Here is a 72,089-nt window from a genome sequence, read left to right on the forward strand (position 1 = left end):
TTTTTTAAACTGCTATCCTTGAAGTATTTAACGTTACTCGTACCCGGTTTCATATGATCAATAATCGAACCCTCTATCACATGATCTTACTACTAATTGAACGTTTTACTGTCAATTGGCACGTTTTTAACTTATCTTTCGCTTCACTCATTCCCTATCATATTATTCAACAGTATTTGATTTGCACTCGTCTATTATCATCGTGCAACATCCACTATTTGATTATTAACCGAACTCTCTGTAATTTCATCGTTGTTTGTGCCAACTATTATTTTAACAATTTTCTAAACAGTTCTGAATACTAACTTTTTAACCAATCTCATTTGTTAAACTCTACCAATAAACTATTTATCAGTACTCTAACCTGCTCACATGTGAATAATCGAACATTATTCGTTCTTGTTATCATGTCATCAGTTTTCTAAAACATTTTTCTTTTGTTGAACTGATGCCTTCTATTCATGCTTAATATCAAAGCTATATTAGCTCGTTCGCACTATTATTTGAAATACTTATTGTGTTACTTACATTAAATAGATTACCTATATAACGGTTGCCGATGCTACTATCATTTCGTTAGTAAATAATATTATCCAATATTAATTGATCATTATTCGAGCCTACTAAATGTGTACATATTCGACGTCATTATATTATGTCACTATTTAAACTGCTCGCTTTAGCAACTGTTAATTTTAAACCACTTTCTAGTGTTAAACTCGTACCCACTTACAGTTAATTTGCCATTATATGCACGAGCCTACTATTAAGTGCTTGCACTACAAAAGGACTTAACTTACTTATGTAACCTATGGCTTCAACGAATCTTTAAGGCGTATTAAAGTTAAGTTTTTCAACATAAGTATGGAAGTTAATTTTTGATGATAATTAACTACCGTCACTTATCGCAAATCGTATTAGTTAAAATATATCTATCTCTCGTCTACTTCTTTTGTTAAACATATATGTATTATTTGTTTATGTGTTTCATTGTAACCGTGATATATTTTTACTTTGTGTACCTGGCAACTCTGACATATAAAAAGTCTATATTTGTTTTGCATGGATCTGTGTCTGTCCTTGTGTTAAGTCTGTGTGTAAATATATAGTGAATGAATTAAGTCTTTGTGAAAGAATTTAGAAAAAAAAAACTCTTCAGTGATACATTCTATCATTATTTCTATTCAATCCTACGATAAATTCCTATTTCGAATTTTTCCTTTATTTTCCCTTTATTTACCGCTCAAATTAATTCTGTCTTTAGGAGTCTTTCTAATTCTTTCTCCTAAGCGGACCCGTCTGCTCAGAACTATATGTCATTTATTTCCCTATCTAGCTAAGAATTCCTGTTTTCGTTGTGAAAGATGACACCCACACAAAATACATTTTACTTACATCAACTGGTTTAGCATGCACAATATATCATCATAGTATACAATATAAAATCATAGTGTAATAGCTATTTTCTTCATATTTTAGTACGTATTCATATTTCCATAGTGTCAAACATACGAGTTGTATCAAGTTTTCCTCAATGGGATAATTATTTTAATTGCTCTCAGTATTCAACCATAATTTTTGTTTGTTGTATAATTATATATGTAACAAGTTTTCATTGTAAAGTTTTTTAATATTGTATAATTATGTCGCCTGGCTAACCGTGGGAGGTTTTCCTTAACATGTAAATTAAATGCAGGTTAGTTCCACCAAAAAGTTCTCCTTAAAGCAAATTTCTCCCAATACTTGATCCCTTGTCTTCTGGATTGGGTTCAAAATTACAAGAGCTGAACACGAGTAGTCGTAAACCCAAAATTGAAACGGTTTGTAAATTCACTGTTTCTTCAATGTTGCAATGAAAAACTACTTATATTTAGCATGATGAACATAATTAATTTTTTCCTTGTGTCTTTAAATTAAGTGACAGTTCAATTTACTGGTTTGGAATGACATCTAGTCTGAATTTGTTTTGGTGTCTGCACAAGCTGAAAATGAATATAATATAAATTTAATTTTCCACTCAATTTTAGTAATAAAATCTCCTGACTTTTCCACAATTTTCATTAAAATTTCAATTAAATTCTGTATTACACTTTTGTTATAAAAGGCAATATTTTGTCAGAAATAAAATATATTTTTGTTCAATTGGCAATGAAACTTATTTCTTGATAGAAGATTTGCAAAATATTAAGTTTCGTAAAAAATAAAAGTATTTTTAACTAATTTGAAACAGGAAATTGTTTAACAAAAAATATTTTTCCCAAATGAGTATTCCAATATTAATATTTCTAAAAAAATTTAATCATAGCAAAATTTTTACACAGAATAATAAAAATATATGTTAGACATTGAGCCTCATTGGTTACTTATTGTTATAATCAATTTTAAAATTGATTATTTTTCAGGTTTGTCTGAAGCTTTTTTCAAGTTTTGGCAAAAACAAATCGTGCTTTGATCTGCAATTTATATACTTGTGTATTTTAAAATCTACATGGTAAACCATCAACTGAAATGTCATTTTTTACAAGAATAATATGTGATGTATGTTTGATCAAAAAGTAATTGTAATTTATTATATAAAAAGTTATATATCTGATGACCTCATATTGACCTCATATCTTGCCTCATATTGAAGAAATATATTCTGGAATTTTGTAAAATTTCCCTGCAAAAGTATGGGAATTTAGTTTCTAAATTTGAGTGGGAAACCTGACACAGCTTTGATTATGACAGCAAAAATTGCTATCTGAATTATGGATTTTAACAATGTGAGCAGTCAATCTCCCAATTCATTCAGATTAGCAGGGCTTTTGTGTAATTTGTATTTCTTTGATTACAATTATTACAGAATATGCTGTTTCTTACAGATGTTACAGTTCCTCCATATTAAAAGCTGTAGTACGATCAGCTGCCACAAGAGTTTGGGATCGACGTTGGTTGAGGTTTTGTCCTTATGGTGATCAGTGGAGATCAAAAATGAATATTTATTGTACTCTTTGTTGAACCACATTTTGTAATATTTATTTTATGCATTTTAAACGTAAGTGCTCATAAATATCATTTACTCGAGACTTTATATCAAGTTATATCAGGTGTTTGAAATTGTTGATAATATTTTTACTATTTGTTTGATAATTTCAGATTTTTTCCTCCTTTCCAAACAGTATTTCCTGTTAAATAATATCAATGCATTTATTCAAGTCTCATTTTTTCAATATTTTTGTTTTTATCAAGGAATAGTTACGGGGAAAAAATGTTTTTTTGCATAGTAACACAGGGTGCAAAGCATTTTTAAAAAAGGCTTAAAGGTGCTTGTTTTTGATTTACATTTTTTAAAAGCATTTAAAGGTGCTTTTTGTATTTAAGGTTAGTAAAAAGTGCTTAATTTTCTAATTTTTAAAAGGAAATTTTTTCTTTGCCATATGGATTGTCATTCTAAATTTCAGAAAATGCATGATTTTCCCAATTTTCTCTGTAATATTTATCAGAAACTAGTTATTTTATCATGATTATTTAAAGTTTTTAAAAATGTTTCTAAATTTTATTGATTTTATGTTTATAAATTAAGAACTTTAAACGATAGAAGAAATTTTTTTTTATTATTGCATAGATCCGAATTGCGATTTTTTTTTTTGGAGAGTAATTAGAAATATTTTTTGGGTGCTTAAAAAGTACTTAAAAGGTGCTTATTTTTTGTTGAAAAATCTGGCTACTCACCCTGTAACATAAAAAACTTCAAAAATACGTTTTTCAAATCACGGATTAAAATTTAATATAATAAAAAAAAAATTCTTTTATTTGTTTCAAAATTAGATTAGCTATTAACTCCCAATAGAAATAATTTCATACTATGAGCCCATTAAAAAATTTAAAATTTAGTTTAAAATTGTAAATTAAAGTTTTTTTAAATTAGATTTTAATATTTTTGATTGAAGTATCGTTAATTTTAAATGCAGCTAAATGTCATTTAAAAAATATTAATTTGAATACAACTCCTAAATTCAGCATTTTAAAAATTCTGCAGTTATTAATTCTTAATAACTGCAGAATCTGCAGTTCTCTTCTTGTCTATTAATTCTTAATAGATTAGACAAAAGAACGGAATTTTTTGGATCTATAGAAAAGTGATTTATTAAAACTTTTTAAAAGTTTTGTTGGAAAAATTACAATGTTGATAGGCAATTCTGAAACTAAATTGGCATGAATTTGTTACTTTTCAATCAATCATATTGAGATATATTCCTGAATAAAATATTATGAACATTTTTATATTTGAAAATATTTGTGCATTTTTGTAAGAAAATTTTTTTAAAATTATGTATAATTAAATAAAAATTGTAATACAATATATATATATATATATATATTTCCAAAAATGTACAATTTAACATAACATTAAAATTTCTTTATATTAATTTAATTTTTTTCAAATATTACCTGTTAGTTTGAAAAAAATGATATATTGAAATATGATACTGAACTTTTTAATTTTTTTAAGGGAAGGCTGTAAGACATTCTGAATTCGTAAAATACTTTTTATGTCGAAGTTTTAGTATGTTAAACTCCATTAAAAAAGTATGTTCACCATTCATTCAAGTTCTTTGTTTCATCTGTAAATTTTTCAATTTGATCTGTAGTGTTGACATTTAATGTTAAAAACATATATTTTTTTTAAATATTTTTGAATACTTTGTTTTAATTATACTTGTATTTTTTGTATGTACGGATATGTAAATATTTTTTTAATAAAATTGTTTTTTGAAAATAGTTAAGTTTATTTTTTTATTTGTTATACCATAAAATTATAGTGTATTGTCATATGAAAAAAATTTTGAAATTAATAAAAATGAAATTGGTAATACTTAATGCTCTGAGCATGAGCTGTCAGTTTTTTCCCCCAACAAAAAACTGTTTCCCCCCCCCCATGTTATTAAAAGGGAGATTAGTGCAAAGCAGGGAGATTAGTGTGCAGGTGGCTCCAGGGCCCAACTTGACTTAATTGGGGCCCGGGGCAAAAACTTCTTTAGGGGCCCCTTTTGCTTTACAACTTCAGTAATGAAGAACCGAACTTCATGGAGGTATTTAGTTTTTCACCTCATTATAGGTAACAAACTACTATACTACTTTTATTTTACAAAAAAAAGTAGCACTCGACACTTCAAACTGCGAATAAAAGTAGTAACAACAGTAGTTTCACAACTTGTAGTGCTCTAATTCCGACCACTAAGTTCAATGTTCCAAGGATTTAAACTATGATTTGTATGCAACCTGTTAAGAAAGTTCATATATTAATTGCACTTAGCTCGCATTGCATTCAGGAGCAGTATTTGAACCTGTTTCGCCACTAAAAATTTAACGAGTGCAAGTAATTATAATTTGCGATAAAAATTTTAATCGTGTCTTTAAATCACGAATATGATTTTATTTTATGTCCGGTGTTGAAAAGCCGACCCATGCTTGGGTTTACGTCTATCAATGTTCTATTCCTTGTTTTTTAATTTCGAACCCAGCCCAGAAGACAAAGAAACTTCTAGATCGAAAATTGGGAGAAACTAGAAGAAATTTTTGATAGAATTTTATATGGAGAAAAAAACCATGAGAATCTCTAACGGAGCCTTAATGGCAAAGGAATTCTAACCTTTGATTTAATTTTAATTGTAAATTATAATAATATTCGTTTTACTTAAAATTATTTATTCTGATCGTCTCTTATACTAACCAGAATATCAAGTTGGCCTATACTTATGCAAATCCGGAACCCCCTCTAGAAATGAAAAAAAAATTGCATTTTTGGGTTATTTATTAAAACTTTATAAAAATCAGAACTTTTTTTTTACTCCATCTACTATATGGAATAAGCAATTAATATTCCAAAATATTAAGTAAACGGACCGGGATAGGCTGGTTGGTAGGGCACTGGGCCCGTGTCCAAGAGGTCGTGGGTTCGATTCCCCGTCTGCCGAAGACTCCCCGTGTAGTTAATGGTGACTGGTGCACGTTAAATCTGTCGGGTCGCAAAGTCCTCCATGTTCCCAAAGCAAATCAATACCTCTGGGGGTACTAATCCAGGGGTTTCCTTGTCTTTCGGATTCGTTCAAGAATACAAGGCTACTGAGTAGAACATTAGTAGTCGTAAACCCAAATTGGGTTGGCTGTTCAACGACGGTTATAAAAAAAAATACATTAAGTGTCCCGCGATGACTCAGGGGTTAGAGCGTTCGCCTTTTCATTGAGGTGAACCGGGGTTCGATCCCGGCGATAGCAGGTCGATATGAATTCCGCATCCGGCTTGCACCCGACCACAGTGCAGACGTGACATATCCTCTGTGTTAGACTGATCAATGGTTAGAGTTCCTTTTCCGTCAGGCTAACCGTGGGAAGTACTCGTGGTCTTCCTCTCTATGTAACGCAAGTGCCGGTTAGTTCCATCAAAAAGTCCTCCATGAAGGCAAATTTCTCCCAATACTTGATCCAGGAGTTCCCTTGTCTTCTGGATTGGGTTCAAAACGACAAGGATACGGAGTTGAACATTAGTAGTCTTAAACCCATAAAATTGGGTCGGCTGTTCAAAGACGGTTACAAAAATAAATATTAAGTTAATTCTTTTCAAAGAAAGAAAAAGTTATAATAGCTTCTTTTTATGAATACTGTAACTTTTCTTTTTTGTCATTTGTACTTTATAAACAAAGTAATCGGTGCTCTCTATTCTTTCTTTGAGGCGTGAGGTATTAAAAAAAGCAGACCGGTAAAAGGAAGAACATGATAAAATTTTAAAAAAAAGGGAGGGGGAAGCAATTCTTTGCCTCAAAAGACATGTGATATAAATTAAACGACGAACTGAATAATTCTAATTCGAATAATTCTAAATTCGAAAATATCGTGATTCATTTTAAAATCTTTTAATACGAACGAAATGTAAACGTATTTTCTTCACGCGAAGATAATTTTTTTTTTAAACTATCAGACTTAGTTTATCATTGAAAACATAAACCACAAAATGATTTTGAAAACCCCGTTTTCATTTAAAGATTAAAAATTAGCAAAATATAAAATGCTTTAGATTTTGTTAATTGCTAACACTAATTGCAAAGCAATTTTAAAAACAATTCTTACACTTATCAATGAAGCTCGTTAAATCTAAGATAATTTGAGAAGAAAAATACTTTTTAATAATTATTTGTTATTTGCTATTATTTATGGCAAAATTTAAATTACAAAATAAATTATTTTAAATGACAAAATACAAAATTAGAATGAAATCTGCTGAGTAGTTCACAAGAAATCAAATTATACACACGCGACACACAGTACACACAGAATTATACACAGTATACGACTTTTTTAAATTGGATAACTCAGAATCCGTTTAACCGATTTCGTTCAAATTTTGTCAAAAATTTTTGTTTTGTTTAAAAAGTTACATGCTTTAAAAAGATGTAAAAACTTACACACCATACAATTAAAAAAATTGACAATTATTGAGCGAAATAATAAATAATGAAAAAAAAATTTTTTTTTCTTCTGTTTTTTGGAAAATCAAATCTTATAATTGTGTGAAAAAATGTTTTGGTGTGCTTGATAAGTCCACGAAATACGGAAAAAGTAAAATTAACATTAAGGGACCCAAACGTAAGACAAAATTATAGGGAGCTTATTTTCCACAATTATGGCTACTTTTGTGGTCAAAAATCCATATCCGTTAACAAAAAGAAAAAAAAAAATCAATCATTAAAATCGGTAATCATTAAAAATAAGCAATTTTAAAGTACTTTTATTTCTTTCTAAATAACTTAGTGAAATCAGTGTTTTTCAAGTATTCATTCTAAATTCGAATTTTTGATAATTCGAACATTTTTCACCTTCTCCTCTGAATTCGATGCACTTTCAAGTGTATGTGGTGTAACCTTTAAATAAATGAAATTATATTTTAAAAGTGAGGAATATCATTACTATTTTAATTACTTTTATTTATTTTTTTTAAGCAAGCATTTAAAAAAAACTGTTATTTAAATATGTAATTATTTTTAAAAGCAGTGTTAAAGAAAGGTTCTTTAGAGTTATAAAATCGTTTTAAAATTGTTTCATTGAAAGAAAGAAAAAATTAAATGAAAAGTTTTGCTTGAGAATGAAAACGATCCCCCCCCCCGACAACGTAAAAAAGACACCTGACACCTGCCTTTAAATTTGATGAATAAGTAAAACATCTGCAAGCTAAAGAGGCATATCGTGTTACCCTTTTATAAAGAAATGAAGACCCCGTTTTGAAATGGAACAAAACTTGATGCTTAATAAAAAATATTCGTCAAGGTTGAGAATGACGTTTTTAAAATGTGTTTCAGTTGTACCACAAATAATGCTTTAAATTTGATTTAAAATAATTTTGATCGCTGTGATATATAAATTCTTTTTTGCCATAAGCTTCTATCACCTCATCGTCGTTTTTCTTTTTTTTTTTTTTTTTTTTAATTTGACTCACTTCACATTTTTAATTTAGAGTGTGATACATATTTAAAACTATCACATTTTTAGTCAACCTAAGTTAAGAGGTTTTTAAAATCCATTTGACTTATTATTATTAACAGGAACTGATTTACAGGAGTGTATTCGATGAGCGTTCTCAGAACCCCTATTCGGGCTAGTAAGAAAAGTTTTGTTCGAGAATTAAAAATGAGAATTGAGTTTTTCAAAAAGAATATTTTTCTCTTTAAGTTTAATCGGTGTATGATTATGCTATTAACCATTAAAGTTAACTTTCAAGCTATTTACATTATATTGTCAACTTTATTTTAAATTGATAAATACATTTAACGTGAGTTGCAAAAAATTGTGTTAGATATATATAGACGAGATAGATGCTTTTTGAAGAAAATATTTAATTTTACATATGATATTTCAGAATGCTATCGCTACTCTGATATGCACTTAGTACAAATATCTTGTTTGCTACATAATTTACGTCATTCTCAACAACTTCTTTAACTGTGTCAAATAAATTTAAGTATTTTTTTCATAGTTAAGCTAAATTCGAATTTCTGTGTGATGCACTTTTAAATAAGACTTCAGGTTGCTTACAATTCGTAGTTCTTTAAAAAATTAACTTTTGATTATAATTTTACTTTAGTTTATATCCGTCGTTGAACAGCTGACCCAAATTTGGGTTTATGACTACTAATGTTATACTCCGTAGCCGTGTAATTTTGAACCCAATCCAGAAGACAAGGGAACTTCTGGATCAAGTATCTGGAGAAATTTGCCTTCACAGACTTTTTAATGAAACTAACCATAATTTGCGTTATATGTAGAGGAAAACCACGAAAACCTACTACGGTTATCCTGTAGGCAGGGAGACTCTAACCCATGATCCGTCTACCACTGAGGATATTTCACATCAGCACTGTACAGGAAACTATTTTACTTTTTATCTTATAACCGTCGTTGAACAACCGACACTACTAATGCTCAACTCTGTAGCTTTGTAATTTTGAACCGCATCCAAAAGACAAGAGAACTCCTGAATCGAGTATTGGAAGAATTTTGCCATCGTGGAGGACTTTTTGATAAAACTAACCAGCATTTGCGTTACATGGAGAGGAAAACCTCCCACGCTTAGCCTGTTGGCAAGGAGGCTCTAACCCAGTGGTTCCCAACCTTTTGTGGACCATCGCCCCCCTCTTGGGGTTGGCTGACACATATTGCCCCTTTCTTTTTTTGCTCAAAAAGCCATTCATTGTTGCTTGTGAGCAACCAAACACTGAAAATATGCTATGTTATTTGATTTTAATTTAAATTGTAATGCAAATAAGGAGGCACATTTATCCTGTCATTTTTATTAATTAAAAAAAAAAATTGTGCTTCTTTTTTTTTCAAAAAGAAATGATATTTAAAACGGAATAATCAAAACAAAAGTACATTTTTTTAAATTCATATTTTAATGTAATCAAGAAAAAGTTAGAACGTTAACAACTAAAATTTGAGAAAAAAAAATGAAGAGGGAGAAAGTACATTTTTACCACTTCAATGACTGCCCTGTGCTTGGTGTATTTCAAGTTAAATCTTGAATGTCAGGTTTTATGCTCGTCAGATTTAAACGCGGGTCTCCTTTGAAGCAAATGTCCAACCTATCTCTTTGCTTTGTGAGCAGCTGGAAGACAGAACTAAATCCTCTCTCCACTAAATATGTTGACGGGAACGAGATGAGAAGCGGCTCAGTTTGCTTCCACAATTGTGGATAAGTGTCCATAAGCTTTACCCAAGCGAACTCGTAACCGTATTTTTTAAAGACGCCTTTGGCCTCACAGTCATACTTCAAATCTAAAAACTCAGTCTACAAAGAGGAAGTGAGCTTATCCACAACTTTAAACGAGAAAGGATCGAAAATCCAATCCGGAATTTCTAATTTCCTCAAATCTTTAATTCTTGATTCCATAACTGATCAAGGTAATCAGTAAAAATTAAGATTTTATTTTCGAGAATCTCGATATCTGCCATTGAACACTTTTTAAGAGTTGGAAATTGCATTAGCTCTTTGCGACCAATGTTTGAGTTGTAGATATCAAACTTGGCGATGAATGAAGATATGATTCTCTTAGCCTTGATAATGTTCATTTTATTTCCTTGAAGTTTTACGTTGATTTCCTTCATTTTTTCAAAACTATGAGTGAGGTACGCAGTTTCCAACTTGCGTTGCTTCAAACTCTCACTTAAAACAGGATCAGTGATTTCGAGAAACTCAGTAACCGAATCCAGCAATTCGAAGAAACGGCTCAGTTTCCTTTTAAAAACCATCTCACAGCTGCATGTAGGAGCAGGAATTCGATATCTTCATCATTTTCATGGCAAAGCTCTCGGTACAAACGGTTATTAGGAAAATTAGCTTTTATTTTATTGTTGCCAGAAATAACCAAATTTTCGCAGCCGAAAGTTACCATCTGTTGCCCACGCACTTACATTTGTGAGAGGAATTTCTTTTATCTCAAAATAATCTTTGATCAATTTAAAAATCGACGATCGTTTTATATCTGTGTTGCAAGTTCTTGTAAACAACATTTCCTCGTTAATCTCCTAACTCTCATTTATGAATCTCACGTAAGCTAAAACAGCTTTGTTATCTATCACAGTTGATTCATCAATCTGCAACGCAAATTTACCTTCTTTCAGAAATTTGATGAGTTTTGATTCAACGTCGGAGGCCATCTCATCAATACGCCTGGAAACAGTATTATTGCTTAGAGCAGGGATGGGCAAACTTTTTTGGTCGAGGGGCCAAAAATCAAGAAAAAAAATGTTTGGTGGGCCAAGTAAAACTTCAAAATTTAAGAAAAAAAGGTGATATACAAGTTTTAATTTAAATATTTAGTGAGATGAAGGAAATTGCGATTTCATTTTTAAAAGTTCCTTACATTAAAGTTGGAAGTGAGATGTGCTTATTTTAAGGAACAAGGCTAAATGCTTTGCTGTTAGTCTACTTCTGAAATGATTTTTTCTAAGGTTCATAGTTGAAAACTCTTGCTCATATATATGATTAAGCAAACATGCACTGATTTTCTGAGCATGAAATATTAAATTTCGGAAACTAGCTTTTGGTAATGATTTGTAAAACTTTGGAATAGTATTTAGAAACGACTGCTTCAGAAGATTGTTAGATTGTCCGCTCTTTGGAGCGGAAAATGCGCAGTCTGCTAAATGTGAAGTGCAATTTACCTATATTAGATTCCATAAGTCAGCTCCTCGAGAGAGACAAGCGCTAGTTGGAGCCAATCTACGGCTATTCTATAAAGAACTTCTGCTTTCAACATTTTACCAATTGAAGCTGTCTGAGCTAACTATATCCATCAATTTATGTTTTGTAGAACAAGAATAGAGAAAGCAAAAACTTCATCAGTACTTTGTTGAAAAAGGAAAAACAGAAATAATTTTAAACATAGTCGACAAGAAAATGGATGTATATTGTTTATATTTGCCACTGATCGACAAATAAAAATTCTATCCGCGGGCCGGATAAAATATTCCAGAGGGCCACAGTTGGCCCGCGGGCCGTAGTTTGCCCATCCCTGGCTTAGAGGAACAGAGTGACTTATCAGATTTCCACCTGCGATACCAAAACGTATGACGAAAACGATCCTGCACTTGAATTTTTTTCTAATTTTTAACTATCATAATTCTTTGTCTACACCAGAACCATAGGTTTCATATATATTTTCAATTTCAATCTCAAATAGCTTTTATTATTAATATTATTAGCAATTTTTATCTTTTGAGTACTCGTCGCCCCCTGATCGCCCCTCTAAGGATTATCGCCCCCTTGAGAAGCTCTATCGCCCCCAGGTTGGGAACCACTGCTCTAACCCATGATCCGTCTACCACTGAGGATATTTTACATCAGCACTGAGGATATTTTACATCAGCGACATTTTCAGAAAATAAGCAAAGGCAGCAGTGGCTTTAGATGGGCTAAACTTGACCTAACAGTAACTGCTGAAAACTCTCATCAGCTATGAAAATAGTATATTATTCGTGGAAAAAAAAAAACATCATTTGATATGACGACGAACCCTTCGAAAAACAGCCAAATGTTAACCTAAGAAACCAATGCCTAAAACCGAAATTGAGAGCAGGATAATTTAAATGTAGGTGGTCACACAGACTTTATTTTAAACCGCTGTCATATCATGTTTCCATCATCAGGGAACATTGGTTTTAACTTTTTTTTACTATTTTGAAAAGCGCCTTTAACCGTTCCTTTACTTTTCTCTCTGCGGATCCAGAGTGAATTTCGGTCGCCAAGTGTACATCTCCTGAATTGAGAGATTCCATTTATCTTCAAAATTAACATTAGTAAATATATGTTTTTTAAAAATAAAATGATGAATTAAAAAATAAACATAATTTTATTTTAAAAAAGACATTTCCGATTTTAATGAAACTACAGAAGTCCTCTTGTTGCTGTATCTAATGCCACTTGCCAATATCCAATCCTGATGGAAGCCAAGGCAGAAGGTGCGTTTCTTGTTCTCCCGTAGCGGTATCAATAACCAAGAATACATCAGTCACACTCACGCGTCACAGCCTGTTAATAGGGAGGACACATTCATCCACAGATCGTAATTTTGACCTGAACCAGATGAATACCAGTCTTCAATTCAGTACCACTAGAGTTATTGATTTGTTACGGGAACATGGATAACTTTGTGACCCAACTAATTTCACGTGCACATGTCACCATTTACTACACGGGGAATCTTTGTCCAAAAGAGATCGAACTCAACACAGTACATTAGTTCAATTGGAAAAATTCCTTATAGAAAACTACTTGTGTTTTTGAAAGATTTATAAACTGGACAAAAAGAAAACAATTGAGTCTCCTGACCCTCGTTCAGAATAATTGAGGAGTTGAATATTAGTAGTCGTAAACCTAAAAATTGGGTAGCTGTTCAACGACGAATATTAAATAAAATAAAATGTACGTGTGAGAGCCATGGCTTCTCAGGAAATAGAACGTTCCCCTTTGTATGAGGTGAAGCAGGTTCGAATCCCAGCGATGGCTGGTTGATACGAATTCCGCTTGCACCGACCGCCGTGCTGACGTAACATATCCTCAGTGGTAGACGAATTACAAGTTAGAGTCCTCTCCCAGGCTAACCGTGGGAGGTTTTATGAATGTTTTTGTTCGTTTTCATTAAGAGCATTTAATTACTGAACAAATCGAATTCAAAGTTTGCATCTGAAACACTGAGAATTGCTCAGTAATTAACAGACATTTTATTTTAATTCTAAAATAACTGTAATATGCTTTTCATAAGCTTCATTACATACCTTAAACATTTTAATTTGTAATTTGGTACTTACATCGAATACCTGAAAGTTAATGAACAAAAAAACAACATCAAAATAAAAGTGACTCCCAACAGAATTTTGATCTACTTTATTGGGCCGAAAGTTTAAACTGCTTGCATATGATTTTATCTACTGTCTGACTAATGACCAATCTGAATATCTATACATCTACTTCTCTGATGGACTAATCTGAATCTGTACATCTACTGCTCTCTAAATCCATGTATCTGCTGCTGGTTAACCAGTCTGAAAAAAGTCTAAATCTGAGAATCTTCTACTGTTATATCATTCTACGTCTGTACATCTGCTGCTGTTCGACCAGTCTGACTTCATTTTTTATTTGTTTAGATATAATTATTCCTTTTTTTATAACGATTTTCATGTATATGTATTTTTTTGGTCTGTTTTTATCTTTATATTTTTTACTTCGCTGACAAGAGGAGACATTACGAGGACAATTTTAGATTTTTCATTTTTTTTGTTGGGTGTTTTATTTTTTAGTTTTTTATGTTCAGGTAGTGGCTTTTGTGCACATAAACAACGCCAGTCTTTTGAAGTAGCTCGATGTTAAATATAAGATGTTTTCCTTCGACATGATGTTGTACACTCTATACGTTTCCTTCCACTAGTTGTTTTTTCCCTCCGTTTCCCTCTGCTAGATGTTCATCTCCGTCTTTAGATCTTTCCTTCAGCTCGATGTTACTTTGAGCTAGATGTTGATTCCCTCCAGAACTTTCTTTCAATTGGATGTTTCTTTCCATCAGATGTTACTTTTCCATGTTTAACACTCATGTCTTTACATAAACATGCAACAGTTTGAGAACAATATTAAAAATGATGTTAACGAAAGGGAGGGAAACTTATGCCAATTAGAAAGAATAAGGCCAAATTATTATGTAGCTATTATACTAGAATGAGGTAATAAAATACCTTAATGATATAGGTAAGAAAATACCTAAATCTGTTATGAAACTGAATTTTATAATTTAAAAGTCAGGTATAAGCGCTACCTGAAACGAAAAAAAGAAAACAAAAAAAAAAAACTAGGTATTAATTACCTAGAATATAAATTTTGAAGTTGTGGCAAAGTTTTAGATAATTTTGAAAATTGTTTCAAACAGCTGCATGTTTATGTAAAGACATGAGTATCAACGTTAATGATGTTAAATCAGCCTTTTTTGATTAAATTTTTCCTTTCTCTTTTGAATTTTCCTCTCCATCCATCCTCCTTCCTCTTCTCTCGTCTTGATACAACATTCCAGAAACTTTCAACTTTTGAAGAAGATCTTATTCTTCCATAATCAATACGAAACTCCATTTTCTATTGTTGTTAATCTCTTTCTACATCTGTTGGCTCTTCAGGCATTGTTTATGTGCATGTTTATGATGACTAAATAAGATGAAATCTGTTTATATTGCTCGAAATTTAAAATTTTGTTCATATTAAATGGTGATTATATTTTTCGAAATTTTAATTTTGTTCATGATGATTAAAACATACAAAATGCTGGTACCAAATGCAGAATTTTCATTTCTGAAGATTTTTGTATTTTTTTCCGATCCAACGAAAACATCTGGTAAGTCGTCGCCATTTCCAAATCTTTGCGATTTTGAGACCCTCGCAGTTGCCATAGCGTGTCCTATATCTATCCTCATTTTTATTGCAAGATGTTTCTGCTTTAGGACTGTCGCTAATGGCAACGCGTGTCTCTTCTGGGAAGCTTTTGATGCTGTCGACAGGCAATTCCTGATGGTGGTGGAATTTGACGACTGTCAGACTGTCTGGAGTCTCCAAGATGTTATTCGATGTTGTTGCATCCTGTTGTTTTTTGGATGGGAGACATTCCCTGATGTTGAAGTCAGTCTGTGTTATTGGACAGGTGTTGTTCCATGTTGAGTCGTCAATGCCTGTCACGATTTGTTGGTGGTGTTCATTCCAGTAATGTTCCCAGTACACGAATTCTTCTCTGATCTTAACCTTCTCTTCCAGTACTTCAGATGGTGTTAGATGGTGTTTATCTTTTGAGGCACAAGTAGGATAGTTATTCTTGTCCTCTGTACTGGACTTGGCTGACCTGCGAAGTTTTTATGAAATGCATTTAAATAAAAATTGCTATTTAATATATTATGAGTGAAACAGAATGCCCAATCAATATATTTGTATCTATTTCTTAATATTTTGGACTTTAAAACTTTATTCCCGTTTGCATTTCGATTGGATATAAAACAGTTTTTTTTTAAAATTTTCAAAAATCAGAATTTTATCTCCAATTTAAACATTTCAGCTTTTCCAAATAAAGATAGGCTGTTTCAGTTTTGATATATAAAACCTGAAAATCAGTATTTATCTCTTTTGGATATACAAGACGTTTTTAAAATTAATTTTTGTTTTTCTTGTTTCATCTTATTTAGTTACAGCATAAGTTTTACATCTTTTTATTAGTTTATATTTTAATATTTATTTATTCATTTATTTCTCAATTAAAAAAAATTTTTTTCAAGTTCTTTTTACAGCAATAAAAACTTTTTTTGTATGTGTAAAATTTATTTACTATTCATAAATATCACTTATTTAATAGCAAGTAAACATAAATTAATTTAGTAAATAGTAAATTGCAAGTTAAACTGGTATTATTTGTAGAATGATCAAAATTCTGTATCTATAGTTAGTTTTTAATCAAACACTATTATTAGGGATGCGTACAAATTTGTAATACGAAATTGTTGCTTTTACGGATTTTATTCTTATGTTTTGTGGATAATGAACTTATGGAACAAGCGATCGGGAATACTTAACAGCCGGGGGGCAGAGACTCACCAGCGTGCAGTTGACAGCGTAGATTATTACAGCATCTAAAGATTATTATTCATCTAAGTTTTATTTTTATTTATGAAAAGCAAACAAATAAATGGGGACAATTGCGTCGACTACTTTCAAAAATTTCTAAAATTTTTTCTATTAAAAAAATAAAACCTGAGTGTAGAGAACACCACAAATGAACAAAGTAGAGAATTTTTTTTCTGTCACTTGATTACACGTTTAACTGTATGAGGGATTGTATGTTAACCGAATTCCAGTTTTTAAGTATTCTCACATAAAATGTAATTTAAATTTAAACATAAAGTTTTCGTTCATACTTTTTAAGGATCTCAGGCTTACAAAATTAGCTATATGTTAGATTAAGCTGAATTTTTACAATAATAATGTTTGTTGGCTTGATTGAAGCTGCAGACTAATTTTGATTTATGATAATAATGCTGCAGATTCACTTCGTACGCTCTGCTACCGAGCTCACTAGCAAGTAACAAAATGCTCATCCTATGAGCTTCCAATCTGTCGTAAAAAAGCTGAAGTAAGAGAACACCACAAGGAACCATGAAAAAGGATTAATTTTTCCTTGACTTGATTACAGGCATAACTGTATGAAGGACTGAATGCTAATTGCATTCCATTTTTTAAGTATCCTTGTATAAAATTTAACTTGAATTTAAACTACATAAATTTCCCTGCATATTTTTAATGGACTTTAAGTTTACAAAATTCAATAATAGTCATTGTTGATTGCGTTAAGGTGCAGACTAATTTAAATGTATGAAAATAATGTATTGCAGACTCACTTCCTAAATTCTGCTACCGAACTCACCTTTAAAATACAAAAATGTTCCACAACAGAAAATTTGCTCTGAGATCGATCTTAATATGATATCAACCTGAGTGTTGCCATGGAAATCATACAACTTTAAAATTAAAAATAATATCCATGAAATATACAAAATATTACTTACAGCTTTCCGCAGATGTTACGCATGATCTTTTCCATGGTTTTTTTTAAAATTTTGTGACGAAATATGAATTAAGAGTGAAATTTTGTAGGTGGGAATCTGAATTGATGCTGAAAATTTTTTTGAAGGAGTGAAAAGAATCTTACATTGTTCAATTCTTTACTATTATCTTTCATTGTTCAAAGTCATAGTGAAGTTCTTAGCGGGAGTATTTTACGGATTGTTGTTAAAACCAAACAATGCTTCAACAATACTCCGCTTTTTCTAAATTTTTATTTTAAAGTTCTACAGACCATCTCAAATAGTACAAGAATAAGAAATTATTTAAACAGATTTCATTCTTTATAATACTTAGTTTTAATACCAAACATTTCTTCACATTTTTGTAAATTTATGAATATTTAATACAAGCGTGCACTGACAGTAAAACAAGTTACCCATGAGGTTGCCTTTTTACTGACAGTATAGGCAGAAATGTGGAGATCGCCGTTGAAATTCCTTGCATAGAAGGCTTCCAAAAGAATAGAAAATTAAAAATATAATAAACAAATAAAAAATAAAAACAACATTGGGAGGACATTTCATTTGATAAAAATCTACATAAGATTAATTTCATTATGTAAATGCATGCAGAAATTATTCCATGATAAAATATTTATATCTACCGAGAAAATACATTTGATTTTTCTTTTACAGGAAGAAAAAAAAGAAATTTTAGGGATCTGAAATTTTTAAATTTGTTTCAAACTCCTATTATTTTGTTAAAAAAATAGTTTTCTTAAAGATCCACCTAAAACAAAATTTAATTTTATGTTATAAATAATACTAGCTATTGATGAAAAGTTTTACAATCATTATTGGTTAATGAGAAGCTGAATGCCTGGAGTGTCGTCGTCCCTTAAATTACACACCACTGCCTACAATTTCTGAGTTATTGTTCGGCTTCTCCTTCTGTAAAGTCCTATGGAAAAATACCGAAGGAATTTTACATTGAATATGTATAACAGTTAGTTGTAACCGTGACAGAATATACTAATTTTGTCCTAAAACAAACTTTTTTTGAGGAAAAATTCGAAGGTTGGTTACTTTCATAATATTTTAAAGTACCACATTTGTTTTCTTACGTTTTGAAAGCTCTATTAAATTAAAATAATTATTTTTTTAGAAAATTGTTAGCAGTCAGCAGAAGTCATAGTTGTTGCTGGAGCTAAAGTGCTAATTTATCACGCAAGCTTCAATGAGCTGCTCCAGGTTCGAATCCCAGCGGTGGCTAGTTTGCGCGAATTATGCTCCCTGCTCACACCACCTACAGTGCTGACGTAAAATATCCTCAGTGGTAGACGGGATATGGGTTAGAATCCTCTTGCCATGAGATCTTGAGAGTTTTTTGTGGTTTTCCTCACCATTTGAAGCAAATACGGGTTAGTTCCATCAAAAAGTTCTCCGCGGAGGCAACATTTCTCCCAATACTTGATCCAGGAGTTTCCTTGTCTTCTGAATCGGGTTCAAAATTACAAGGCTACGGAATTGAGCATTAGTAGTCGCAAACCTAAAAATTGGGTCGGCAGTTCAACGACGGTTATAAAATAAAATAAAATGTATGTGTGAGGGCCGCGATAGCCTGGTTGGTAGGGCACTGGGCCCATGTTCAAAAGATAGTGGGTTCGATCCTGGCCTACCGAAGATATTCCCGTGTAGTAAATGGTGACTGATGCACGGCAAATCTGTTGAGTCACAAAGTCCTACATGTTCCCATATCAAATCATAACTCTGGGGGTACTGATCTCGTGACTGAGATTCTCGTGGTCTTCCACTCCATGTAATGCAAATGAGGTTAGTTCCATCAAAAAGTCCTCCACGAAGGAAAATTTCTCCCAATACCTGATCCAGGAGTTCCCTTGTCTTCTGGATTGGTTCAAAATTATAAGGCTACGGAGATGAACATTAGTAGTCGTAAACCTAAAAATTGGGTAGCTGTTCAACGACGGATATAAAATAAAATAAAATGTATGTGTGAGAGGAAATAGAGCGTTCACCTTTGTATGAGGTGAACCAGGTTCGAATCCCAGCGATGGCTGGTTGGTACGAATTCCGCTTGCACCGACCACAGTGCTGACGAAATATATCCTCAGTGGTAGACGTATTACAAGTTAGAGTCCCCTCACAGGGGGAGGTTTCTCTCTCCATGAAACGCAAATGTGGGTTAGTACCATCAAAAAGTCCTCCACGAAGGAAAAATTTCTCCCAATACTTGATCCAGGAGTTCCTTTGAAGAAAGGAGGAAATCACAGGAGAACAAATTGGAAGTCTAGAGAAAATAAGTTTTCGAGTGATTTCATATCTAATGTGGCAGAGTTTAATTAAAGTAAAATATTAAGATGAACTGTTTTTTTTTCTCTAGCCAATACCTGGGGAGTCCTTTTAAGAACGTCCGTGCTTCCCTTAAGGGTGTGACGTATCAACAGGGGTGCTGGGCAGATCAGGCGTAGGCAGCGGGGGCCTTAAGCCCCTCTTGTACTCACAGCATGAACAGGTATGCGTACCTGCCAACATTGAAGAAACAAAATAACGGAGATTTTACTAAACGATACATTTGAGTTACATGTAGAGGAAAACCTCTCGCGGTTAGTCTGACGATAAGGGGACTTTGACCCGTCTACCATTAATGATATTTCACGTCAGCACTGTGGTCTGTGCAACACGGATGCGGAATTCATATCGACCAGTCATCGCTGGGATTCAAACCCGAAACTTATTCGAAGGCGAACACCCTGAGCCACTTATACAATTAACTCCCAACATACTATAGTTCTGGCAAACAGCACCATCAGTTCAGGAATGAGAGAAATATTTTTGCCATCAGTGGCTATTTTATTACCAATTTTCTAAAAAAAAATACTACAACAAATACAGAGAAATCTGAGAAAATATACGTAAATAGGAGATAGTCGTAAAATGCAGGAGTCTTCGTTAAAAAACAGGAGACTTGGCAGGCATGCAAGGGGTGTCTATATGGATGCGTACTCCATTAATTTTAATTCCATTGTAGACCCATTCGACCTCGAATTAAAAGAAATTAATAACCAAAGGGATGTTGATATAATTATATACACCCTTGAAAAAAAGAGTACTCCCATCTAGAAACGCAAAGGTATAAGGCGTCCCTCGACTTATTCCTTGAGGACCCTTTTTTGATCAAACCGGGGCAAGATTGGCGTTTACTTCTCTCTCTCTAATAGAGAGAAGCATCGTCCGTGCGAGCAAAACTCGCCGGACAATTTTATTTTATATTTTATAACCGTCGTTGAACATCCGACAAAATTGTTTGGGTTTTCGACTACTAAATATTCAATCCCGTAGCCTTGTAATTTGTAACCAATCCGGAAGACAAGAAAACTCCTGAATCAGTACCCCCTGAGGTATGATTTGTTAGGGGACCATAGACTTTGTAAATCGACAGATTTAACGTGCATCAGTCACCACTTACAACACAGGGAGTCTTCGGCCGGTGAGGGTCAAACCCACGAACTCTTGGACATGTGCCTATTGCCCTACCAACCAGACTACCCCGGCCCCTAGCCAGACAATTTATTAAATTAAGCGTATCGACTCCTGATAAGTATCGGAATGTCATCGATTTTTTGCTCACCAGAGAGTAGAGTTTAAGGGTTTCGCCTTACAGGAGGAGCGATTACTTAAAATCGACATAAGGGGACTCCCCTCTCTCACTCTCGTCGAATATATCAAAGCCCAGGTAGAGGTACAGGGCTTTGAGGTGCATAGCCTCACTCAATTAACCAGACAGGGAGCTAAGAAAATTCCCATACCCCTCTTTTACCTCCAAATCGCATTTCCAATTTTTGATTTAACTCTTATCCAGGAAATTCTTTTCTCTAATAAGGGGAGCAGCCCCCAATTATGTTATTTATTTTAATAACAGGAACAATGTTACTACCGCTTCAAGTGGTACGTGTATTTAAGTAAAAACAGCGTTATACACCAAGATGTTCTCACTTCCTCTCTTCAAAATTTAGAGGTGACAATCACAAAAATTTTTATTCTAAATTTTCTGCCACTAAAAAAGTCCCCCCCCCCTAAAAAAGGTGGGACACCTTTTCAGGCAGGCAATTTTTCTAAAATATTGTCACTCTCAGCAAACATCATCCTCGCGAAAAACGAACCTTTATAAATAATAATTCTAACAATGTGTTTCGGAAAAATCTGTTAAACTGGATCAAAAGCACCGGTAACAGAATTGTAGCCCCTTTCGAAACACATATACGAAAAACATATACATATGCTAAGAAATAATTTTTTTATAATTTTTGGGTTCAAATGACAACTTTCATACTAATAGCACATCAAAGAATAGGTGTCAAAATTTCAAACAACATGCATATGCTGAGATATATCTATAAAGCATTTCTTAAAAAAATATTTTATTTTCTCCTTTTCTCTCTGTATATAATAATTAGCGCAAGTGTCGCTAAAATCAATGACGGTGTAAAATACGATAAGAAGTGGTAAAAAAATTCCGTATAGCTCGATTATTAACATTCCTCTCCATTGCTATCTATTTATTATTAATAGCTGATTTTAAGGAGATAATTTGGTGGACACTTTAATAATTTTTTATAATTTTTGGGTTCAAATGACAATTTTCATACTAATAGCACATCAAAGAATAGGTGTCAAAATTTCAAAAAACATATACATATGCTGAGAATTATGAATAAATCATTTTTCTAAAGATCTTTTATTTGGCCCCTGTCGCTCTATATATAATAGCTACCACAGGTGTCGCTTAAATCGCTGATGTTGAAAAAAACGATATCAGGCGATTTAAAAAATTATGCATAGCCTACATTTAATGTATACTATTCTCTACTTCTGTAGTTGTGGAGAATTAAAAGAAATTAAAGAATATATAAGACGCGCGCATGCGCAAAGAATTACGTAATGCTTCCACCCACGTCTTCAGATGATATGTACGACCTAATTCATACGGTCGCTTTAATGCGGCGCTCTGTCTTTTACTATTGTTGTTGTTTATGTTAATAAAATATTGTTAATTACGATCTGCCTAATTAATTAAGAACCTCGATGGACATCCTTTAGACAATAATAAGTAAGTTAATCAATATAGTGGCATCCCTGCCTGGACGTGCATCGAATTGATGCAAAGCGGATCGTAAAAAGAAAACATCAACTACGCAGTAAAGAAACTATAATTACGTAAGCATGGATGCTTCAAAACAATTACGAGCGGCTTCACGGACAAGTTTTACGAAAGCCTTAAATAAGTTAGATGGATTAATACGAACTGAGACACCGGATATCATCGAAATAGAAATAAGTTTGGATACTTTAATGGAAAAATGTAAGCAGCTACGAGATACTCAAAACTTACACCTACGAAATATGCAAGCCGCAAAATGCACGGAGCAGGAGTACAACAATGAATATGAAGCTTCCGAGGAATACTACGACAAATTTTCTGCCACAAAAGTGAAAGCCGGAAAGCTAATATCGGCGACTACCAAAACCGAAACTACGACGCCGATTCGTGATGATACGTCTACACCAAATAAGTCTCCATCTACGGCGTATAAGTTACCTGACATCGAACTACCGAAATTTACGGGTGATCCAAGGCAGTGGCTTAATTTCTGGACTTTATTCAGCAAAATACACGATGATGAAAGAATTCTGGAGCGGGAAAAGTTCCAGTATTTAATACAAAGCACTGTTGCGGGATCCAAAGCAAGATTAATCATCGAGAGTTTTCCAGCAACAAAAGAAAATTATACGAAAGCTGTTGAACACTTAAAAACACGATTTGGAAATGAAAGTGTTCTCACGCAAGTCTATATACGGGACTTATTAAAACTTGTGTTAAGTGATAAATCTAAAGTTGATTTAGCTACATTATATGATAAACTACAAACACAACTAAGAGCTCTTGAATCACTGGGATTAACGAAAGATAAATATGCAGATTTCTTATTTCCTTTGGTAGAATCAGTTATTCCCACGGATTTATTACAGGTATTTGAAAGGCAAAAAAATTGTGCGACCGATACGTCAGGTAAGTCTGATTTAGATTTGTTAATGGAATTTTTACGAAATGAAGTTGAATCTGAATATAGATTAAAATTAAGTAAGGAATCATTTTCTTCAGATAAAAATGTTAATAGTAAAAGGTATGTTAATAAGTATGAAACAAAACATATTGCTTCTTCATGTGAATTGTTTAACTCTAATAAAAATGAAAATGAATGTATAAATAAGTTTAAGAAATTTGATACGAATATTTGTATATTTTGTGATAAAGCACATACATCTGAGAGTTGCAGAGAATTAGCATCTATGACCTTGGAAACCAAAAAAGAAATAATTAAGAAAAAGAACGTTTGTTTCGTCTGTTTAAAAAAGGGTCATAGAGCTAATACTTGCAAAGCAAAGTATGTTAGATGTTTAATTTGTAATAATAGACATTTTTCTATTTTTTGTCCTGATAATCCGAAAAATAAGATCGATAATGTTTCGAATGAAGAAAACCATGAAACCAACGTAAGTACGTTAAATAATCTAATTCAACTCTCAGACGTATTGCTTCAAACTTTAATTGTAAGAGTGCATAATGGTAAAAAGGAAATGTTAATTCGTGGAATTATAGATACTGGTAGTATGAGAAGTTATATTTCTGAAGATGTTGCACAATGTATGAGTTATATGCCTATAAAACAAGTAGAAATTAAGCAATTACTTTTTGGTGGGGTCGAAACTGAAGAAAGTATGCACAATGTATATAATGTAGAATTAAGTAGCATTGATAGGAGTTATAGATGCAGATTTGAAGCTTTAAGTCAAAAACAAATCTGTTCTGATATTAAACAGATCCCATATGGCCCCTGGGTTAAAGAGTTACGAAAACTAAATATTAAAATAAGTGATTTGGACAAAGAATTTTGTAATTTTGATAAAGGAATTAAGTTGTTGATAGGGGCAGATATTGCCGGAAAATTATTTACGGGTAGAATTAAAAACTTGAGTGCAGGACCCTGTGCGATTCATACTAGGCTAGGGTATACTTTAATTGGGAAGTTAAATGTTGGCAATATGCCAAAGGGGGAGAGCGAGGCTTCTTGTTACATTTCTTCACTTCTCGTGAAGGATAGAAACATTTCTGATTTATGGAAATTAGACGCATTGGGAATTACGGATCCAGAGATAGACAAAACAAAAACTCAGTTGGAGGAAGAAACATTAAATCATTTCGAGAATACCATTCAAGTCAATTTGGAGGGGAGGTATGAAATATCTTTACCATGGGTTTTAGACAGCTCGCTTTTGCCTGATAATAAAAATATTGCACTTAAGTCGATTTTGAATACGAAAAAGAGATTAATTAATTCGGGTAATTTTGAAGCTTATTCTAACGTATTTAAGGATTGGTCATCTTTAGGGATTATTGAAGTGGCCAACGATGTAAAGGTAGATAATGTTCATTATTTGCCTCATAGAGCAGTGGTTAAGGAAAATTCTAGTACGAAAATAAGGCCGGTTTTTAATGCATCAGCCAAGTCGGCCGGAAAACCATCTTTAAATGAATGTTTGGCTACTGGACCAAACTTAATCGAAATGATCCCGTCTATTCTTATTCGATTTCGTAAGAATTTTGTGGGTATATCTGCGGACATTGAGAAAGCATTTTTACAGATATCAATACGGGAAAAAGAAAGAGATTTTTTGCGATTTTTGTGGTACAGTGAAGACAATTCGAACGAACTTAAAATGTATCGGCACAGAAGGGTAGTCTTCGGAATTACCTCAAGTCCTTTTTTACTTGCCGCTACATTGCGTTACCATTTAAATCGAGTTTCTGAAAATTTAAATAGTACTGCAGATATTCTTAAACAATCATTTTATGTAGATAATTGTGTAACTAGTCTAAGTACAGAAACTGAAGCTCAAAATTTTATTTTAGAATCACAATGTATAATGTCTCAGGGTCATTTTAATTTAAGAGATTGGCAGACAAATTTACCTGATTTATGTGTTAAGGATTCATCTATTACAAAAAATGTACCAATTTTGGGACTTATTTGGGACACGGAGAAAGACACTTTGTCATGTAAGATTGAACGAGCAGATAATTCTGACGAATTAATTACGAAAAGAAAAGTGTTAGCTGTGGCTCATCAGGTATTTGATACAATCGGTTTTACGGCACCGGTGATGTTATTACCCAAGTTAATTTTACAAGAAACTTGGAGTTCAAAAATCAAATGGGATGACAAACTACCTGATAATTTGATTAAGAAATTTCAATCTTGGTTTATCCAATTACCTTTGCTACAGAACATTAAGATTCCAAGATGGATTTGTCTCGATTCGTCAAATACCTTGATGAGTCTACATGTGTTTTGTGACGCAAGTAAGCTAGCCTATGGAACTTGTGTGTTTGTAAGAGTTGAAAGTACCAATGAACCTTTTGTTAAAGTTAATTTAGTGCAAGCTAAGAGTAGAGTTGCACCTCTAAAACCATTGACAATACCAAGGCTGGAGCTTCTTGCATGTTGTATTGGATCTAGATTGTTAGCAAATATAATTAAAGATTTGAATCTTAACAATATTGATATCTATTGTTGGACAGATTCAACGACAGTTTTGAGTTGGATAAAACGGGAACTCAACTGGGGTATTTTTGTTCAAAATCGTGTAAAAGAAATTCGTTCTTTGACTTCTCACACCATGTGGCGCCACATTCCCGGATCTTTTAATCCTGCTGATCTTGCTTCGCGAGGTTGTTCAGCTGAGCAGCTTATTGAACGTCGTTGGTGGGAGGGGCCTAACTGGTTGTATGAAAACGAACAAAATTGGCCAAAATCCTTTGAAGCCCCAGATGAGAATTTAGTCAACTCTGAACTGCGTAAATCTGTCATTGTAAATTTAAGTAAAAATGATAATGTTTATGATAATTGGTATTATAAATATTTTTCTTCATATAAGAAAATTGTAAATATGATAGCTTGGATTTTTAGATTTTATAATAATTGTAGAAATTTAGGTAAGAACTGTTCTAAGTTTTTGAGTGTAAATGAATTGGATAGAGCAGAGAAAAGTCTCATTCGTTTGATACAAAAGGACAGTTTTACAGGTATCAATGATAATAAGTTGAGACAATTAAGGCCATTTTTTGATAGTGATGGTATTATTAGAGCTAAAACTAATTTAGTTTTTCGTGAAGATAAATCTAATTTCATTTATCCAGTTATATTACCTAGTGATCACCCAGTTGTCAAATTGTTAATTATTAATTGTCATATTGAACTTTTACATGCTGGTACTACTATGATAATGTCTCATTTAAGAGAAAAGTTTTGGATTTTGAAAAGTCGTAAAACTATACGAAATTGTATAAGACAGTGTGTAAAATGTTTAAGATTTAATGCTACAAAGTGTAATGTCACGCCTGGAATTTTGCCTAAAGTTAAAGTTAATGATGCATCTGTTTTCGAAATTGTAGGTGTCGATTTAGCCGGACCACTATATCTTAAGGATGGGAAAAAGTCTTATATAGTACTTTACACTTGCGCTGTGTACCGGGCTATACATTTAGAGTTAGTAACTCTATTAACTACGGAAGCCTTTTTTCAGTCCTTAAGACGTTTTATTGCGCGCAGAGGAAGACCGTCGGTAATATATTCCGATAACGGAACAAATTTTGTTGGTCCGCAAAAGATTCTTCATTCGATAGAATGGGACAAGTTAGCTTCAAAAGCTGCAGAGCATGAGATACGGTGGAGGTTTAACCCTCCTTCCGCCGCCTGGTGGGGTGGTTGGTGGGAGCGGTTAATACAAATGGTGAAACGAATTTTACGTAAGATATTAGGACGCTCTTCCTTAAATTATGAGGAATTGGTCACAATTTTGTGTGATTGTGAAAGAATAATTAATACGAGACCCCTCACCTACGTATCGGAAGACGTGGACACCGTTTCCCCTTTGACTCCAGGAATGTTTCTGCACGAAATACCTTCTTCAGGTGTTACAGACATCGATAAGGCAGATAAGGAAGGTTTAAGTAAGAGAGCTAAACATCTCCAAAGAGTAAGAGAGTCTTTAAGAAATAGTTTTAGGACTGAATATTTAGGTCAGTTACGTCAACAAACTATAAGAGATTTCAAGGATAATCCTTTAGTGGTCGGTGAAATTGTTTTAGTTGAAGATGCTAATAAAAAACGCGCTTTTTGGAATTTAGCTAGAGTATTGAAATTAATTCCAGGTCGTGATGGCAAAACAAGGCTTGCTCTCGTAAAGACAGAGAATTCTGAGTCTATGAGACCTGTCCAGAGACTTTATAGATTAGAAGTCAAAAGTTAAATGTTTTGTGAATTTTTATATGTATATGTTTTCTGTTAAAGTTACATGTATGTCATATTTGTGTGTCATTTTATAAGTTTAAGTACCTTTCATTTATAAGTGTTTAGTAAGATTTAATTTTTGAGTGTGATTAAGGTTAATTAAACTCAAAAGGTGGGAGTGTATGTGGAGAATTAAAAGAAATTAAAGAATATATAAGACGCGCGCATGCGCAAAGAATTACGTAATGCTTCCACCCACGTCTTCAGATGATATGTACGACCTAATTCATACGGTCGCTTTAATGCGGCGCTCTGTCTTTTACTATTGTTGTTGTTTATGTTAATAAAATATTGTTAATTACGATCTGCCTAATTAATTAAGAACCTCGATGGAAATCCTTTAGACAATAATAAGTAAGTTAATCAACAGTAGTTAATCCCCTCCACTGCTTTCTATTCATTATTAATAGCTGATTTTAAGGGGATAATTTGGTGGACACTTTAATAATTTTTTACAATTTTTGGGTTCAAATGACAATTTTCATGCTAGTATCAAATAGAAGGTCAGGTGTCGAAATTTCAAAAAACATATACATATGTTGAGAAATATGTATAAATCATTTTAAAAAAATATTTTATTTGGTCCTTGTCGCTCTATATATAATAGCTACCACAAGTGTCGCTAAAATCGCTGATGTTGTAAAAAACGATATCAGGCGATTTAAAAAATTATGCATAGCCTACATTTAATGTATACTATTCTCTACTTTTGTAGTTAATCCCCTCCATTGCTTTCTATTCATTATTAAATAGCTGATCTTAAGGGGATAATTTGGTGGACACTTAAATAATTTTTTATAATTTTCCGGTTCAAATGACAATTTTCATACTAATACCAAATAGAAGGTCAGGTGTCAAAATTTCAAAAAACATATACATATGTTGAGAAATATGTATAAATCATTTTTAAAAAATATTTTATTTGGTCCTTGTCGCTCTATATATAATAGCTACCACAGGTGTCGCTAAAATCGCTGATGTTGTAAAAAACGATATCAGGCGATTTAAAAAATTATGCATAGCCTACATTTAATGTATACTATTCTCTACTTTTGTAGTTAATCCCCTCCATTGCTTTCTATTCATTATTAAATAGCTGATCTTAAGGGGATAATTTGGTGGACACTTAAATAATTTTTTATAATTTTCCGGTTCAAATGACAATTTTCATACTAATACCAAATAGAAGGTCAGGTGTCAAAATTTCAAAAAACATATACATATGTTGAGAAATATGTATAAATCATTTTTAAAAAATATTTTATTTGGTCCTTGTCGCTCTATATATAATAGCTACCACAGGTGTCGCTAAAATCGCTGATGTTGTAAAAAACGATATCAGGCGATTTAAAAAATTATGCATAGCCTACATTTAATGTATACTATTCTCTACTTTTATAGTTAATCCCCTCCATTGTTTTCTATTCATTATTAAATAGCTGATCTTAAGGGGATAATTTGGTGGACACTTAAATAATTTTTTATAATTTTCCGGTTCAAATGACAATTTTCATACTAATACCAAATAGAAGGTCAGGTGTCAAAATTTCAAAAAACATATACATATGTTGAGAAATATGTATAAATAATTTTTAAAAAATATTTTATTTGGTCCTTGTCGCTCTATATATAATAGCTACCACAGGTGTCGCTAAAATCACTGATGTTGTAAAAAACGATATCAGGCGATTTAAAAAATTATGCATAGCCTACATTTAATGTATACTATTCTCTACTTTTGTAGTTAATCCCCTCCATTGCTTTCTATTCATTATTAAATAGCTGATCTTAAGGGGATAATTTGGTGGACACTTAAATAATTTTTTATAATTTTCCGGTTCAAATGACAATTTTCATACTAATACCAAATAGAAGGTCAGGTGTCAAAATTTCAAAAAACATATACATATGTTGAGAAATATGTATAAATCATTTTTAAAAAATATTTTATTTGGTCCTTGTCGCTCTATATATAATAGCTACCACAGGTGTCGCTAAAATCGCTGATGTTGTAAAAAACGATATCAGGCGATTTAAAAAATTATGCATAGCCTACATTTAATGTATACTATTCTCTACTTTTATAGTTAATCCCCTCCATTGTTTTCTATTCATTATTAAATAGCTGATCTTAAGGGGATAATTTGGTGGACACTTAAATAATTTTTTATAATTTTCCGGTTCAAATGACAATTTTCATACTAATACCAAATAGAAGGTCAGGTGTCAAAATTTCAAAAAACATATACATATGTTGAGAAATATGTATAAATCATTTTTAAAAAATATTTTATTTGGTCCTTGTCGCTCTATATATAATAGCTACCACAGGTGTCGCTAAAATCGCTGATGTGTTAAAAAACGATATCAGGCGATTTAAAATTTTTTGAATAGTCTACATTTTATGTATACTATTCTCTACTTTTGTAGTTAATCCCCTCCATTGCTTTCTATTCATTATTAAATAGCTGATCTTAAGGGGATAATTTGGTGGACACTTAAATAATTTTTTATAATTTTCCGGTTCAAATGACAATTTTCATACTAATACCAAATAGAAGGTCAGGTGTCAAAATTTCAAAAAACATATACATATGTTGAGAAATATGTATAAATCATTTTTAAAAAATATTTTATTTGGTCCTTGTCGCTCTATATATAATAGCTACCACAGGTGTCGCTAAAATCGCTGATGTGTTAAAAAACGATATCAGGCGATTTAAAATTTTTTGAATAGTCTACATTTTATGTATACTATTCTCTACTTTTGTAGTTAATCCCCTCCATTGCTTTCTATTCATTATTAAATAGCTGATCTTAAGGGGATAATTTGGTGGACACTTAAATAATTTTTTATAATTTTCCGGTTCAAATGACAATTTTCATACTAATACCAAATAGAAGGTCAGGTGTCAAAATTTCAAAAAACATATACATATGTTGAGAAATATGTATAAATCATTTTCAAAAAATATTTTATTTGGTTCTTGTCGCTCTATATATAATAGCTACCACAGGTGTCGCTAAAATCGCTGATGTTGTAAAAAACGATATCAGGCGATTTAAAAAATTATGCATAGCCTACATTTAATGTATACTATTCTCTACTTTTGTAGTTAATCTCCTCCATTGCTTTCTATTCATTATTAATAGCTGATCTTAAGGTAGGGGTGCACAACCTGCGGCCCGCGGGCCAAATGCGGCGCTTCGACTACTGAAGTGCGGCCCGCGAGAGTTTCTATACCCAATAAAAAAAAATTTTAAAAAATGGCAATTTTTAATCCCACTTTAAAGTCATCACGTTTTGACACAATCAATTTTAACAGATTCTTTAGTAAATGTACAGTCCGCAAAAAAAAAAAAACGAATCACCCTGAATAACTTTCGTTCTAATGATCGGATTTTCACGAACTAAGTGTCAATCTTAATGGTTCCTGGGGGTGACCTCAAATATGCTAATTAATTAGTGCTAACTATTAATTAAGTTGCGAAATCAGACACAAAAACGTACTTTCTCTGAATAAACATATATTTTTTTTTACATATTTGGAATCTAGATACTTGAATTAGGGGGGGTAGACAAAATTTTAAAAAAATTGGGTGGTAAATTGGGCAGCAATAAAGGTTTATATATTTGGCGATAGTCCAGAAAACCGCCAAAAAAAGTCGCCTGTGCAAATTAATATTTTAAGATAACCCATTGACTAATTCAAAAGATGAATTCTTCATTTTACTAGGTTGCTAGGCAACCACGCTCTGACTGTAAAAACAATTGATATAATGTTTGTGATTGCTGGGAGAGGTTTAATTAATTATTAACAGTAAATATCTCAAAGTTTCTAAGCAATAGACAATTTTTAAGCTGATTTCTGTCCAAAAAGCAAAGAAAAAAAATTTTTTTTATCCCCTTTGAAAAGAAAATTTGTATCGATTTATAAATTATTTATGATTTTCTAAGTTTTTAGAATTTAATTACATGAACTTTTCATCTGATATTATATAGATTATGCTGTTTTTGCTATATGTATTCGAGGATTTCATACTAAAATTAAATTAACATAACTTATTATAGCTATATACAAAATTTTAGGAATAATCATTTTTACAGCTTTAATCGAGTCTTCTAGGCAAGAAAGTTTTAAAAAAAGAAAAATAATTGTTTTGTAATTCTAATGCAAATTCACAAGGTTTTATATAATTTACGAGATTTCTTTTTTCTATAACTCAAGGAATTGCTGAATGTTTAGTGCCATTTTAAAAACATTGAAATATGTTATGTTTAAGAATAAGATATTGAAATAAAATTTTGCACATTGTATGATTCATTGCTTAAAAAATCGCTTCATTCTGTTAGATAATTAGGTTACATGGCTTTCTTCGGATAAAAATGATTAGCAAATAGCATCCTCATGTTTCGATACATTCTGAAACTTACGTTCGCAAATTGACCATAAAATGTCGCGCAGCATATTCTTCAATTAAGATACGCTACATTTACCATCAAATACTGCTACTATGATTAATTTGCTTTCTTATATATATCTGATACTTTCTTTTTAAACAGAGCTCGTAAGATCTTTAAGATACTGAAATGGGGGCACAAAAACTTAAAAGATAAAATATTTAATTTCATTAACTCAAAATATCTGGTCTCAAAATTTTAACTTTTAAGTTAAATATAACTTTTACAATATGGATTCTCTTATGTTTTTAAAGACCACATAAATCCTGTTATAATATTAAAATGCATATGTTTACTTTAACGAGTGTAAAATCCTTATCAAAATAATGATCAAGACCCAAATGTAAAACAGTATAATTGACGATAAAAACTCAACTGGCTGCAAAACATATGAAGAGGGAAACAAAAGTCAACATGTTTCGAGCGTTCAAATATAATCGCCCATTCTCAAGACTTGTCAGGCTTGAATAACTTGTGACTTTTATTATTGGACGCTCAAAACATGTCTATTTTTATTATCATCCATTATTTTTTTTTAATCATTGACGTTATTATATTTTCGATTCAGTTTCTTGGGATTATCCATTTAGTTACACAGCATATTAAATTATTTCACACTATATTTAAATAAGTTTTGCATAAGTTATAGGCACAGGTTCTTAGATTGAAAAAATAATAATTCACTACTTTGTAAAAATAATCAATGCAGTAATTTTTTTTTTTTTTTTTTTTTGCTACAAGCCTTAACATTTTAATTTAAGGACATCAAAAAATTCCGTTTACAATTGAAATTTATCTTTATATTATTTATTATCTTTATAAATATAGTGATTAGTTATTACATCATACCTTAGACACCTTAATAAACTATGTTCACTGACTAAATATAATAATAAAAGCTTGAATGGAAAATTTCTTTGCAGGCTTTTGTGCCAATAATTAGCTAAATTTTTATCTTATTGCGGTCTTTAATGTCCTGACGGGAACTGATAGGATCAATCCATTTAAAGACAATCATCCAGGTAAAAATGGGTGCAGTTTTTTTTAAGGTGACATCCACCGATGACTCAGTGCAATGCGAAGATAATTTCAAAAAGCAAAACTTTCCTTAGAGAATAATATTCGAAATACTGATTTTAAGAACTTTAGAAGAATCTTTAGGAGGGAAGTAGCCCTGGCATCTTTTTAGAAAGTGATTGCATTTACAATGCCGATGAAGCAAGAGTTGAATACTGCCCTTAAGCGGGGAAAATTTTTCTCCCTAAAAATTATAAGGATTTATATTCCAAAGTACCCAGGAAAGAAAAAGTACCTCCCTTGGTAGTTTTTCCTTACTGAAGAATTCTTTTAGATATTACAGAATCAGTCCCTGCTATATATTTCATTGGAAAAAGCGATTCATGAAATGAAACGATGATCGCAGCAACATTTTACAAATATATTGCATATGTTTCTACCCATGGCTAATTAAAAATGCTATCAAATTCCCTATTTTGCTTGTTATGGATAGGTATAAATCTCATATCAATTTGAAACTGAGCAAGTTTTGTTCATCAAAACAAATTTTCTGGTTTACTTTTCTACTTAATTCATTGAAGTCTCCCGTTAGATCTTGAAAACAAAAGAATTGTAAAACAATATGTCGAGAAAATTTTACATCCATTTTTAAATAAGATTTTGAGGCATCAACTGATGAAGTTAAAATGCCTTTATGAAATGTGATATTTTTCCATTCGATGTAGAAAACGTTGAACAAATGCATGTAAAACAGACACCAAGAGTTAATGAGCAAGACAGCTTATCAACAAAACACATGCTTTGAGAGTAAAGATGCACTATTTCTTCAGAAGCTTGAGATGGAAATCTCACAAGTTATGCTGCAAATTTTTAAAGGAACACTGACAGAAAAATTTAATCTCCCAAATATCCAGTAGCCTGTGCTTTTCTCAATATTGAAGAATTTATTTCAAAAAGAACATTTGGTTAATCAAATTTTGGCACTGAAGCTGATACAACTAACATTGATAATAAAAGTATCTTGAAAACTGATTTTTAAATAAGTCCTCTTGAGGCATTGTTAGTTGCAAAAACGATCGGTTCCATAAGTAAATGGTAAGTACTGCTGATGACTCACTAGATATAAGTCAATGAGAGATGGATTTTACTCAAACTTCGAAACTCCTTTTTCTCATTTATTATCCAGTGAGGAATTCTAGAAATGGTACTGGAAAATCAAAAGAAATTTCGAAGATACGTTTACATTGGCCAACAATTTGGAAAAAAGAGGAAGGTTAAATCAGAAGAAAAAGAAATAAATTACTTTTTTGCATTGACTTCAGAAAAAGAACGAAAATTTTAAGAGATTGAAAGAGTTGAAAAAAAGTTAAAGCAGAAAGTATGACGAAGAGAAAAAAAATACTTAAGATAAAAAAGAAGTTAAAAAAATATGGGGAAAAGAGTAAACAAAAAAGTGATCTAATTATAATAATAATAATAAAAGCATCATCGGATTACACAATAATAAACATTCATAATTTAGAATTGACTATTAAACTGTGTGGAAAAAGATGAAATTTTTTTTTTTAAAATTATGGATTCAAACATATTTTACTTTCCCATGACTGAAAAAAAAGTAACATTTTCCACGTTAACTGTGGTTATATGTTGCAATTCCAAGAAAAATCTTGTTTTTAGACATTTGTGTGGCCTATGGATTCCTAACGAGCATCAAACATTCATCGAAGAATGAATGTTAGATGCTCAAAATTAAGTGTTCATTCACTTGAAAATTTAGTGTTTATTCACTGGTAAGAACTGTTCCTTCACTTGGTTATCTTACTACTTATTATTTAAACCACTAAAAGCTTAAAACAATATTATGTAAGTTCTACAATTTTTTTTGCATAATTTGCATTTAATAACAAATTTAGAAACTTTTATGATTTTTTTTTAAAGGCAAGCTAAGCTTAAGTGTTCCTTCATTGGTTAGTTTACCCTATAATATGTTGAGAAATTTGCGATGTTGTGAGAGGTGCTAAAAATGTTGACTACATATTTTTATTAATATTTATGAAATATATAATCAAGAAATTGATAAATATATTACTCCAAATCTATGCATACGTATGTATATTATTGAAATTGTATCAGTTATTGAAAAACAAAATCAAAAAATAATCACATTAAATTAGCACAATCTGGTGTATAATCAATCATATTCTGTCAGAAGCACGCTTTTATAAAACTAGACATTCGTTTAATAAAGTGTTTTTTATTCAAATTTCTTTACTAAATAGAAAAATAAAATATTAAACGACTAAAAAAGAAATTTCCTATTTTATAGTTTGAAAGAAATAAAAATAAAAAGATTAGCAAACGATTATTAGCGAAAAAATATGAATGAAATTTTACGCTACGCGCGCGAAGTCAAGTTCCTCGCAAGTTTATCACATTTTAATATTAATCGCCTCATTTAATCATTTCTTTACTGTCGCCAAATTATTTTTTTAAAAATAATTAGTTTTAATTTTTCTCAGCTTCTAATAAATAAAATCAGTTGAAACTTTAGATTTTTGAATTGAAAAATATGTAGATTAATATGGTATAAAAAAATTCATACCTTATAATTCAAAAATTTTTCATCCTCAATTTAATTAAATAATAAAAAATAATTAATAATTATTAAAAATTATTTTTTTCATGAAATTATCATTGGGTAATTGAGTTTTATGAGTGGGTGCAATTTTCTTTGAATTGCTTTAATAGTTTTCAAAATATGACTAAAAACGTAAAAAGTGAAATTAACATTAAGGGGTACGAACTTTGGATCGCTCTCCTGACCAAACTATGGGGACCATATTTCCCAGATTGCGGCTACCCCCTATATTTTGAAGGTTAAAAATCCAAATATGTAAAAAAAAATATATGTTTATTCAGAGAAAGTACGTTTTTGTGTCTGATTTCGTAACTTAATTAATAGTTAGCACTAATTAATTAGCATATTTGAGGTCACCCCCAGGAACCATTAAGATTGACACTTAGTTCGTGAAAATCCGATCATTAGAACGAAAGTTATTCAGGGTGATTCGTTTTTTTTTTTGCGGACTGTACGTTTAACGCGCTTTCTTGAAGCCGAATTTATCGTAAATATAAATGATTTTTTTAAACAGTTATTTCCGCTTTTCTACGTGATTTTAAAAATTCCGAATTTTTATAACGACGCGAGTTTCAGATCGCAAATTTAAATAATCACTTTTTGGGCACTTTATTTGTGACGATTTCATCTTAAATCTAAGTGATTTTCTATCTTTTTTTTGCAATTCTTTCTTTTTCTTCAAAAATTTTTCTCGGCTGTTATTGCTATGCGTTCCTACGTATTATAAAAAATTCCAATTATTCTGTTACGACATGCAAATTTTAAATCATGCATTTGACGCGCTTTATTTGTGCTGAGTTCAGCATAAATATATTTTTTCCTAATTATTTCTATACTTTTCCTCGTGATTTTGACGATCCCGTTATTTAACTATGATGTTATTACGACACGTGATTGTTAATCACGCAATTAAATAATCACTTTTTGATACGGTATTACCGTACAGTTTTATCGTAAATCCTAGTTATTTTTCCTTCTTTTTTATTTCCGCAACGAATATGATTTGGTCGAATGTGGTAATGAATTGTGATTTGATCAAAAACCAAATATTCGGCAAAAAGAAGAAAAAAAATCTATTGAACGCCGTTCACTTGGGGCCAAATAGCAAAATCTTTTAGCAGTATAGCAACACTGAAACTAAAATTTCAATGCTCAGAATAATATTTCCTGGAAAAACGCTAATTAACTCTAAAAAATAAGGCCAATCAAGAACGTTTTTGAAAATGTCGAAAAGCAAAACAGAGAACATAAAAATCAATCTTAATTTTTGAAAATTTTTTTTAAAGCTGAACATCTCAATTTTTCAATTACCAGAAAAAGTCAAGAAAAAAGAATTAAGTCAACAGAAATGCTATTAAAAATTACTGCGTTATAATGAAAACGTCTAAAAAAAGTTGTTTTTTTTTATTTAAAGAAAATAAAAAGATAGAAAAAATGTTCTTAATTTTTTAAGTGAAAATCTTATGCCGAAAATCTCAATTTAAATTTTTCTCATTGCCATAATTTTAGAAGAAAAAAAATTGCTATAAAAATTTTTTTTATTTGTAACTTTATTTTTAAAAAAATGCTGAGTCATAATAAAAATGCCTAAAAAAAGAAAAACAGAAAAAACAAATTTTTCTTAGTTCCTGAAACAAAACTTTAATGCTGAAAATCACACTTTTCTATGTTACTGGTTATTTATATTACAGTACAGGGAAAGAGTGATAATAAATTAATAGTATGAGACGTTCTGTTAAAATGCTGGGTTATAATAAAAACTGCAAAAAATGGATCCTTCTCAATTCTCAAAGTATCGAAAAAATGACAAAATTGACTTGTCTGATTATAATTTGAAAAAAAAAGTAATATCTATAAAAATTCAAAAATAAAAAAAACTTAGAAAAATGCATTTCTAAAAAATATTTTGCCAAATATTTGACTGATCATTCAACCAACTGAATTTTTCACAGAAGGTGCCAAATACTCGTTACATCCCTAATTTAAATGCAATGTTATTGCAACTTGAGAAATTCATAAAATGGCGGAAAACGTGAATTTTTAAACTGCTCACTGTTAGTAGTTTAGATTTCAATTTTTTGTTGCTTAAGTGATCTTTTTCGATAAAAAAAAGGAAAATGTTTACGATATAAAAAATCTAATAATTAATAAAATAAAATAATTAAGTACATTACAAAATAAGCATTGAATTTTATTTTGAACTATCACAGTTTTGTTTTTATTTTAGGCTTTTGTTTAAAACCTATAAATTTTCTTCAATTAAAATATTTAATTTGAATTTATATTACTTAATTACGACTAAACTTTTTCCTACTTTCATTGTGTGGGCATTGCAGTTTTTTTTTAATTTATTAGAATTTAATTCTAAAATGAGTTTTCATATTGCATGATATGATAAAAAAAAATATTTCTTTTCTTCAATGTTTATTTATTTTGATAAATCTATTGTTCATATGATAAAAATAGCAATTTTTTTTTGTAAAAAAAAAAAAAAGTATAAGTTTCTTTATTTTTGAATGAATTCTAATAATGGAACACTACTAAGTTATTGATATTACTAAGTTTATTAATAAAAAAAATGGAACGATAATGTTTAAATAAACATTATTACATTTGTCATTAACATGTCTAAATACATGTGCGGCCCTTCGTCAGCCAACCTGCTGTGAAAGTGGCCCTTCACTCAAAAAGGTTGTGCACCCCTATCTTAAGGGGATAATTTGGTGGACACTTTAATAATTTTTTTTAATTTTTGGCTTCAAATGACAACTTTTATTCTGATGCAAAATCGAAGGAAAGGTGTCAAAATTTCAAAAAATATATACATATGCTGAGAATCATCTATAATGCATTTTTAAAAAATATTTTATTTTGTCCTTGTCACTCTATATATAATTGTTAGCACTGGTGTCGCTTTAATCAATGTTGTTGAAAAATACGATATGAGGCCTGTTGAAATTTTTTGAATACTCTACATTTAATGTATACTATTGTCATTCGACTTGCCTTCGACTATTGGCATTCCTCTCCATTGCTTTCTAATTATTATAATTACTATTGTTGTAGTTCATTTAGAGCTGCTCAATGGGCTATTGGTGACGGTCTGGGAAAAATCCCTGAGGATGATCCAAAGACATGCCATTACAATTTTGATCCTATGCAGAGGGGGTGTCACCCCTCTTCGGTAGCCCGACGACCTGTATGCGAAGTCGAGCATTTTACGGTAGAACAGTTTAACGAGGACTAATACCGCTCATTCTCGGTCCCTACGCAGACTAATCACCCACCCGCACACTGACCGCAGTCAGTGATGCTTGACTTCGGTGATCTGCTGGGAACCGTGTCTTAACGATCAGTCCACTGCGGGACTAGTTATTATTAATAGTTGGTTTTAAGTGGGTTAAATGGTGGACACTTTAATAATTTTTTATAATTTTTGGGTTCAAATGATAACTCTAATATTAATGCCAAATCAAAGCATAGCTGTCAAAATTTCGAAAAATATATGCATATGCTAAGAAATATGTACAAATCATTTTTAAAAACTATTTTATTTTGTCTTCGTCACTCTATATATCTATAGTTAGCATATGTGTCGCTAAAATCGATGATGGTGTAAAATACTATATGAGGCGGAATAGAAATTCTATATAGCCTAAATTTAATGTATACTGTTGTCTACCTCGAGTATAAGACATTCCTCTCCATTGTTTTCTAATTATTATTAATAGATGGTTTTAAGTGAATCATTTTGTGGACAGGTTAATAATTTTTTATAATTTTTGGGTTCAAATGACAATTTTGATACTAAGTCAAAGGATACGTGTCAAAACTTTCTAAAAAATATAGATATGCATGAAAGTAAGAAAATTTTAATACGTCCCCGTCTCCTATATTTTTATTGCATTTGTAACTAAAATCGGAGATGCCGTAGAGCAGTGTTTCCCAACCTTTTTATCACCGCGGACCTGTCAACGTAAATAATTATACCGCGGCCAGCTGGGGGAAGGGGAGTTGATTGTTTATAATTTACATTATTTTGATTTATTAATTTTAATTTAATTGTATTTATACATGCCTTCAAAATAAAATACAGTTACACCAAAAAATAAATATAAAATGAATTAACATTTTAACTTACTTAAATCAATGAGTCACGATCGAGAGAGAAGTTCTTCATTAGTTAGAATGCAAATTTCGCTCCGCTTTCGTGTTTTATTTATGATATTTACAGTTATGATTAGGACTGGGCGATATTAGAAATTATATATCGTGATATATCGTCAGTTTTGCATCGCGATATAGCGATGTATCGCGATATAGTATTTTTGAATTTCATTTACTTTAAGGCACAGAAAGTCAGATTTCTATCAAGACTTCATACGCATATTGATTTAAATCAATTTATAAATTTGAAAATATATATGTTTTGCTAAAGAAAGATATTAAATAAATTGACTAAGATGTACAAATCTTACTTAAAATATTTATTGAAAAAATGTGTGTAGATACAGAATGAAATATTTGCACTTCTTTATCGTTTATAAGGTATAAGCAGTCTTAATTTAAGTTAACCCCTAAAACACCCTTAATGAAAAAAAATATTGTTATTAAACAAAAGCTGATTTTAAAATTTCAAAATATATTTTAATTAAAATAAAAGTTAGATTGACTAAAAGCCGAAGTTTAAAATTAAAAATGTTCGAATTTTAAACTAAAAAGTAAACATAAGATTTGTAATAATTTCTTAAAATTTTCGTTCTCTGAAAGATTTCTCAGTTTAAAAATAAAAAGGGAATTTTATAAATATATCTAGCTGAAATTATTGAAAGAAAATTTAAAAAATTAAAAAAAAGCTTGTTAAGAAATTCATTATACACTTGAAACAAAGTGTTAAAAATATTTTTTTTTTTTAAAAAAAAAAGCAACAAATCAATATTTGCTTGTACTATTATGCGTAAATAATTACAGAATTATTAAGTTCGATCGTAACGTTCAAATTCTTAATGAAGAAGTAAACACAAGTTTTGTTATATTTTCTAAAAATGATCACGCAAATAACAAAAGATTTCTTAGTTTAAAAATAAAAAAATAAATAAAAGTGAAATTTATCAATATATTTACCTAACAGCATAGGAACAAAATTTAAAAAATAAGTTCGTTAAAAAATTATTTGTATGCTTAAAACAAAGAGCTAAATAAATTTTAGAAAAAAAAATGCTTCTGAAACACTATTTTTATTATTATTTCATATAAATAATTAAATTAAATTAAATAATGACCGAATTATGAACGAAAAACAAAGTAAGGCAAAGTTTCTTAATTAAATTCTTAAAAATAAAAACAAAAGAATTGTGATATTCGGTAATATATTTAGCTAATTAACTAATAATATAAAACGAAAATTAAAAAAAAATAATGATTTTACTCTTTAATAAAACGAAGTAGTAATTGATAAAAAAAAAAGAAATGAATAAAATTCGCAAACTTTTCAAATTCTTTTGAACAAATAAAGTTTATTGACTTATGTCCAAAAAATAAGTTTTGTTTTAACTTTATTTCTAAAAATAAAAACAACTCAAGATTTATAAATTTAAAATCAGTAATAGAAGCCCATTAAATTATTAGAAGTTTTATCCGAAACGTTTTTAATAAATTAAAAGAAAGTAAAAAAATAACCTAACAAATTTATTTACTTTGTAATTTAATTTCTTATGGGTGCCTTAAATTAGATTTCCGATAATTTTCACATTTAAAAATATAAAAAAAGTTTTGTCAGAAAATAAATAAAAAACTTACCTAATTAATGAAGAAACTTTTCTTTATAAATTCTTTTCAATAATAGATTGCGTTCAGAACAAGGTTACGACGGCGATCACGAAGTTAATCCCATTGAAAATAATCTACAAGAAACGATTTCAAATCGCGAAGTTGCGAAAACGAACATGTGATATAACGATATAAGGTCTCAAAAGTGATTCTGATTCTACCGCTCATCAGTCAAGGCCGTCTCAACATAACGAAACAATATCGTCTTCCACAGCGCGAGTTGGCATCGGAACGTAAGAGAAAGTCCTTGCGTGTATCGCTATATCGTTATATCGTCTTCTTCACTCGACGGCTTAAATCAGATTTCTGATGCATCGCTTGGAATGAAAGTCGCTGTATCGGTTTGCCGATATAGGCGTTAAATCGATATGTCGCGATATATCGATTTATAGCCCAGTCCTAGTTATGATGATTGATTTTTTTTTCATTAAAATTAATTGGAAGAGAAAATAGTTGCTGTGGTTTTCTTTTTCTTTCTTTTACTTTTTAAAACATTAAAACATTTACGCCACTACCTTCGGGGCCCCTTTTTTCAATCGATCACAAATATTTTTAATTTGAGTTATATACCTAGGAATTTAAATTCAATTTCAATTTAATGGTTGGCCCGGTACCATTTGATCCACGGACCAGTACCGGTCCGCGAACCGGGGGTTGGGGAACATTGCTGTAGAGTATTCTGAATAGTTGGGATAAAAAAAAAATTTTTATAGCCTATGTTTAAAGGATCCTACTGTCTTTTACGGTTTCATGCATTGTTTTCTTGTCTTATTATCAATTGTTGCATTTTAAGGGGTTACTTTGGCTGACAATTTACTAATTTTTCATATTTCTTTTGTCGGAAAAAGAACTTTGATATTAATATCTAGTGAAAAGGCTAGGTATAACATAGTTATAAGCTCTTTTTAGAAAATGTTTTTTCGGTCCTTGTCATTAAATATAGTTTACACAGGTTTCGCTATAATCGATATTGAAGCAAAAATGATAGCCCATTAGTTAAAAAATTCTTTTTAAAAACATTTAATGTAACCTATTCTTGATTTCAGTTTTAGGCATTGCTTTTTTCTGTATACATCTTCGTTTAACAGTTGACCTAATTTTGGGTTTAAGACTACTGATGTTTAACTCCGTAGTCTTGTAAATTTGAAGCAATCCCGCAGACAAGGAAACTCCTGGACCAGTACCCCCAGAGCTATTTCTTTGCTATAGGAACATGAAGAATTTTGAGACTCGACAGAATTAACGTGCATCAGTCACCCTTTTCTGCGCTTGGAGTCTTCGGTCGGCCTGGGATCGAACCCACGAACTCTTGGACATGAACCCAGTGCCCTACCAACCAGGCTATACATGTTATCATTATATCAAATATCACGTAATCAAGAACACGTAATAGATATATGTAATTGAAGTCCTTAGAATTGTTGTGCATAACCAAACAAGCCCCCAAAATTTTTCACAATGTCGCAGTCTGTCAGGATAGACTAATTTACAGGATGGTGATACTTTCTGAGGAGTTCTGCCTGATGGAATTTGTGAGTGTTTAAAATTTTGTTGACTAGGGACAGAATTTATAGCGAGTATTATCATCGGAGATGATATGAAGCCTTGGTATCCCCAATTATACGGGGAAAGGTAGCGTAGTTTCATGAAATCATCATGCGAAATCAAGCTTATTGACAACTTGGCGCAATTACGTTACATCGATGGAAAACTGAGCCGTAACATACAGTAATCGAAATACCATACCAATTTCGAAAGCTGTAACAGCAAAAATTGTTAAAGTTGAAGAAATGAAGAATTTTCTTCAAGAAATTCTGAACCGTTTTTAATATATATGCGTTATTGAACTTTTATTTTTAAATAATTTTGCTTTTTCTGTTTTTTTTAGAAACAAGAAATTTAACCTTTTCTTTACGTTAATAGTACCTATTGCTACGTAAATAAATATAAATCTCATGCAAAAAAATAGTGTTTATTTTATCGCTTATTACTTTTTGAATTCCAATCAATCAAAAACTCTAACTAAGATTTTCTAACTAAGACTGACTATGAGACCTAGGCGTACAAATAGTAGTACGCTTTGTCATAATATATATGAAGTGAGAAGGTTGAGAAACGGAGCGATGCGGCTCCATTAGTAAAAATATGAACTTTTCTTTTAAGTAATCTATATTTATTATATATACTTATATATATATGTATATATATATATATATATATATATATATATATATATATATATATATATATATATATATATATATATATATATATATATTATAACCGTTGTTGAACAGCTGACCCAAATTTGAATTTACGACTACCAATGTTCAACTCCGTTGTTTTGTAATTTTGATCCTAATCCAGAAGGCAAGGGAACTCCAGGATCAAGTATGGAGACAAATTTGCTTTCTTGGAAGACTTTTTTGACGGAACGAATCCGCATTTTCGTGACATGGAGAAGAAAACCACGAAAATTTTCCTCGATTAGCCTGGTGGTAAGTTGATTTTAACCCTTGATCAGTCTACCACTGAGACTATTTTAAGTCAGCACAGTTGTCGGCGCGAGCCGATTGTGAAATTCGTTTCAACGGGTCATCGTTAGGATTTAAATTCCGGTCACATCATTGGGAGGCGAGTGCACTATCTCCCGAACCTCCACGACTCATTCATATATATATATATATATATATATATATATATATATATATATATATATATATATATATATATATATATATATATATATATATATATATATATATATATATATATATATATATATATAATTTAATATAAAATATACAAGAACCTTTCACTCATTATATTATTATATTGTTGAAAGATATTGACGAGTTTTATTTTGGAAAGTTTTCCGATAATTTCTTGCACTTTATGATACTTGGAAACTGGTTGTTAAAGAGCTTTTTGCTGCGGGGACGTCCATAAATGAATAACTTTAATTTAAACTTTTTTTTCAAAATTTTTGACACCCTTTACCACAAAGTATCCAATTATTCCACTTACTTTGATGCATGATACTGCACAAATGCACTTCGAAAACAAGACACATGTTTTAGATCACATCTCAAATTTCATTTTTTAATTTTAAATTCTTTAATCACATTTGTGATCTGAATATAGACAAGCCCTTACTTTGGTATAAGAGATAAAGTATAAATATATTAAATAATAAAAATAGAATAAATTTATTAAATAATTTCAAAAATATTAAATAATTTTAAATATTTTTATTTTAACCAAAATGTGTGGTGTTGTATGTGATATTACCTCTTCCCTTCTCTCCAAACATTACGATTTTGAAACATTTTTAACCCATATTGATGGAAAAGTACTAAAAATTATAATTCATTTCAAATGCAGTGAATGATCTTTTAAGCCTTTTTTTTCCAGACTCCTTTAAATCCCCCTATACCAAGAAAGTATTATCTTTCTTTAAAATTAGTATCTATATTCTTTAAGCTTTGAACACAAGTTATATTGATTTTGTAACACGTTACGGATAAAAGAAAGAAATAATAAAATAGAAAACGTCTAAAAAAGATTGAATTAAAATTTGAGTTTAAATATCAAGTTATTGTTTTCAAATTCATAGTTTATTACTTCTTTGGCTGCATGCCAACTTTTTTAATTTGTGAAAGGTGAGGGGAGGAAGTTTTTCTTCTTTGTTTCTTCTTTTTTAAAATCAACAGATGCGATTTTTTTTTCGGTTTCCATATTTATGACAGAATCTTTTTTTTTTTATTAGTTTGGCGAAACCAACGCTTCGAAGTAATAGATTTTTTCGCTAAAAACCATTCAAAATCAATTTTAATGATTTTAATAGAGTTTGTTAAAGTTCTAAACGTAAAATGAAAATGATTTAAAAATAGATTTAAAAAGGACTGGTAAGTACGTAAATAGGGCTTCAAAAATGTTAATAATAATAATAATAATAATGATTGTTTTCCAAAGGTGTTTTGTTTTATTTTAAAAATGAAAAATAATTATCAATCAATTTTATACTTGAATTTAATATAATAATTTAACTCAATATTTATTAACAGCTTCTAAAAAAAGTGTTCGGAAATTATCGCCCTATTAATACATATTTGTAGAAAGTTTTCTAAATCAGAAATAAACGAAAGTATTTACAAAAGGGATTGTAAATTAATATTCAAGTTAGGAAATATCTGACAAATAATAAATTACGGTATAAAATTTTCTTTAAAAATTACGGTATAAAAATTCACTGCTAAAATGGATTTTATAGTGAGCATGATTTTGCAGATAATGCACCCTGACGGTCAATACTTTTTATCGTAATTTAATTCGAAATTTTTTACCGTGTTATGTCAGCAAATTAGATTATATCTATAATTGGACAAAGTGGCATCTTCTAAATTCTTACTTAACTTTACAGAATTTTTTTTTCTCCCAATAAAATTTTTTCAAACCTGTAGGCATCAATATTATAAGAAATGCTCAATATGAGTCGCGATGACTCAGGGGATAGAGCGTTCGCCTTCCAATGAGGCGAACCGGGTTTGAATCCCAGTCGATACGAAATTCCGCATCCGGCCTGCACCGACCACAGTGCTGACGTGAAATATCCTCAGTGGTAGACAGAACATGGGTTAGAGTCCTCTTGCCATCAGGTTAACCGTGAGTGGTTTTCGTGGTCCTCCTCTCCGTGTAACGCAAATACGGGTCAGCTCTATCAAAAAGTCCTCCGCGGAGGCAACATTTCTCCCAATACTTGATTCAGGAGTTTCCTTGTCTTCTGGATTGGGTTCAAAATTACAAGGCTACGAAGTTGAAAATTGAGTCGGCTGTTCAACGACGGTTATAAAATAAAATAAAATGCTCAATATATGTGTGTTTTTTTTAAGTGTTTAAGCTATTAAAAATGCGTATTATATTTTCCCTTAAAAGTAGCGGAAGGCTCAACAGCCTATTGTGAGCCAGAGGAGGGGGTCATGTAGATTGATGATGTCCAACAACATGATTGTATCGATGAATTAACTAATAAACTAGCATCTCAAGACTACAGTATTTTCTTCCTTGTTTTTATTTATATTTTCACATTCAATCAGAATAAGCTGTCCCTTAGTTTAGTTATCTTTGTTGTTCCTCATGATAAATGTATAATTAAATTGGTCACTGGGAGGCAGCAGTTTGAATAAAATATGAATAAATAATTAGCATTACTCCTTATTCTTCGCATTACGGTGAAATCTGATAAATTTTCAGAATTAAAGCTTAACTTGTTGCATCTAAATTAGCTTAAAAGAAAAAATATTTTCATGCGTCTTTATTACTTCTCCCTTCTATAAGTAAGTTTGTTTTATATTTTATAATTGATCATTCTTCGAAAGGTTTATTTAAAAAAAACTTTGTTATTACGCCTAAATAGTTTTTTGTCAAATACTATTTTTAAAAAAAGATTTTGGCAATTTTGTCCCGGTCGCTACTACCTCATAAAAATAAGTTTTTCTTTCCTTAATTAATGTTGTTGTCGTTGGCCATTAAGGTGCCATCTAAGGCGAAGAATTCGACTTCTGCCACACCTATACGTCACACCCGTTTATAGGGCTAACCCATTCATTCATCCAAATATAGTAATTTTGACCTGAACAAGAGAACGATCAATCTCCAATTCAGTAGATCCAGAGGTATCGATTTGTTATGGAGGACTTTGTGACCCTACAGATTTAGTGTGCACCAGTCACCATTTACTACGGCCGGCTGTTTCCTTAATTAATACCAAAGTTCTACGCTTCTTCAAATATTTGTAATACGTTTTATCAAGTATGTTTCATTGTGGTCAATAGAGTGTGAATTAGATTTCTTACTACTATCATTATCGAAAAAAGTACTTCATTAATCATGTTTACTACTAATGAATTATCACTCTTTCTCAAAATTCATACTTGTATATTCTTAGATTCCTTATTTAAAAAATGATTACAGATTAGGATTAGCAAAATAATATTTCAGCAAAGAAAAGGAAAACAAACACACTATCACGATCGTGATTTCCTATGAATCACAATCGTAAAATTAAATTATGTAATGTACATTAAGTAATTTAGTAACGACATTTCTAGTAAGGAAAAAACGTTATTCTGGTAATAAAAACCAAAATGTAAGGTATTTAAACCATTCATTTGGTAATTCTTCCGTTCATAGGGTAATGATTTACCGGAAATTCTGGTTTTCAAAATTAAAGATTTTACTACTACACATTTATTAAAATATGCAAAACTGAAAAGTAAATTTAACCGAATAAATGGTTTTTATGCCATTCTCTAAGCATCGTGATAAAATTATAAAATTTTACAGAATATATCTTATTTTAGCATACATTGTAAAACCATATTTTATTATTAATTGTCAAAATCATTCTTAGCGCTTCGGTAAAAATTGTTGAACACTTTGGTGTTAACATAGAGTCAGGAACATGGTAAATTTTACCAGATTCTGAAAGTTTTGACCATACTTTTTTCCAATTATTGAGTGTAGTTTAAAGGTAATTATTTAAAACACCCACGAACTTTAACCCTTTGGCTACTAACGGGACTCATTTGTCCCAACAAATGTTTAAAAATTATTAATGGGGTGAAAAGCACTTTGAAACTCATTGTAATATGTCCCTGTCGTAGAGTCGAATCAAGTATGCGTGTTTCAAGTGTCAAATATCCCCTAGATGGCGCTAAAGAGTTCCTTGCATGAAATACCAATGTGATTTTGCGCTGGGACAGATGTATCCCACTAGTATTCTTCATTAGGACAGATATATCCTACTCGTATTCTTCATTGGAATTGTTATGTCCATTCATATTTTCTCAAATGAACATTGAAAAAAGAACAAATATGTGTTGTCCAATGTTTAATTTTGGGTAATGCAAAGATAGCTTCACCCCGTATCATACCATGTAAAAAAAAGTCCATATAATAAATTTTTCCGGAATGACAGATGTGCTTGTAGTTAGTCGATCACTACAGGTGGGACATATGTATCCCACCATTAAGTACGGCCGGGACATATATGTCCCAGTCTCTAAATTGATAACCGCTTGTCAGAAAAATCACAAATACTAAATTTCCCTTATTTGTGCCCTATTTTGACCTTTTGAATAATAAACGGGACAAAAAAAATCTTTTTTTGAAATTCGTAGTCAAAGGGTTAAAGAGCAATGAAACAGGTTTTTATGTTTTTTCCTCACTGGAGAATCGTTTTTTAGTTATACCCGCACCCATGCTTTTTTCCTTAGTTTAATCCGGAAATTTTTACAGTGAAAGCTTAGACAGGGATCCCAAGGTCTCCTAAGAGCTATTTCCTACTTCATTGCCAAAATATAGTGTTTTAAAATAATTTTTATGAAAAAAAAATTGCCGAGAATTTGTTTATAAGCTTTATAAACTACAGTTTTGAAAAAAGAGTTTCTAAAACTTTGTGACTCTATCTGTTTTTAGCCCTCAATAAAATGTGTCCCGGGATCCGTAAACAGGGCCCGACTTCGCCTAATTGGGGCTCGGGGCAAAAACTTCTTTGGGTTCCCCCCTCTGCTTCACTTTTTCAGTAATGAAGAACCGAACTTTATGGAGGTATTTAAATTTTTCACTTCATTACAGATAACATAACTAGAATATTGACTAGAACCTATTAATAGCTATAAAGTCCCCTCCCCCGTTTATTGGTTAGACGAAATATCATTCCATCCATTTTATTGATTGACAATTTCATGTTCATCATGCAGAATGCAGTTTTCTGATTGTCATCTAGCTGCAAAAAATTCATATCCTTGCTGACATTAGGACGGAATAAAAAGTGACTCTCCTTTGTCACAATAGCTCTTCTCACCATTCTGCACAAACTAACACTTTTTAGTTCAATCATCACAGTATTTCCACTTCCTTCCCCGCTTTCTAAACGTTACACCAGTTTGGAGAATGAATGGAAAGAAATGAGGCAAATTAGAATTTTGCAAAATTCTACTTTTCTACATAAAATGAAAGTTGTATTTCGTAATGAGCACACAACAAACCTGCATGTGAAACAATAAATATCATTCATTTTAAAAAGAACGAGGATTTTTAAATAATTCAATTAAAAATGTCATGTTGAAAATTTCTATTCTCTTTCCTGCCATTGACTTGGCAATTTCCTTACATTGATGCGTAAAAAATGAACTTAAAGCAACCCTAAAAAGAAAGGAAGAGTTTTAATTTCGCTCTGCGAACATTTGTGCATATGCAAATTTTCTTAGAGTCGTCCTACTATTTGATTGGTTATCGAGTGTAGGGGGGTAAGAGTGTAGGAAGGCGAAAATGAAATGAAATCATCATGTGATGAACAATTTATAGAACGGTGTGCGCGCTGTGCTTAAGAAGGTGATTTTTCGTGTTTGGCAATTCCCATGATAGAGGTAATGAAGAATTTTAATATACTTTTTATTCACGATATATTTTATTTGCTAAATAATTCCCCTTTACTAATATTTATATCAAAATCTTTGTATTTTATTGATTTTCTTGTCGCATCGAAAGAAAAATGATGTGTATATCTTTAGACGCTTTTAACAAACAGTTCCTTCAGAATGGAGCTCTTTTTACGTTCGAAACACTTTTAAATTGTATTTTGGATTCAATATTTAAATTTAATGTGATCAGATAATAATTTGCTTTTTAATGATAAATAAAAAGCGTGACAAATGTCATAATTAACATATGTGTTCGGTTTAATATCAGAGACTGTATAGATGTTACTTCTGGTATTGTTTTTAGTTAATTATTTAAAATGATCAAGTTGAAAATTTTAAGTATGTAATACATTATTTTTCTGCTTTCAATACACAAATAAAATTTTTTTTGACTTATTATAGAAATAGTGATAAAATTTAATAATTTACTTTTTTTTTCAAATGGAAGCATTTTAATTAATATTAAGTAATGCCTCTAAATTTAAAATTAGCACATTTAAGTAAATATAAAATGTCAAAATCTATTGTTTATATGAAAGCTACATGGCAGAAATTTGTTGGATAAACAAAATTAACGTTTTTAATTATTTAAATAAATAAATAAATCAATTGGAATTAACTGGAGGAAATTCTAATTTCTTTTAAATGTTACATTAATTCAAAACTTACTATTTCCTATTTATTTAAAGTTCTTACCATGTATACATACTCTATAAACAAAAGGAAAAAAGCGAAAATAAATCTTACAGATAAAAATAAGCAAAAATTAGGGTGACCACCCACCTGGAAAACCTTGAAAACCTGGAATTATATGGGAATTTTTTTTATACTGGAAGAAACCTGGAAATATCAGGGAAATTTGGATAAAAACCTGGAAAAATCAGGGAATTTTTAAGAAGTGCTGGAATTTTTAAATTATTTTATCAATTTATTTATATTATTTTACCATCTGTTATATCCACTTTATTCAGATGGAAATTTATCGTCAAAGAGCTATCGACAAGAGCCACTATTTACAAGTAAAAGGTATATCAGTTAATAACGCCTGATTTTAAACATCAAATACAATAAATTGTAGGAACTGTACAGAAGGATACTTTAATTTTATGCTGACTATAAATAAAGCTATAAAAATTATAATTTTACCGAGTCAATCTTTTTTTCCCAGAAAAAATTGCTATAGGCTAATTAATACAGTAAAAATTAGTTTTTTTTCTTTTTAATGTACAGTGAAATTTTTTTATCGATAGATTTTGTTTATTATATATAAAAATAGTGAAACTTTTTGGCTTTCTTTCCCATATATACATATTTTTTAAGGAAAAAATTCAGCAACAGCTTTTTTTTATTCCAGTGTTTTTAAAATTATTAAATTTAAGGAAATATTGCTTAAATATGATTTTTATTTGCATTGTTGTTAATATGCGTTGCACAGTTAAAATTAAAATTATTGATTTTTCAACAGACTTTTACAAGATGGAAAATGTTATGAAACACATTGAGCTCTCCATTCTAACAGAAAATATTAGACAATTTAAATTTAAAGAAGCTTTTTAATTGAAAAATAATGTTCATAGTATTGAGACTAAAATTAAAATAATTTTAAGTCATTATAATAATTATCAGTAACTAAAATTTATATCCATCTTGAAAAAATTATGTCAGTCACTGAAGTAAAAAATATAAAATTATATATCATATTTTATTATCATCAGCATTGGCACGGCAGCCCTTTGTGAGCCTTCCTCAGAAAATCCTCATCCACACAGTCTCTTTTTGGACCTTCCTCTTGGCCTTTTATTGGAGGGGGTTGCATTAAAGACTCTGTTCGTTCTGGGATTATTCTCACTACCCGGCCCATATTATTCTACTTATTTTAATAGATTTAATGATATCATCACTATTAAAGATCTTGTATATTTCAAATTTTACTAGATAAGAACTGCACTGAATACATAGCACTGCATTTTTTATTCAAATGTCATTATCAAAATTCAGTCAAGTTTACATTTAAATTACAAACAAATTCACAGTGTTCAGACAATTTGTAAATGAGTAATCAATTTTTGTTTTCCTGCGATTTACATCCGACACCCACAATTTAATCCATTTAATTTGAACTTATAATAAATTTTTATAAAATTAATTGTGTTTTAATTAGTTATGATGTAATAATATTTAATATAAACATTTTATGATTATAAACTTATGTTTTAGAAGATAGTTTTTCTAAGAAATTCATGTTCATTTTTTATGTCTGACACCATGGAATTGCCCAGTTGTAAAAACAAAAACTTATCTAAACAAAGAAACCATGTGGTTAGATTGGAATTCTTTAAATATTCTAATTTCTAATACGAAAAAATAAAAAATAAAATTTAAAAAGTTTTACCTAGTGTTTTTCCATAGAATATGCAACAAGAAATTTGACAGTTTTGCCTTAGCCAGTGCTGAATATCTCTTAAAACAATTGCGCTAATTCAAAACAAATAACATTATTTAAACATTTGACTTTAGATATTAGTTTAAAGAAAATTATGTCAATGAATTTTATTAAGAGCACTGTTTGAATAAAATTAAGTATAAAATGGCTATATATTGAAATGTAAATAAATATAAATATTTACTGATGTATAATCACCTGGAATTATTTTCTTTTGCTTAATAAAAATATATTAAACAGTGCTTATCCTAGGTTTTTTTGGGTCACTCAGTAATTTGTATTTGATACATTTGTACAAAGACTACTTTTAACACTTTGAAACATCTTTTATTCATTAAAAGCAATGTCGATCTAAAGCAATATACAGTGGTGGCCAAAAGTGTGGACACTTTTTGAAAGTTTCATGTTTTTCAACTTTGTGTGCTCGTAGAATATATTAATTTTCACTTAAATACAAACGTTTATATATCAAATTGAAGGTAATTTAATGTAGAATTTAATAATAAATACAGTATTACAATATCTATATTACAAAAAAAGTTATGCAACTAATAGTAAGATCTATCTTAGATTTGCATTTTTTTAAAGTGATACTTACACAATCAATACTTAGTAGGATAACCCTTATTTTTTAAGACAGCTTCACAGCGTCTTTTCATCGAGTAAACGAGTGTTTGGAGTTTATCTTTCGTAACCACATGGTGCCAAGAATCAATTATAGCTTCAATAAAATGTCTTTTATTGGATGGACGTTTTTTTCGTACAAGAATTTTCAAACGTCGCCACAAATTTTCAATTGGATTGAGATCAGGGCTGTTTCCTGGCCATGGTAATATATCTATGCCTTTATTTTGAAACCATGCTTTGCATACTTTTGCTGTGTGGCATGGAGCTGAATCCTGCTGAAAAATAAATGGTGCGTTGTTTGGGAAGACATCCCTGATGGAAGGTATCAATTTCGGTTTCAGGACAGTTTCGATGTATTTTTTGGCATTCACTTGAATTCGGCCCACACCATCTGCAGACATACATGCCCAAATCATGACATTTGTTGAGTTTTTTGTAGTTGCTTCAATGCAATCAGTATTGATTGAGTATTTGATAGTATTTAATAATGGAATTTAATGAAAAAATTAGTTTAAAAAATATTTAATTTTAAAGAAAAAAAAATATATATATATTCTTTGAAGTTGAACAATTATGTGGTCAAAAGTTTCATTGTCTGTATTTAATGTATTATTTTGTATACTCACAAACTATAATTCAAAGTAATGTATCGGATATATATGTGTAAAAACTTTCGGAAAAAATACCAGAAAAAAGAACCAAATCATTACCTCTTTTATTTTTGTGTATAAATTTAAAGTCCCATTCGTTTGGGATCATTGAACCCGAATTTAATGAGATTAAATTAGATTTCGAAGCATTTTAAAATTAATTACAAAATTATTGTTTTTAAATTTGAAAAAAAATTATTAACTGCGCAAGATATGAGTATTCAAAGTATCTCTTTATATTGCTCATGCGCAAAAAAAATTAAATTTTCATAATTTTGTAGTGAATTGTAATTGGCAACTAATGAAAAAAGTTTGATTTTCTCATTGTAAAAATTTAAAAAGTTTTAAGCACTTTACTAAGTAGTTTTTGCATTTTTTTTTTTTTAAAAAAAAGCTCAAAACGATAGAGGGTTTTCTACAAATTTCATTTTGTATGTTTTGTACCATGATTTGTATTATGTAATTTGCAATGCTACAAAATGACATTTGCGGATAATCCCTGATAATTTTGAGCTTTCTTTTAAAAAGTACACGAACTACTTAGAAAATTGCTTCAAACTTAATAAATTTTTATAATATTAGAATAATATATATTTTTTTATTTATTTGAAAAAAAATGATAAAGGTAATTATTACGAAATTTTTTTAAAATTTTTCTGCGCATGCGCAGCATGAAAAAAACTACTTAAAATGCTCATAACTTGTGCAGTTTTTAATTTTTTTTTCTTCAAAATTTTAAATAGTTTCAAATTTTTTCTTTAATTTCATTAAATGTTTTTTTAGACTATAGTAGGAAAAAAAGAAAAAGGAAAATGTAAAAGAAAAAAAAAGTTTTTTTTTTAAAAAACTGTCCTTATTTCCATGTCAAAAATTGAAAGTGAATACAATACATTTCATATATACAATAGAGCAAACAATTTAGATTTATCCATAATTATTACGATGTTATGACCAAAATGACGGTATAAATATTACGGTAATAAAAATTACGGATTTTGATAATTTCCATACTAATTTGCTAAACATAAGTTTTTTCCTCCTAACTACCTAGAACTATGAAATTTTGTTGTTCCCAACTCATTTACCTATCTTTTTTTTTTTTTTCTCTTCTAACAAATCTAAATACAATAAATGATTAAATATTGTAAATAATTTTATAGAAATGCGAAATTTTAAAAAAAAATGAAAAGAAATCTTATTAATCACTTTCAAACGGACAGTTCTGAAATATCTTCACTCCTTATCAAAAAAGCAAGAAAACATAAACCCAAAGAAATGCTGTGAACAGAAATTTTTTGTGCTTCAAATGCAAAATGATAAAGAATTCTAGTGTTAATTTTCCCTAAAAACTAAGACATTGATTTCTAAAAAATCACGCTTATTTCATCATTTTACATAGAAGTAAAAATGCATTTAATAATTAATTTCAATTTATTTTTTGGTCACTTTAGCTTACCAATTTAGAATTTATTGGGCTAATATAATTTTTTAATGTTTTTGTTAAAGTTACGAAGCCAGCTAATTAGATTGCTTAAACAGGGAACTGATTAGCCAACTTTTATACAAAAACGTGTAAAGTTGTGAAAAATTAAAGAGCTACCAGATATATTCGTATATTTAAAATCTTATTAATTTGGCAATATTTATTTGTCTTACCTCTCGTCATTTATTAGATATCAATAACTTAAAATGGATAGAAAATATCAAAATGGATTAGAAATCCGAAGTATTTAAAATCGCAAAGGCAGAGATTAAATCTAAATTTTACTGTACTTATTGATTGTTTAAAAAAATTCTATGTGTGGTAAATTTTTTTATAGATTATTATTTACACAATAGATTATTATTCACAATAGATTTATTATTTCATAAAATGTAATAATTTTTTCTCCTTGCGCTTTGTCAGTCATAGTACGAATGCTCAGTATTTAACCGTTTCCCTCTAGTAGAGTCGAAATCGTTCATAATGAACCCAGATTTAATGAGGAGCCGGATTTAACGAAAAAACCAAAAATACTTGTTTGGTAGGGCCAATTGAAACTTAGCTCGCTTTTAAAGAGCAAACCCCGGTTTCAGCAATCAATATTTTTGTGATTCATAAGCAGGGGTCTGTTTAGAAGAAATTACGGACCCTTCACAAAATAATTTCTTTTAATCGGGCCCTTCACAAATTTGTTTATCTTCATTATTGTTTTATGTGTTGCATCGCTAAATTAGTAACTGTAATTGCTGTTTATTTTTTAAAATTTAAATTTTTTAGTTATATATTTACAGTGTTGAGCATAATCTTGTATGTCTTTACAATTTAAAATCTCCTTGAAAAAGTTTTGCAATAACGGACCCTATTTGCACAAATTCACAAAAGCGGACCCTGATTGAAAGAATGTGATTTAACGTTTATTTTATATTCACTAATTTCGAGTAATTTTTTCACAATTTTACGAAAACGGACCTTTTACAAAATGTCTGGACAGACCCCTGATAAGAATTACATTTAATTCCAACTCTCCAGCTCAGTTAATCCCTTCTTAGAACAATTCTTTTTTGATATTGATGAATATTTTTCAACGTTTTTTTTTATTTTTTACTATTTGGGCCATAAAGCTTATCCGAAGAACTGTAACACTATAATAGGAATAGTTCAAAGCAATTTAATTACTTTTTTCATATTCTACGCAGAAATAAAAAAACAAAAGATATAATTATTGTATTTCTAATTTAGTAAGTAACATTGAACGTTTTTGATATTTTCACAACAGCTCGGTTAAACAGCATATATACAGTACCTTCGTGCTGCTTGCTGATTGCTATCTCCTATAGATTATATGTTTGCTATTTTGATGTGTGAAATATTGATATTAATATTATCAAATTTCTCTTTCAAGGTCATGAAACTAAGGAAATCAGAGCATAAGCTCGAAGAATTTTGATGAAAAAAATGATAAGTACCGATTTTATAGCTTGATTTCATTTCTCTCTCTCTCTCTCATATATATATATATATATATATATATATATATATATATATATATATATATATATATATATATATATATATATATATATATATATATATATATATATATATAATATTTATTTTACTTCATTTATAAATATAAATGTATATAAGCACAATAAAAACAAAAAGAGGATAAAAAGAGAAAAAAGAGAATGCTTTTATAAATTTGGAAAAACAAAGCCTTAATTTCTCAGTTAAATATTAAAATAGTTTAGAACATGCAACATTAAAAAAACACTATTCTGCATTTTTCTTCACAGAATTGATTTATTATTTATATACCAAGACATGTGTTATTAAGTTTTGAAGAATTTAAATAAACAAAATTAAATAGAGAAGGTGGATATAGTAGCGAAAGGTTTATTAACTATCAAATTATTTTGCACGCAGCTTACAGAATGTTAGTAAGTCTCATATTACTTTAATTTATATTTTTTTAAGTATTTAAATTTTGAATATGGAAACTAATTTGCATACAATAACTTAATCATTATTTCTCTTGATCAGAAAGTCAAGCTAAATTAATTAATAATACTCTCGATATAAATTATATTATGTCCTGATTATGATTTAGAAATTATGTGTCGTTATCGGTACGGCTGCTATCGTGATAGTAAATATTTTTTTAATAACTATTCTTCTTTGTTTTTCCTTTTTTCTACTAATATTTTTATATACGATTATGTTCCTGCCAGTTCGATATCTTTTCACTTTCTTTTGAGTCATTATGCCCCAACCAGTTCGAGTGATGAACTGGTTGATGATGGGGTATGTCTTCCAGAAAGTCCGGAATATGATTGAGTAATTCTGTATCGCTCGCGGTAAAAGAATTACTTGATCTATGTGCTTGTATTGCCGGGGCCGTAGTAACGATTTAGAAATTCATCTGCAGAGTGTAGTTGCAATGAATTTCTTAATCTAGGACCTGTCCGCCTTCCGGGCACTGGAGGCTTACTTGCTGTCGAGGTAATAATGCTTACTTTTTCTAACATTTTTCTTTGTTTTGCTTTTTTTCTTTTCTATGATTTTTCTAGTTATTATGCCCCAACCAGTTCGAGTGATGAACTGGTTGATGATGGGGTATGTCTTCCAGAAAGTCCGGAATATGATTGAGTAATTCTGTATCGCTAGCGGTAAAAGAATTACTTGGTCTATGTGCTTGTATTGCCGGGGCCGTAGTAACGATTTAGAAATTCATCTGCAGAGTGTAGTTGCAATGAATTTCTTAATCTAGGACCTGTCCGCCTTCCGGGCACTGGAAGCTTACTTGCTGTCGAGGTAATAATGCTTACTTTTTCTAACATTTTTCTTTGTTTTGTTTTTTTTCTTTTCTATGATTTTTCTAGTTATTATGCCCCAACCAGTTCGAGTGATGAACTGGTTGATGATGGGGTATGTCTTCCAGAAAGTCCGGAATATGATTGAGTAATTCTGTATCGCTCGCGGTAAAAGAATTACTTGATCTATGTGCTTGTATTGCCGGGGCCGTAGTAACGATTTAGAAATTCATCTGCAGAGTGTAGTTGCAATGAATTTCTTAATCTAGGACCTGTCCGCCTTCCGGGCACTGGAAGCTTACTTGCTGTCGAGGAAATAATGCTTACTTTTTCTTAATTTTTTTTTTGTTGCTTTTTTTCTTTTCTATGATTTTTCTAGTTATTATGCCCCAACCAGTTCGAGTGATGAACTGGTTGATGATGGGGTATGTCTTCCAGAAAGTCCGGAATATGATTGAGTAATGCTGTATCGCTCGCGGTAAAGGAATTACTTGATCTATGTGCTTGTATTGCCGGGGCCGTAGTAACGATTTAGAAATTCATCTGCAGAGTGTAGTTGCAATGAATTTCTTAATCTAGGACCTGTCCGCCTTCCGGGCACTGGAAGCTTACTTGCTGTCGAGGTAATAATGCTTACTTTTTCTAACATTTTTCTTTGTTTTGTTTTTTTTCTTTTCTATGATTTTTCTAGTTATTATGCCCCAACCAGTTCGAGTGATGAACTGGTTGATGATGGGGTATGTCTTCCAGAAAGTCCGGAATATGATTGAGTAATTCTGTATCGCTCGCGGTAAAAGAATTACTTGATCTATGTGCTTGTATTGCCGGGGCCGTAGTAACGATTTAGAAATTCATCTGCAGAGTGTAGTTGCAATGAATTTCTTAATCTAGGACCTGTCCGCCTTCCGGGCACTGGAAGCTTACTTGCTGTCGAGGAAATAATGCTTACTTTTTCTTAATTTTTTTTTTGTTGCTTTTTTTCTTTTCTATGATTTTTCTAGTTATTATGCCCCAACCAGTTCGAGTGATGAACTGGTTGATGATGGGGTATGTCTTCCAGAAAGTCCGGAATATGATTGAGTAATGCTGTATCGCTCGCGGTAAAGGAATTACTTGATCTATGTGCTTGTATTGCCGGGGCCGTAGTAACGATTTAGAAATTCATCTGCAGAGTGTAGTTGCAATGAATTTCTTAATCTAGGACCTGTCCGCCTTCCGGGCACTGGAGGCTTACTTGCTGTCGAGGTAATAATGCTTACTTTTTCTAACATTTTTCTTTGTTTTGCTTTTTTTCTTTTCTATGATTTTTCTAGTTATTATGCCCCAACCAGTTCGAGTGATGAACTGGTTGATGATGGGGTATGTCTTCCAGAAAGTCCGGAATATGATTGAGTAATTCTGTATCGCTAGCGGTAAAAGAATTACTTGGTCTATGTGCTTGTATTGCCGGGGCCGTAGTAACGATTTAGAAATTCATCTGCAGAGTGTAGTTGCAATGAATTTCTTAATCTAGGACCTGTCCGCCTTCCGGGCACTGGAAGCTTACTTGCTGTCGAGGTAATAATGCTTACTTTTTCTAACATTTTTCTTTGTTTTGTTTTTTTTCTTTTCTATGATTTTTCTAGTTATTATGCCCCAACCAGTTCGAGTGATGAACTGGTTGATGATGGGGTATGTCTTCCAGAAAGTCCGGAATATGATTGAGTAATTCTGTATCGCTCGCGGTAAAAGAATTACTTGATCTATGTGCTTGTATTGCCGGGGCCGTAGTAACGATTTAGAAATTCATCTGCAGAGTGTAGTTGCAATGAATTTCTTAATCTAGGACCTGTCCGCCTTCCGGGCACTGGAAGCTTACTTGCTGTCGAGGAAATAATGCTTACTTTTTCTTAATTTTTTTTTTTGTTGCTTTTTTTCTTTTCTATGATTTTTCTAGTTATTATGCCCCAACCAGTTCGAGTGATGAACTGGTTGATGATGGGGTATGTCTTCCAGAAAGTCCGGAATATGATTGAGTAATGCTGTATCGCTCGCGGTAAAGGAATTACTTGATCTATGTGCTTGTATTGCCGGGGCCGTAGTAACGATTTAGAAATTCATCTGCAGAGTGTAGTTGCAATGAATTTCTTAATCTAGGACCTGTCCGCCTTCCGGGCACTGGAAGTTTACCTGCTGTCGAGGCAATAATAATTTTTTTCTTTAAATTTTTTTTTTGTGTCTTATTTTTTGCGCAATAAAAAAATTTCCATTTAAATAATGAGGCGGGAATGCTTTTTTAAAAATAAAAAATAAAATCGATTATTTTTTTGTGCAATTACATTCCCAAAATTTTTTAATAAGATAAAAGTTTGACTTTTGAGCAGTCAATTTAATAAGATGAAAGTTTGACTTTTGAGCAGTCAATTTAATAAGATAAAAGTTTGACTTTTGAGCAGTTAATTTAATAATTAAAGACCGTGAACAAACTCTGCAGATAATATATTATCTGAAAAACTCACTCTTCACAATATTTTTTATTTAGAAGAAGTATACTTTTTTTAAAAATACTCTAACTGAGGGGAATGAGAGTTGATGACTGCCATAATTTAAAGTACAACCTTTGTTCTGTTGTCATAAATAATAAAATAGAATGTGAGAGGAAGATTTGCTTGCATATCAAAAGTACTATATTTTTTAAGGTTATAAAAATAACTGTATTTATTTAAAAAAGAATTTGCTAGAAATAATGAGATGAAAAATAGTATATATAATGAGTAATAAAAGAAATAATGAGTTCGTTTTCCAGTTGTTACAATTAAAAAATGGTGTTAACCATGATGTAAATGGACCTAAGTTTGTGTACGCTAACCTGTGTTATTATTGTTCATATTTGTAAGAACCTTCATTTAAAGTCAAAATATTATCTGTTTAAACCTTGCCGAGAGATGCTAAAAAAAATTCAATGCAAGCCCAGGAAACGTTTTCTAAAAGCCAGAACAAACCATTAGTTTTTAAAAAAATTTCCAAAATAAAGACTTAATTGAACGAATTCCCTATACTATTAGTAGAGTTTTTCCAATGGCCCCCATCAAAAAGACCTTTTTCCCAAAGAAAAAAATAAAATAGTGAATTTAGTTTTGTAAGAAGGAAAAAAAATATTTTGAAAATAAGTTGAATGATAGTGTTGAATAATAGTTTTGAATAATAAATAATTGCCCAATCTAATCAAAATACCTTTAAACAAAATTTTTAAGTCATACAACCCATAAGACTACTTTTAAGCTATACGTATATCTTATTTATTCCTTTTCAGGTAAAACTCATAAATATTTTAGTTTTTCTTTTAGTTAACAGAAGTATTGAAGACTACAAATACTTGGCTTAATTTTAATATTCTTTCTTTCATCTGTTGTTTACTATTATGTAACTGATACGTTATTTGTTCTTTCCTTTCTCACCTTTTTTTAATCTTTATTTTTAATGTTTTTTTTTCTTTCTTTTTACTAATAACCACCTTGTTGCCTGCAATGCTGTTGTCTGGGGAAGACACTAGAATGTGCAATGGGCGTTGTAGGATGATGATGTCCCACCTCGTTGGAGGTAGGGAGGCCCAGTAACACTTTCTAAGTATCAGGCAGTACAAAACTCTCTTCTGTTATTATTTAAGCTCTAACGTTTCCTCATATTTTTTTTCTAATATGTAACTGATACGTTATTTGTTCTTTCCTTTCTCACCTTTTTTTAATCTTTATTTTTAATGCTTTTTTTTTCTTCCTTTTTACTAATAACCACCTTGTTGCCTGCAATGCTGTTGTCTGGGGAAGACACTAGAATGTGCAATGGGCGTTGTAGGATGATGATGTCCCACCTCGTTGGAGGTAGGGAGGCCCAGTAACACTTTCTAAGTATCAGGCAGTACAAAACTCTCTTCTGTTATTATTTAAACTCTAACGTTTCCTCATATTTTTTAAATATTTTTTTTCTAATATGTAACTGATACGTTATTTGTTCTTTCCTTTCTCACCTTTTTTTAATCTTTATTTTTAATGTTTTTTTTTCTTTCTTTTTACTAATAACCACCTTGTTGCCTGCAATGCTGTTGTCTGAGGAAGACACTAGAATGTGCAATGGGCGTTGTAGGACGATGATGTCCCACCTCGTTGGAGGTAGGGAGGCCCAGTAACACTTTCTAAGTATCAGGCAGTACAAAACTCTCTTCTGTTATTATTTAAGCTCTAACGTTTCCTCATATTTTTTAAATATTTTTTTTCTAATATGCAACTGATACGTTATTTGTTCTTTCCTTTCTCACCTTTTTTTAATCTTTATTTTTAATGTTTTTTTTCTTTCTTTTTACTAATAACCACCTTGTTGCCTGCAATGCTGTTGTCTGGGGAAGACACTAGAATGTGCAATGGGCGTTGTAGGATGATGATGTCCCACCTCGTTGGAGGTAGGGAGGCCCAGTAACACTTTCTATGTATCAGGCAGTACAAAACTCTCTTCTGTTATTATTTAAGCTCTAACGTTTCCTCATATTTTTTAAATATTTTTTTTCTAATATGTAACTGATACGTTATTTGTTCTTTCCTTTCTCACCTTTTTTTAATCTTTATTTTTAATGTTTTTTTTTTCTTTCTTTTTACTAATAACCACCTTGTTGCCTGCAATGCTGTTGTCTGGGGAAGACACTAGAATGTGCAATGGGCGTTGTAGGATGATGATGTCCCACCTCGTTGGAGGTAGGGAGGCCCAGTAACACTTTCTAAGTATCAGGCAGTACAAAATTCTCTTCTGTTATTATTTAAGCTCTAACGTTTCCTCATATTTTTTAAATATTTTGTTTCTAATATGTAACTGATACGTTATTTGTTCTTTCCTTTCTCACCTTTTTTTAATCTTTATTTTTAATGTTTTTTTTTCTTTCTTTTTACTAATAACCACCTTGTTGCCTGCAATACTGTTGTCTGGGGAAGACACTAGAATGTGCAATGGGCGTTGTAGGATGATGATGTCCCACCTCGTTGGAGGTAGGGAGGCCCAGTAACACTTTATAAGTATCAGGCAGTACAAAACTCTCTTCTGTTATTATTTAAGCTCTAACGTTTCCTCATATTTTTTAAATATTTTTTTTCTAATATGTAACTGATACGTTATTTGTTCTTTCCTTTCTCACCTTTTTTTAATCTTTATTTTTAATGTTTTTTTTTCTTTCTTTTTACTAATAACCACCTTGTTGCCTGCAATGCTGTTGTCTGGGGAAGACACTAGAATGTGCAATGGGCGTTGTAGGATGATGATGTCCCACCTCGTTGGAGGTAGGGAGGCCCAGTAACACTTTCTAAGTATCAGGCAGTACAAAACTCTCTTCTGTTATTATTTAAGCTCTAACGTTTCCTCATATTTTTTAAATATTTTTTTTCTAATATGTAACTGATTCGTTATTTGTTCTTTCCTTTCTCACCTTTTTTTAATCTTTATTTTTAATGTTTTTTTTTCTTTCTTTTTACTAATAACCACCTTGTTGCCTGCAATGCTGTTGTCTGGGGAAGACACTAGAATGTGCAATGGGCGTTGTAGGATGATGATGTCCCACCTCGTTGGAGGTAGGGAGGCCCAGTAACACTTTCTAAGTATCAGGCAGTACAAAACTCTCTTCTGTTATTATTTAAGCTCTAACGTTTCTTCATATTTTTTAAATATTTTTTTTTCTAATATGTAACTGATACGTTATTTGTTCTTTCCTTTCTCACCTTTTTTTAATCTTTATTTTTAATGTTTTTTTTTCTTTCTTTTTACTAATAACCACCTTGTTGCCTGCAATGCTGTTGTCTGGGGAAGACACTAGAATGTGCAATGGGCGTTGTAGGATGATGATGTCCCACCTCGTTGGAGGTAGGGAGGCCCAGTAACACTTTCTAAGTATCAGGCAGTACAAAACTCTCTTCTGTTATTATTTAAGCTCTAACGTTTCCTCATATTTTTTAAATATTTTTTTTCTAATATGTAACTGATACGTTATTTGTTCTTTCCTTTCTCACCTTTTTTTAATCTTTATTTTTAATGTTTTTTTTTTCTTCCTTTTTACTAATAACCACCTTGTTGCTTGCAATGCTGTTGTCTGGGGAAGACACTAGAATGTGCAATGGGCGTTGTAGGATGATGATGTCCCACCTCGTTGGAGGTAGGGAGGCCCAGTAACACTTTCAAAGTATCAGGCAGTACAAAACTCTCTTCGGTTATTATTTAAGCTCTAACGTTTCCTCATATTTTTTAAATATTTTTTTTCTATGGTACAAATCAGGTAAGCATATTAATAACTTTTATTATGCATTATTATATAAATAAAATAATTTTTTTAAGTGTGCTTGAAATAGATTATAATTTCAGAACTGTATTCGACGGATAAAAATTGAATTGCTTTTATTGCCTAAATACATTTTTTAATTCTTGACTTATAGTAGGGGATGTAGTACAAACTGCGACCATCGTAATGATGACTATTTGACTTGAAATTAAAAAGGAATCGGTTAAAACAACATAAGAAATTACATGAGTGTCTTACAAAATAATTTTTATAAATTAAAAAAAAAAACAACGAAATTTTAATATTGAAGTTGCAAAATGCAGGAATAATAGTTTGAGATGCCAAAAATTTTAGATTCTTCAAAAAAAATTTCGAGCTTTAATGTGTTCGAAACAAAACCATCTTTAACTCTGGGTGAAATTTGTGTTTTCTCGATATTTTTTTTTTCAACACACTATTGATAATATAAGGAAAGTAATTATATTGAAAGATAAAAATTATTGTAAAATATTACAAGAATTGTCGCACTGGCATTATAAAGAAAAGGACATTCTAATATACTGGAACCTGATTCTAAAACATTCATTTATGATAGTGCAAAAAAATGGTCAAAGAATATTAACATCTACAGAAATCATGGCATCTCGAAATTTGCTAATTACCCCAAATTTGGCGACAGGTTAAAAGTAAAAATGATAATGAAAATATAATCTATAATGGCCAAAAATAAATATAACGATAATTAAAACATAGGTTAATTTTTGTTAAACTAAAAGAGTTTAAATATTATTCGAGACAGGTTTTGTAAATTATTACACTCCAAATTATTTTTATTTAAGTAATAAGATTTTTTTTTGTTATTTCTTTTGTCCTTTGGTTTGTTTTAAACATTATTTATTTAATTGTAAATAGTATGTTGTGATGTTTTGTACAATTTAGTCTTATTTTCTTATTCATATGTATGATTTACTTTGAAAAAAAAAGGAAAATTTGAACTCATTAAGAGATTAGTTTACTATTGAAGTTTGTGAAATTTAACCAGTCAAAAGAAAGTTTAAAAGAATTATACTTAATGAAACAGGTGTTAAACGAGTTTGATTTTAGAGAAAAGTGTTACTCTGTTCTTAAACTATGCTATTTTTTTAATTATGTATCCAAATATTAATAAGATTGAGTTTCGATCGAATTATGTGAAGTTAAAAAGAGTTAAATATATTGTTTGGATTTCAAACTGGTGGCATCAAGCTTAAAATAGCATTTTGATAAAAAAAAAAAAAAAAAAAAGATCTAGGTTAGCTTCAGTCTTTAGATATTGAATATGTAAATTGTTATATTTCTTTGTATTTATTTTATGTAAAGTTAAATTATAGTATTCATTTACATTTTAATTTTATTTTGAATATTTTAGTTTGATATCTCAATTGAGTTACAAGTGAATTGTCTACTAATGTTTACTGCAAGAGTTTGAAAATAATTTAGAAATTTTAAGTTTCAAAGTTAAATATTGTACATCACTTCTAATGTAAAAATTGAATGTTGCATTTTATTTGACAATTAGAAAATTTAGTTTTAAAAGTGAATTGTTTTGATTATTACGTAATACATTGGTTTCAACCTAAAGTTTAAAGAACACAAATAAGTTCATAAATGACTTTTCCTTTGCTTTCTATGGAAAAGTTTTTCCAAATGGAAAGGAGTTATAAATATTATAAAATATCTGGATAACAAAAGCATGAATAAAAGAAACACAACATTTAACGCGAGAAATTAAAATTGAAAGCACGAGATTTTAATGGAGCAATAGAGAGCAGTTGATTTTTTAGAGAATAGTTTTAGTTTTCGATTTTGAGGTTTTTATTAAAAAAAATTTTAAAAAAATAATTTTTTCTTTATATAACTTGATACGTTACAAAATACTATTTAGTCTACTATAATTCGTTTCTGAGGATACTATTTCTGCTGTTATTTTTAGTTACTATTTTTTACAGTTAGCCACATGTGACATATTCAATACGTAGTTTTTAACAGTGCCCTGAATAAATTTTTATTTTAATGTGATATTTGAAATTTCGAATATTCTTTTTTTTTGTATTTTACAGGATTATGTATGATTTTGTATTTTACAGGACGGGATTATTTTACAGGTTTTTTTTTGTATTTTACAGGATATTTTTGTATTTTTGTATTAACTGCAGCCTCTATGTCTCTATGAAGGAGAAGAATTTGTGTACCACTTTTCTGGTAAGAATTTTATTTTCATGCTTTAACCATCTTAAAATCTCTTTAAATTGAATAAAATGTTTTAATATTTCCTAGGTTATTCTAATCACTTTATTAGAAACAAATTTTATCATCCAGTTTAATAATTTTTAAACAGTAAGTGAAAATAAAAGTACAAAAGCAATCATATTGTAAAAAAACGATTAACAATCATCATTTTCATTATTATGTGTGAAACCATTTTTCAGTTACTCTTATTTAACTCTTTTCCCCAAAGCATATGACCATAAAACACTATTATCATAAAACACTGTATTCGAAGTTTACTTTTCAGTTTTGATTTAATAAGATCGAAATATTCTTTTAATTGAAACTGAGTTGCACGGACTAGAATGTAGATATATTAAAACATACTAAAATAACCTGTTTATATGTACAGGGTTATTCCTAATTCCCTCCGGGGTTTCGAAGCGTTATAGTAAAAAAACGAAGATGATTATGGCAAAAAAGAACATATGAAATTATTCCGAAAGTATTCAAGTTTTAATTTAAGCAGTTGCTGGTAGATGGCAGTAATATGTACCACTGAAGCCAGTTGTAGTAAAGAAAAATGGCGTTTACAGGCGGTGGGAATTATGAATAACCCTGTATTTTATTCTAAATAACGAATATAATTTAATTGAACATTTGAATTAAGTGGTAGAATTTTTAACGAATATTTATGTTTTTACGAAATTTAAACAAATATTTATGTTTTTCGTAAACTATAATTAATTAACTTATCAAGGAATATATTATATTCATAATTTATGGTAGTGTTCAAGTACAAAAGAAGAAAAAATAAATAAATACTCATAATGCTATGAGATTTCACTCGACTATTGAACGCTGTCATAAATTTAGTTATACGTACCACATACGTGGATGTTCTTGACTATATTGTTTTTAAATATTCAATAAAATTTGTGCTCGTCTTATTACGATCACGTGGTAACCTATTGCTCAAATGCTTTTTCTTTCTGGATTGACTCCGTTAAACGCCACAACATTCCAAATCATGGGTCTCCAATAATTGATTTTCATATCCTGCCTATGTACGAGTTTCAAAATACTTTTCCTTCTTCAGCATTCTTACTTATATTGAAATCACCGGTAAAGCCAGTCATTATACGTTAATAATAAAAAGAATATAAAAATATTTGAAATTATTATTATGTAAAAGCATTAAAAATGCCTGCTAGTGAAAATAAAAACAACAGCGGTCGCCATGGTAACGCATGCGCACTGTTTACTCTTGAACACAGTTGAATAGTATGTGGACGCCATCAAATTCAAAACAAGACCCATTTTGCCAATGGGTGAAAATGGATATCACCCTATATCATTTCCTTTCTTATGTGATCGGATTTCCAAGTACTAGTGACAATCTCAGTAATTACTAAGGGTGACCTCAAATATACTACGTAAGTTACGAAATGGGACACAAAATCGTACTTTCTCTGAATATTATATATTTTTTTCATATTTGGATTTAAAATATGGGAGATACCTGGAAATTGTGACCTTAATAGTTCAGTCAGGAGAGCGGATGAAAGTTTTGACCCGTTAATGTTAATTTTACTTTTTGAGTTTTTAGTCATATCTTTAAAACTAATTAAGCATTTTTTTTTTGTTTAAAAATGCACCCATTTATGAAACGTGATCTCTTAATTACCTGCCCGTGCGTGTTTTTGCCACTAACTTTTTTACTAACTATTTAATTGTATTTTTACATTTTCAAAATCTTATTCCCTACACTACTGCGTATATAATATACAAATAAATTGTTTTAGTAATTTTATTTAGGTTTTTCTTTAAATCAGTGGTTCCTGAACTTTTTTGTCTCTTAGACCCTTGCCATGTTTTTCGGTTTTGGGTGGACCCCCTGCTTACCTGATATTGATCTTTTACCTGATTTAAATTCATCAACTTCAAATGTATTTTTGACAGCTGGTATAGTGAGTGCTACTCACTGTGAAAGATTTAAATTTCTAACTGTAGTGAAGTGTACTGTGAAACACCTAGGGAAAAAACACATGTTAATTTTATACATTTATTAATTAAATTCAAGCTAATTTTATTTAATTAATTTGTAAATGGAATAAAATAGTGCTCTATAAAACCCGTACCCCGTTACTAATATTATAATAGCGGAAATAAGTTTGTATACAAAACCATAGTAGTGTATTGTCTGTCTGTATATTACGTTTTTACGTAAAAACTAAGCAACAAATCTCCGCGATCTTGCACACAGATAAAATTGGAGATCTAGCTAGCTAAAGAGTTGATACACTTGCTAGGCTACACTTTACAGCAAAAAAATACTTTTTTGTTACAAAATAAAACCTAACACGCAAAGAAAATAAAAACGTACGCTGGCGGAGCTGCAGGCATTTGCTAGTTTATAATAAATCAGTTTGTTGATTATTGCATTCATGAAATGCCAAAACTAAAAGTCTCGACCTGCTTATATGAGACCCCCAATTTTTTTCCACTTTACATAGACCCCTTGCAATTTGTTGTCGACCCCTAGAGGTCGATGTAGACCACTTCGGGAATCACTGCTTTAAATTAAACTTTCGTTTTTAAATTTTTTTATTTTATAACTGTCGTTGAACAGCCGACCCGATTTTCAGCTTTACGACTACCAGCACTCAACTCCGTAGAGTTGAAATTTTGAACCCAATCCAGAAGACAAGGGAACTCCTTTATCAAGTATCTTGCGAAATTTTGTCTTCGTGGAGGGCTATTTGGTGGAACTAATCAAACCGCATTTACTTAACATGGAGAGGAAAACCATGAATTTTTAAAAAAAATTATTGTCAAGTTTTTAATAAAAGAAGCTTAGAATTATTGCCACTTAGTTGAAAATTAAACCTTATTAAGAAATTAAAAAAATTCTGCTGCTTTAAAATTAATCGATCTAAATAAGCTGACTATATTTTCGAAAAATGAATGTAAATAATTTGATTTCTTTTTTATTTGATTTTTTGTTATTTGAGTAATAAAAAGTAAATGCATATATGGGTTCTTTGGAAACATGGGTTCTCGTCAAATTTAAGTCTTCAAAATAATCTAAATTTTTTTGTATACTTATTTAGTTACATTTATTAATATCTTACAGACAGTTTATTGACATTTGCTCAAGAAAAAATAAAATAAAATAGAAATTCACCAAATCTTGAATGCCAGGAAAATGACATATTAGTTTAGAAGTTAAAAAAAGTCATTTTAAGTTAATAGTATGTAACTCAACTTAAGCCTTTATGTTAGATGGACCATAAATTGCTTAAATTAATTCCTTTTATCCACTGTTGAAAGAATCAGAAATGTTTTTGTTGCTGATATGTACAGAATAAAATTGTGTATAATAATCAATCATTAAATAAATAAACAACTTTGATTACATTCAAGCATATTAAAATCATACATAAACTTGGTATTAGGTTAATATTTGCTTTTCCTCCTTACTGCATACCGTTTAAAAAAAAATTCTGGTAACACTTCAATGTCATAAGATAGGAAAATGATAGCCAGGATAATGACAATTTGCCATTTTATAGCATTTAACTTTAATTTAATATTTCGGCCTAAGACATTTACATCCCGCAGAAAACAACAGGATTTCTTGAAATAACTCAGATAAATCTATGTAGTTTATGTTATTAATGATTTCAAGAAAACAGGAAAATGACAACGTAAAAACTAAATAAGAGTAGCCAGGAAAATGACAGATTTTCATGTGACAAAGAAATTGTTGACAGAAAAAATTATTTTAAGCGAAGTTTTTGTAAACAATACCCTCTGCTTATATTCTAGAAACGGTGGAGATAAAAAAATTAGATATTGAAAAATTTATGCGAAGTTTTGAAACTAGTTATTATTGGAAATATTGTTTGTGACATACCAGAAACATGACATTTTGAAATTCAGTTAAATTCGATAAATATACAAAACAGTCGATGCTAGTACAAGGTCATTTTAAAATGCTAACAGCAATGCTATTTATTAAAATTGAAAGAAGTTCTTTTCGTAGTATAGTATTAGATCTTGGAGCAAGAGACTGTAAATTGTCATATTTCGTGAGAATCACCCATACGCACAACGCAAAATGTGTATCCAGAAGGTTGCTTTGTTTTTTAAATGGACAAAAAATTACAGAGCTACGACTTTTTTTTCACGTTCAAACTTATTTTTGCCCGTTAACTTTAAGAAGGTTGACTTTTTTTTAAGAAGATAATGATGGTAATAACTACCCACGTGTCATCAGCTCATTTTGATACTCAGGAATCTTATTTTATTCATACGAATGCTAATTTCCCTTGTAGTTTCTCACCATTTCTCCACAGCACGTCAAAATGCATTTTGCCCTGATACACCACCACTGTCGGCCACTGCGGTTTTTCTGGCGGTTTTTTTTTTTTTTTTTTTTTTTTTTTTTTTTTTTTTTTTTGGTGACTCTGTCATTTTCGGGTACTGTGATTTTCCCAGTTTTTTTTTCTTTTACATATTTTGCTGGCAACTTCACTTTTATTGTTATTCACTTTGGTTTTCTTCACTCACGTATGGCGATTCTTAAGAATGGGCTTCTTTTTCTGAGTTTTCCAAACATGTCCACTTTCATTACCATTTTCATATTTTTAAAGGCAATGAAGTTTTTACCATTAGTATACAATGTTCGAGTCTCAATCGTTATTTTGAATGGAATCTTAAGCTGACTAAAACAAACATCTGTATATTATTATTTTAGCAGATGCGCTCCTTAAAACATTAAGAAAACCTTTGCTTCTATATTAAAATTAAGAAGTTATCTTAATTTTAAGTTATTTTTTTACGTTATCTCAAGTTATCTTTTGTTTTAAATTAAAATTTCAAAATTTTGTACTCAAATTATTGAAATTGATAATTGAATGTCGTGGTGAATATTAATGTAAGAAAATGTATTTATCGTATGAAATACATTTGCTGCCTCTATAGAGTTTCTTAAAGACCTTACGAACTCAAGTTTAAAGGGAGACTATCTTATCAGATGTAAGAATCATAATGTAAGTAA

General features: G+C 30.5%; 1 protein-coding gene and 1 long non-coding RNA gene across 2 annotated transcripts; both read left to right on the plus strand.

Annotated features, from left to right (window-relative positions):
• The first annotated feature begins 563 nt into the window (after positions 1–563).
• Positions 564–4,765, plus strand: LOC147801997 (uncharacterized). The gene is made up of 2 exons (XR_015430449.1): positions 564–1,478; positions 2,865–4,765. It is a non-coding gene; the product is annotated as an uncharacterized LOC147801997 (long non-coding RNA).
• Positions 4,766–22,854: 18,089 nt separating this feature from the next.
• On the plus strand, positions 22,855–28,002 carry LOC147801998 (uncharacterized). Its single transcript, XM_087154547.1, has 2 exons — positions 22,855–23,701; positions 24,620–28,002. The coding sequence occupies exons 1-2, from the start codon at positions 22,855–22,857 to the stop codon at positions 28,000–28,002; spliced, it is 4,230 nt and encodes a 1,409-aa protein (XP_087010673.1).
• The last annotated feature ends 44,087 nt before the right edge of the window (positions 28,003–72,089 follow it).

This window comes from Parasteatoda tepidariorum, chromosome 11 (genome assembly GCF_982258835.1).
Source record: "Parasteatoda tepidariorum strain Cologne lab strain chromosome 11, Ptep-v5.0, whole genome shotgun sequence".
Taxonomy (NCBI): Eukaryota; Metazoa; Arthropoda; class Arachnida; order Araneae; family Theridiidae; genus Parasteatoda; species Parasteatoda tepidariorum.

Bases quoted from the DNA above. Each gene is read 5' to 3' on its own strand.
- LOC147801998 (XM_087154547.1), top strand. From the start codon at position 22,855: ATGGATGCTTCAAAACAATTACGAGCGGCTTCACGGACAAGTTTTACG. The intron at 23,702-24,619 runs GTAAGTCTGATT...AGTTGTTGATAG, and splicing joins TTGTGCGACCGATACGTCAG to GGGCAGATATTGCCGGAAAA.